Source organism: Neolamprologus brichardi, chromosome 9, assembly GCF_056152115.1.
Source record: "Neolamprologus brichardi isolate AB-2024 chromosome 9, ASM5615211v1, whole genome shotgun sequence".
Taxonomy (NCBI): Eukaryota; Metazoa; Chordata; class Actinopteri; order Cichliformes; family Cichlidae; genus Neolamprologus; species Neolamprologus brichardi.
In genome coordinates this window covers 9,738,479-9,799,426 of record NC_142112.1, presented here as the reverse complement: position 1 = coordinate 9,799,426, position 60,948 = coordinate 9,738,479, and the positions used below count along the sequence as shown (strand labels likewise).

General features: G+C 43.6%; 2 protein-coding genes and 9 non-coding genes across 11 annotated transcripts; all 11 read left to right on the top strand.

Annotated features, from left to right (window-relative positions):
- The first annotated feature begins 519 nt into the window (after positions 1–519).
- On the top strand, positions 520–28,057 carry LOC102786149 (dual specificity testis-specific protein kinase 2-like). Its single transcript, XM_006809643.3, has 10 exons — positions 520–1,617; positions 13,620–13,741; positions 14,347–14,395; positions 14,877–15,023; positions 15,198–15,280; positions 15,593–15,683; positions 19,351–19,434; positions 19,741–19,827; positions 19,929–20,022; positions 23,757–28,057. The coding sequence occupies exons 1-10, from the start codon at positions 1,411–1,413 to the stop codon at positions 24,983–24,985; spliced, it is 2,193 nt and encodes a 730-aa protein (XP_006809706.3). The 5' UTR covers positions 520–1,410; the 3' UTR covers positions 24,986–28,057.
- A 14,376-nt stretch (positions 28,058–42,433) lies between these two features.
- trnai-aau (transfer RNA isoleucine (anticodon AAU)) lies at positions 42,434–42,507 on the top strand. The gene has a single exon. It is a non-coding gene; the product is annotated as a tRNA-Ile (tRNA).
- Positions 42,508–42,998: 491 nt separating this feature from the next.
- On the top strand, positions 42,999–43,072 carry trnai-aau (transfer RNA isoleucine (anticodon AAU)). Its single transcript has one exon. It is a non-coding gene; the product is annotated as a tRNA-Ile (tRNA).
- A 341-nt stretch (positions 43,073–43,413) lies between these two features.
- trnar-ucg (transfer RNA arginine (anticodon UCG)) lies at positions 43,414–43,486 on the top strand. Its single transcript has one exon. It is a non-coding gene; the product is annotated as a tRNA-Arg (tRNA).
- Positions 43,487–44,156: 670 nt separating this feature from the next.
- On the top strand, positions 44,157–44,230 carry trnai-aau (transfer RNA isoleucine (anticodon AAU)). The gene has a single exon. It is a non-coding gene; the product is annotated as a tRNA-Ile (tRNA).
- Positions 44,231–44,721: 491 nt separating this feature from the next.
- Positions 44,722–44,795, top strand: trnai-aau (transfer RNA isoleucine (anticodon AAU)). Its single transcript has one exon. It is a non-coding gene; the product is annotated as a tRNA-Ile (tRNA).
- A 341-nt stretch (positions 44,796–45,136) lies between these two features.
- On the top strand, positions 45,137–45,209 carry trnar-ucg (transfer RNA arginine (anticodon UCG)). The gene has a single exon. It is a non-coding gene; the product is annotated as a tRNA-Arg (tRNA).
- Positions 45,210–46,583: 1,374 nt separating this feature from the next.
- LOC148101194 (uncharacterized) lies at positions 46,584–47,192 on the top strand. The gene is made up of 2 exons (XM_087845584.1): positions 46,584–46,697; positions 46,815–47,192. The coding sequence occupies exons 1-2, from the start codon at positions 46,584–46,586 to the stop codon at positions 47,190–47,192; spliced, it is 492 nt and encodes a 163-aa protein (XP_087701710.1).
- Positions 47,193–50,043: 2,851 nt separating this feature from the next.
- Positions 50,044–50,117, top strand: trnai-aau (transfer RNA isoleucine (anticodon AAU)). The gene has a single exon. It is a non-coding gene; the product is annotated as a tRNA-Ile (tRNA).
- A 492-nt stretch (positions 50,118–50,609) lies between these two features.
- On the top strand, positions 50,610–50,683 carry trnat-agu (transfer RNA threonine (anticodon AGU)). The gene has a single exon. It is a non-coding gene; the product is annotated as a tRNA-Ile (tRNA).
- A 361-nt stretch (positions 50,684–51,044) lies between these two features.
- trnar-ucg (transfer RNA arginine (anticodon UCG)) lies at positions 51,045–51,117 on the top strand. Its single transcript has one exon. It is a non-coding gene; the product is annotated as a tRNA-Arg (tRNA).
- Positions 51,118–60,948: the final 9,831 nt, after the last annotated feature.

The window sequence follows — 60,948 nt, the reverse complement described above, 5'->3', positions numbered from 1 at the left end:
TGTTGAACTCGACAGAGGTGGGAGGGAGAGGGGGTATAAAGGAAGTCGTACCACTTGGTCTTCAAAATAAGAGTCTGGAACTGAACCCTCACCGAAAAAAGAAACACTTTACTTTCAAAGCACCAAATATTACCACATAAAGCATGATGATGTATCAACTCTTTCAATAATATTCTTGCTAATAACCTGTTGTGTGATTTGTGCAACCGTTTAGGTTGAACTTGTTCCACACATGCATCACGTAGAAAGCATTTTCCCAGTTAGTTAGTTCCTCTGTCTCTGCAAACCTTCCGTTTGTGCTGTTGGCCGCAGAACTCAGTAACTCAGCTTAGGCTTTGTTGCTGTATATTATATATCTAATCCATCAAACACACACACACACACACACACACACACACACACACACGCACACACACACACACACACACACACACACACACACACACACACACAAATACTCGATTAAGAGTTTTGCTGTGAAGTGTCGAGCAGGAAGCAGTCCGAGTGCCTCTCGGGCGCTTGGTTCGGCCACTTTCGTTTGCGGTATCCGTCCCAGCCTGCTCCCGGTGAAGCACGGAGACACACGGGATTAGGAGCAGCAGATGCTCCGGTCCTCGGAGCGCAGGACGTCCCCGGTCACACCGACGCGTCTACCTGTGGAAGCTCCCGTTATCAGCAGCGCGGGAGGCGCATTACAGGGAGGATCAGGACGCTGCATCAGCGGGACTCTTTATTCTAAGCAGCAGGTTTAATGGGGCCTGTCAGTCTGAGTTAGTCAGGCAGTGTGGTGGAGCCAGCCCGATGTGATTGGGTGGAGGTGGCGGTCACTCTGGCTGCTGGTGTCATGGTTCCAGTCGGAGATGGGCCCGAGCTCTTGTTCTGCGGCGCAAACCGCGCAGTGATACGCGGTGATGCGGATCGTGCTCTGTTGCTGTAAATCCACCTGCAGCCACAGTAACGGCTGCTGTTCCTAATAATGTGCCTTTAATGCTTCCGCAGGGACCTGCGTGTATGGCCGGCTCCCGGTGCCGTGGATCTGCGGCATCCATCAAACTTGCGGGATGACGGAAGGAACCGAGCCTCCTCTCTCACCCACACGCTGAGGAGGCGTTCATGGGCAGCGGGAATTCCAAACTGCGTGACTTGAAAGAGTTGAAACTGTTGGGGCAGCATGGGGGGGATGATGAACAGATGATCATCTGTTTGGCTCAGTAACGGAAGAAGGACATAAACTGAGCAGCAACCTACAGCACACACTGGGGCGACCGCAGCAGCGCCGTGGTTAAACAATACTGTCAGCTCATTGGTCTTTGTGACACTATGATGGTGGGAGGCACCATCACCTCGTACCCGAGGACTGCGGTGGTCTGAGAATCAGGGTTGCAGAGCGTCTGGAGAACTGTCAGCACTATGGACTACCACTCCGAGTGCTGCTTCTGTGACCCTGACGAGGGTCACTGCAGCCTCGATGAGCCAGCTCTTCATAGCATCCACGCACCCAACCGGATCCGGCCCTCCTCGTACCGAGCCTTGAGGAGTGCTGTGTCCAGCCTGGCCCGCATCGATGACTTCTTCTGTGAGAAGATCGGTTCAGGCTTCTTCTCGGAGGTCTTCAAGGTATGTGACCTCACCTGAGTCAGCTGCAGGGTCAGAGTAGACCTCTGCTGGTGTGCCCCACAATCCTCCCGTGAAGAAGCCACGTTTCCTTCATCTTCCCACACTTTCAGATAGACAGACAGTGGGTCTGACACTTTATAGCAGGTGTGGGGAACTCCTCGAGGGCCGGTGTCCTGCAGGTTTTAGATGCGTTCTTGACCCAACACAGATGATCCACATGGCTAAATGACCTCCTCAACATCAAAGTTCTCCAGAGGCCTGATGATGAACTAATGATGTGATTCAGGTGATATCTAAAGCCTGCAGGACGCCGGCCTCCCTGCCCTGCTTTATAGCCTTTACAGATGAGTTTCCTCTGCTGAGAGAATCAGTTTGTCCTGCTTTTGTTTCTGCTAGCTTTCTGCTGGCTTTAGATGTTGGAGGTGGAAGGTGTGCAGGACAGTTGACAGTTTATTGTCAACTAATGCAGACTGACAGGAATTTGGAAAGTATGATGGCATTTATTGTATTAATAAATGTTTCTGAAGTAGAATTTTCCTGGACGTGAATTTTTGATTCTCTGAGCACACGTTTTAATAAGAGCACATTTGGAGAGTTGAGGGTTCAGCAGTGACACGAATCATTTTGTCACTCACAGACTTTATTCACAATCGAACACAGAAAAGAAATAAAACTTTTAAACTAAGAAAATGTACCATTTAAGGAACATATTAGCCCGTTTGTAATCTGATGGCAGCCGTACAGCTCAAACACTCGGGACAGGCTGTGATTCCCCCTGTGTAGCATCCCCTCTATTCTCTGAGAGAAGGTTAAAGTCTGGGACCAGACTAGTACCTGGATGTTTGGGATATATGATATATGGGCCCGCTGTCTGATAGAGGATTCAGCTGCTCAATAGTCCTGGATCGTCTTTATTGTATTTTCCTGTTTTCCGTTGCTCGGTGACAGTTGGAGAGCAGACGGGTCAGTGCACCATCTCGACTCTTGTACTACGAAGCCGTTGCCATAGATACAGTGTGTGATCTGAGCTGCAGCCAGTTGCTCCCCCTGGATCATTTTTAGCCTTTTAGTTTAGTTTGTTTGTTTTAGGTGATTTTCAGTCACGTACTCTACGTTATATTTGTTTATTAGACATCAGACAGTTAAAATGTTCTTCCTGCTGCTGTAGTTGTTATTAATAATGCTTTGTTGTCAGCTAATAAGCTATTGATTTATTACTTATGCCATGATCCACAACCTGAAAAGAATACATGACGGCACATAAAGCCTTGGTGACAGTCATGTGTCCCTGCACTGGTGCAGGTCTACCCTCTGTACCTGGTTAGTTTTCCCACAGAGCGTCCAGAACTTTGAAGGAAACACTTGAATATATCGAATAAACCACCGAAAAGTGTTAATTTATATTTTCCATGAGGGTACGATGGGATTTTAGATGGGTGGGGTGTAGGTGTAGGAGAAGTGTTCACCTCAGCCGGTCGCAGCAGGTGGCCCCGCCCCTCCCTGAGCCTGGTTCTGCTGGAGGTTTCTTCCTGTTAAAAGGGAGTTTTTTCTTCCCACTGTCGCCAAAGTGCTGCTCATAGGGGGTCATATGATTGTTGGGTTTCCTCTGTATGTGTTATTGTAGGGTCGACCTTACAGTATAAAGCATCTTGAGGTGACTGTTGTTGTGATTTGGCGCTGTATAAATAAAACTGAACTGTATATGAGCTGAATAATAAACTTAGTCATCAGCACCAGACCATAATAAAAAGAATGAACGTGTAGTTTGGAGCTGGCTGAACAACACATGATGGCACGAGCTTCATCACACTCCTCCTCCACTGCTCCCTCGTCACCTCATTCTCTTCCTCCTGACCTGAGCCCTTACCTCCTCAGCTGACGTCAGAGCTGTAACGAAGGAAACTGTGCAGAAATGATTTAGTCATGATATGTTTGCAGCAGACTAGATGTGCAACCCTTCTCTACAGAGAAAATGAAGTAGTCTCTAAAAACCTGACAGCTAGCATCACCGATGATGTGATGCTAGCACCACAGATGCAGCCCACAGTGTCTTTAAAAAGCCACACTTCCTTGTGATAAAGGCTCTGATTACACTGGTCCATCTGAGAGTTTACTTGCTGATGACGTCAGCGTGATGATGCTGCACCTCAAAGCTTCAGTAAGTTTAGGATATCCTCGTCAGCCCTTGGTTGTCGTTGCAGCAGACGCTCTCTGACCTGTTTCTGGCTCCTTTCACAACATTTCGCAGCCTCCTCTGGAGCACGCAGACATGGATGCTTCACACTGGGCATGTTGACAGCTAAACAGCCTTCTGACAGGATACAAACGACAGCAGAGTGTTTTGATTGGTCGGGGAAACATGGAAACTGTTTGATGCACATATATCTGTTTTTAATCCTAAATTAGGATTAAGTGTCTCCAGTCTGTGTTACGCTTGTCGGCCAGTGGCAGTTGTTATTAGTCAACAGTGGGATACAGAAGGTTAAGCAGAGCATATGTGTGTGGGCGGAGTCACAGGCCCATTTTGGCGGTTTGGTTTTGATTGATCAAAGTGTTCCTGAGAGGATTTCATTTCCTGTTGAGGAGTTAGTGGCACCAACTGTGCTCGAGGCACAAGCTTGGACCCGTTTTACCCACTCAAGTACCAGATTTACATCAACTGGTGCCAGTTGATCTGTGGCTATGGGAAGGGCTCCCCCAATAGATTCACTGGTGACTGCAGGACACTTACCCCAGTTTCTGCCAGCGCTGTCACAATATCACTGTACTTCACTCACGAATCTATATTATGGTGATTTTCACCTTTTTTTCAGTACAAATGATGTCGTCAAAGTTTAACTTTATCTGTTTGATCCAACATGACAAAGTTGTGGTGTTGTCAAGCGCTGTCACTGAAAGCTGGCGTCAATGAAAGAGTCGACCTGCTGTCGCTCTGATATCAGTCTAACTCAAAGTCAGCAGTTACATGGAATCAGTTTCAGAGAGCACGAGCACCGACTACCATCAGACTCTCTGAGTTTTAAAAAGGGAGTTCTTCCTCCCCACAGTCTTCGTAGGAGATCATCTGATCTCAGTGCTGTATGAGCGAACCATTATAAACCATTATAAACCATTATAAACCATTATGAACCATTATGAACCATTATAAACTGGTGATATACAAATGAGATTGTATTGAACTGAGAAGACAAAGGAAAACCAAACATGTGCAAAGCTTTTAAGACTTGTTTTCTTCTCCAGGAATAGAAAACATTATCACAGCTATTCAGCAAACCCCACAGCAGGTCTTCACTTCAGTGTGTTTATGTTTGTGTTAATGTTTGTGTTAATGTTCAGATGTTGGAACAAAAACAGAGGAGTGATCCCTCACTGACGATCACTTCTCTCTTTTTTTAATAAACGGGGGAAGTTTTTGTTTAAAGCCAGCGTAGCAGTGGACACTTAAATTAGCACGTTTCTTCATTTGGCATCATTAATTGGAAATATCTCATTAACTACTCGAGTTTTCAAACACAGGAAACAGCTGTTCCTGTGTCAGTCGGTCAGTTTTAGAGCTTTGACTCTTATTTCTTTTTGACTGCACGGACGTCAGACTGACGTCTTAACAAACTTCTCCACGGCTCCTTTTCAACAAAGACACAGTTGAACAATTTCCCAAAAGAAAAAATATTTTTCAGAAATACACAAGTTAGCTTGTAAAACATTGATTTGAATCTACATTTTACATTTCTGATTTTAGCCTCATACAGAAACTTTCCTGTGGTCAGATTTAGTGAATTGTGTGTGCAGTTTAAACTCCATGGGGCGGAGCAACAGGTACCTCCAGTCCTGGATGTTGTCTCATCCATGGATGGAGGATCGGCTGCTGACAGCTCTCAGTAACGCTCAGCATTAGCAGCTGACACGACTGCCTCGGTTAGTGCCTGATGATGCAGCTCCTGCATAACCTTGCACAGCAGTTACACTGCAGCAGGTCTGTCACTGATTTATCAAACATCAAGTCATATTTGATGCTGGACCTACAGCAGGCAAGCTGAAGGTGCCAGCATCCTTTTTTATTTTTCCTGTTTCAGTTCTCAACAGCTTCATAATTTGTAAACTGCTGATATGAAGTTCCAGATATTTACCCCCTGGTGAGGTTGTCACCTTGTCCTAATGGTAGCCTGTGAAAATGCCAAATCACAACAACAGTTGCCCCAGGGCCTTCACGCTGTAAGGTAGAGGTCCTTAAATGACTGAGAGAACCCCAACGGCCTCCTACGAGCGAGCACAGCGACCTGTGACCTGCTGAGCACTTTTATTTTATGCTCAGCGGGAAAGAAGAAGCCACCGTTGTCGTCTGTTGTGTAGTTGGAGATAATCACTCGGATGCTCCTGGGCCTCGGGCCCTCTCAGCAGTTCTTATCCACCAACATCCACTCGTGCATCCAGAGCCATGTGCATGTTGGCAAGAGTGTGAAGTAGAGCAGCATGTGTTGCAGCCACGGTGGAGCCGTGCAGCAGCGTCAGTACCAACGGTTACACAACTCTTCTGCTTCAGGTTTAGTTCTCGCTGCACATTAGTCGTCTCTTATCATTAGCATAGCAGTAATACTAATGTGGGAGCTAGGCAGCAAATGCTATCAGTCCCATCCATCTGCATTAATGGACGGTGTTCATTTAACAGGCGTCTGTGTGTCGTTTCAGTTTGAAGGAACAGCAGCAGCATAAAAACAGCTCTACCTAAAAAAGTGTTTATTATTATTTATACCTTTGAAGTTGTGTTGCTCCCATTTTCAGAATTGTCACTGTTGGTATTGTTTGTATTCCACGTGTTGCCGTGCGTCACCCTGTTGGTGGGTTACCCTGCTGCTACTTTGATTTAGCCATATGTGGTAGTATACTCATGTGTGAGCTACAACCAGCTATTTCCCCATATTCTTGTTATCACATTACGTATAAGACATTTGCCTTACATGCAAAAGAGCACTGGAGGAGACACAAGCCCAGCCGAGGGTCACAAGCTGCTGTAGTCCCAGCCTGGGTCAATGGGACGGCTCCTTTAGACTTCTGTGGTCAACTTTCACACATGTGGTTTGATACCAGGATTATTCAAAGAGTCCTGTTACCTCTGTGTCAGATGTGGTTGGTTTCCAGCTAACATTTTACTGTAAACTGGCTGAAGACAGAATAGTTACGAGTGTCATTATTGTAAACAGCTGCACCTGTACTGTGAAGTTTTCTGCTGCACTGCATCACTTCCCCCAAAGTAGAGCAGCTCAATCGCATTAAGTAAAGCTGCTGTGTGACTACAGTGCAGAGCTTTGTGTCTGCTGCTCGCATGCCTGCAAACCTGGTGCTGTTACACAAAAAGCCGAGTGTAAAACCTGCTTTCTTTATTTCCTTCCTTTTTTTTTTAATACTTCTTTTTGTAAGAAATAACAAATATGCAGAAGATGGATGGAAGCACATTTAGGGGCATCAACAACTTTCCCCTTTTGCACCACAGTTCACCACAGTGTACACGAGTGATCGCGTCCTGAGCGGAGGCTCGAGAAGATGTGAAGGCATGCAAAGCAGCACGCCTTATTATTTGCTCAGGGAGAGGTTTATACAAAGTGGAGATTTTTCTTCTTATACGCCAAAGCTTTACCCCCCCAGAGCCAAAGAAAGAGCAAAAGCTTTTATTGTGAAAGTGCAGACGTGAGTGTGGAAACGTCACCAGTTTAATTGTCTCACACATGAATGAATGAATTATTTTAATATTAATATTAATATTAATTTAATATTTTGTAGCTTGTTCTTGTTTGCTCACCAGAAAAATCAGTTTGTGCATGGTTTCATTCTCTAAAATGGAAAAGATTCAAGATTTTTATTTGCCATTTGTGCACGGGACCAACAGTCCATGCACATTTGAATTCTTGTGCAGAGCTCTTGAGGACAAGTCACATTTTAACCCTCTCAGGGCAGGCGTTGCAGATTTGCAACAGTTAAAAACGAACAACCTGATCACCCCACATACATAAATGATGAGTTTCTTTTACTCAGGAGTACCACTGCAGGACGTGGTTGTGCATTAGCAACAAAAAGTTTAGTTTGAGCCTGAGTGGGTTAAGAGGTAAAAGCAAAGCAATGGCTGCTGTGCAGGTCTTCTTAGGTTTGTCCTCACATGCTGCCAGAGACATTACAGTGTTGGACATGGGGACCAGCGGGGACAGACTGGATGGACCGTAGGGTCAAATGCATCGTGTCCGCTTCTTTTATTCCATTTTGAAATGCGACTGTGTGTTTTAAGTTTAACAAATGCATGTTTGTTAAAGTAATTAATTACATTTGACCATATTCTGGGAGCACTTCTTCCATGTTTATTGTTTTGTTTGTTTTGTAGCTAAAGACAACATATTTAAGATTTCATATTCAGCAACGTGGCTGAGCTCTAAATGATCAAATAATGGTAGCAAGCATGATGAGTCAGCTACATCTATAAACTGTAGATGCTACACACAGATGAGGTCTGCTGCTGTGGTTGGCCCATCAAACAAATGTAAATATTAGACAAAGATAACACAACTAAATAGAAAATGCAGTTTGTTATTGTTTGTTACTTCTCTCACCCCAACCGGTCGCAGCAGATGGCCATGCCGCGATCCGAGGAACTGCAGGAACAGCTGAGAAACAAAGTTACTGAGATCTCTCAGTCTGGAAAGGGTTATAGAGCCGTTTCTAAAGCTCTGTGAGAGCCATCATCCACCAATGGTGAAAACATGGAACAGCTGAACGGCGACTCATCCAACGGCTCACAAAAGAGCCCAACATCCAAAGAACTGCAGGCCTCACTTGCCTTAGTTAAATCAAAATCAAAGCAAAGTTTTGTTGTCACATCACATGTGCAGGTACACTGGTACAGCACAGCGTGAGCTTCACAAGCAACAGAGGTGCAAAATGCAATAACAGAAGAACAAGCAAAATATAAGAATGAATATATGTGCATTACTGAATATGTATATCTACGTGTGTGTGTGTGTATACATATATATAAAAAAATGAGGTTAGCAGTTGAAAATGTGCAAAACAAATGGCATTTATCTACAGTGTGGAGTGCATAGTGTTGAGGTTCTGGTAAGTGAAGATGAAGTGTTCAGCAGCCTGATGGAAAAAGCTCAGTCTGCTGGTTCGGTTCCTCCTCACTTTCTTCAGGCACCGCAGCCTGTAGATGTCCTGGAGGGAGGGAAGCTCACCTCCAATTATCCGTTCAGAGCACCTCACTACTCTCTGGAGAGCTTTGTGGTTGTAAGCGGTGCTGTTGCTGTACCAGGTGGTGATGCATCCAGTGAGGATGCTCTCAATGGCACAGCTGTAAGCCGTCTCATCACCTCTGGTGAGAAGACCCACCACTGTAGTGTCCTCTGCATACTTCACAATGATGTTGGAGTTGCTAGTGGCCGTGCAGCCGTAGGTGTGGAGTGAGTACAGGAGAGAGTTATGGTCAGTGTTCATGACTCCGCCACGCAGGCCATTATTGCCCAGAGTTCAAAGACAAAACCCACTGCTGAGCAAAAGAACCATAAAGGCTCGTTTACCAGAAAACATCTTGATGATCCCCCAGACTAGAGCAGGGCGATGTGACCAAAAATATTTATCACGATATACATTTGAAAATTTGTGATAACGATATAACTGACGATATAATTGACACTAGACAAAATACTTTACAACTCCAATTCAATTCAATTCAATTCAATTTTATTTACACAGCGCCAAATCACAACAATAGTCGCCTCAAGGCGCTTCATAGATACAGAGAAAAACCCAACAATCATATGACCCCCTATGAGCAGCACTTTGGTGACAGTGGGAAGGAAAAACTCCCTTTTAACAGGAAGAAACCTCCAGCAGAACCAGGCTCAGGGAGGGGCGGGGCCATCTGCTGCGACCGGTTGGGGTGAGAGAAGGAAGACAGGATAAAGACATGCTGTGGAAGAGAGACAGAGGTTAATAACAGATATGATTCAACACAGAGAGGTCTGTTAACACATAGTGAGTGAGAAAGGTGACTGGAAAGGAAAAACTCAATGCATCATGGGAATCCCCCGGCAGCCTACATCTATTGCAGCATAACTAAGGGAGGATTCAGGGTCACCTGGTCCAGCCCTAACTATATGCTTTAGAAAAAAGGAAAGTTTTAAGCCTAATCTTAAAAGTAGAGATAGTGTCTGTCTCCTGAATCCAAACTGGAAGCTGGTTCCACAGAAGAGGGGCCTGAAAACTGAAGGCTCTGCCTCCCATTCTACTTTTAAATACTCTAGGAACAACAAGTAGGCCTGCAGAGCGAGAGCGAAGTGCTCTAATAGGGTGATATGGTACCACAGGTCATTAAGATAAGATGGGGCCTGATTATTTAAGACCTTGTATGTGAGGAGCAGGATTTTGAATTCAACTCCACAACTTTATTAGTGCAAAAAAACATCAATGTATTTTCACTTAAACAAGCAGCTGTTTTTTATGTGCATTAAAGTTATATAAAAATTTAACAGTGCAAATGCAAATTCCTCGCTGACAGTTTAACCAAAAGGCATTTCCAGTGAAAACTGGCCGACATATCCTCAGCATAACCATGTATAATATCCACAACACTTAAAAAGAGGTTATACACACACAATACGGTAATATTATGTTGAAGCACAGTACGTATCACTCCGCGAGGCTCCGCCTACGATAGCCGTAATGCTCCAACAATCCATCAAGCGGTGCGGCTTCGTAGCTTAGCAAAGTCGTACTGAAACATCTGACAGATTTTCGAGCGCCGTGCACATAAAATCGTTTCGAGGTCAGTAAACACAACCAGAGTTCATACATAAGGCACACGGGATTATAAGGGGCTCTGTCGACTTTCAGAAAAATCAAAGGATTGATTTTAAGTGCGCCGTATTTTCCAAACAACACGGTAATAACGACGGCCCGCTAGCATGCTCTACCAAAAATAGTGCTTTGTTGTGTATCTGACGGACGAAAGCTAAACCAGTTCCACACCAGTGAAGCTGCAGCATTTTTACAAACCAGTTCTGGTTCATCGTTTCATTCAACGATCCGCTTTCGCTCTTCTCATTCTGCGTCGCCACCATGCTTTTTCCTCCATGTGCGTATGAAAACAAAGGCACTGCACATGCGCGTTTTACCCATATTCTACCGCCATGTTTCATTTTCTTATCGTTGCCCAACATTACACCGGTATTACCGTGAACGGTATGATATGGCCCAGACTTTTGGAAAAACACTCTGTGGACTGATGAGACAAATGTTGAAGGTGTGTGTCCCGTTACATCTGGAGTAAAAGTAACAGCATTTCAGCAAACATCATACCACAGTAACATATGTTGGTGTTAGCGTGATGGTCTGGGGCTGTTTTGCTGCATCAGCAGAAGACTTGCTGTGGTAAATGGAAGCACGAGTTCTGCTGTTGACCAAAACATGATGGAGAATGTCCGCACATCTGTTCATGACCTCAAGCTGAAGCTCACTTGACGATGATCCGAAACACACCAGCAAGTCTACCTCTGCATGGCTGAGGAAAAACAAGATGAGGACCTTGGAGTGGCCAAAGTCCTGACCTGTATCCGATTGAGATGCTGTGGCATGACCTTTGAAAGGTGGTTCGTCCTTGAAAACCCTCCAATGTGGCTGAATTACAACAAATCTGCAAAGATGAGTGGGCCAGCAGTGCTGCAAGAGACTCATTAACAGTTACTGCAAACGCTTGATTGCAGTTTTTCTGCTAAGGGTGGTCCAACCACTTCACTCTTTAGCACAGGGCTAAACACCTTCATCTGGAAACTGCATTTTGTGTTTACTTGTGTTATCTTTGTCTAACATTTAAATTTGGTCTGAAGCATTTACGTGTGACAAACATACAAAAAGTAAATTAGGAAAGTGGCAAACACAGTAATAACATGTTTACTAACTAATTTCACCCAATAAAACTACAGTTCTTGGATTGTCTGTGTCACACAGCAGAGCATATTATTCGTGTAATAATTCCATTACAGTGCACAATAAGCAACAACAGCACAAAGACCACATAAATGCAACCTGAGAAGCAGAGACAGCTGCTGTTAGTCTTTAACAGTTTTTATTTCAAATGTTATCACTTTTACTTTACAATAAACCAAGGACATGGTTATTGACTTCAGGAAGACATCCCCCCATCCTGCACTAACAGTGGTAAATGGTGCAGCCATTGAACTGGTGGACAGTTATAAGTATTTGGGGGTTGTTCTTGATAAGACTCTGTCCTTTGAGTCACATCTTGCTGCTACAGTGAAAAAGGTTCAACAAAGACTTTTTAATGAGGTTGAGAGGTTTCAATGTTTCATCTGAAATGATGACTCTTTTTTATAAAAGTTTTATTGAATCTGTTTTAACTTTCTGTATCATTGCTTGGTACGGTAATATGTCCCTGAATAATAAGACCAGACTTAACAACCTGGTTAAAGTGGCTGGTCAGATTTCAGGGAGGTCTCAGGTCCAGCTTGTGGACTTTTATAACAGGCAGGTGCTTAAGAAGGCAACCTCTGTCCTGTTGTGCTCAGATCATCCTCTCTTTAATGATTTTCAACTGCTTCCATCAGGTCGTCGTTATAAAGTGCCTGCAGTGAAGACAAAGAGACATAGATTGTCTTTTGTACCTACTGCTATTATCATAGTTATTAACACTAAACCATAAGTGTTGTTGCCATTGCACATTGCACTTTTTTGATGAAAAATCTAGGTTGTTTTCTCAGGCTTATATTATATTATATTATTTTGGTGAGTGTATGTGATGTGTTGGTTGTCTGTTTGTTTGTTTGTACGGACACACTGCAAATCAATTTCCCGTTAGGGACAATAAAGTTACCATTGACCATTGACACGTTCTATCAGTATCAGGACTTAAGTCTCCTTCTTGTCAGTTTGAAGGTCCAATCACAGCACCCAACTCAACAGTAGCATCTCTGATGGAGGTGAGCTGGCGTACAGGGTGGAGGTAGAGAACAACCTGAAGCTAAACATCCTTAAAACCAAAGAACTCATAATGGACTTCAGGAGGCACTTCCACTCCCCTCTCATTATAAGTGGAGAACTGGTGGAATCAGGGTCCTGGGCACCCACATCTCTGCTGGACCCACAACACTATCACCCAGTAAAGAAGCCTTACAGGGACTGCACCGAGGAAGAATAACCCGGACCAGGAGCTGCTGCTGGCCTTCTACAGCTCCTCAGTGGTGTTTGATACTCAGGAGCCTCGACTGAGAGCAGGAAGGCTGCACAGAGAGTCATTAACACCGCCTAAAAAGTCATTGGCTGCCCTCGGCCCCCCCTGGAGGCCATCACCAGATCCTCCTGTCTCAGGTAAACCAGGGCCATCACAGGTGACCCCTACACCCCGCCCCCCACCTGTTTGACCCGCTGCCCCCTGGTTGGCTTTAGGTCAATCAGGTCCCACACCTCCAGACTCCTGGGCCATTCAGACTGTTAACAAGCACTGGTTGTGTGTATGTGTGTGCGTGCGTGCACACACATGCGCTCTGCTCAGTAACAGCCCAGTGGATTTGTGCAGATCAGGAGGAGTGATGGGAAATCCAGAAAGCCTATTAGCTGTACTATTAATACGCACACAAACACAAATGCATGCGAGTGCTTGGAGGTGCAGACACTGTATACACTTTGCAAGCACCAGTCAGTGACCCTGGTGACCACATGACCTACTGTAGCTGCAGCTCCAACTGTACGTATCAAAATGAGTTTATGGCCTCGTGAGGCTATCATGTTCAAATGTGCAGCTGTGACGAGTCACCAAACATTTCTCCCAATGAAACATTCAGATGAACAGAATCGGCGTTCTCGGGGTCCAACGTTACAGGATTGTGTTACATGCTGGTCTTAAATTTCACAACAGGTTTTGGCAGACTTTGTTGAAGCAGAGGTGGAGAGACGTTCACACTGTCAGTGTGTGAACAATCATTCTGGCTTTCTCTTTCTCTGTGCAGGTGCAGCACAGGATCACAGGGCAGGTGATGGCACTGAAAATGAACACGCTGGCTAGCAACAAAGCTAACATGCTACGAGAAGTCCAGCTCATGAACAGGCTGTGCCATCCCAACATTCTTAGGTGGGTGTAAATGTGTTGGTTAAACATTCACTGTTCAATGTTCGATTTTGATCACAGTGAGATTTGAAGAACATTTTGCCCCTTAAATAAATTTACTCTGCTGATCTTTGTCTAATATTAACATCTGTTCGATAATCTGAAATATGTAAGTGTGACATGTACCAAAAAGATACAAATGAGCAAGGGGGCAAATAGCTTTTAAAAGCACTGTGTATATGTTGTACATTAGTGTTTGTTCTGTATTTATTGCATGAATAAGACCTTTGCCAGAGTTAACTTCAGCACATTTTAACAGGTTCACTCAAAAGAAAAAATCAAAAAAAGGTTTTTTACACTTTTGTAGACTTTAAAATGGAAATCCCATTTCCCCTCATAAACATCCGATCAAAAACGAATCATATTGAAGTTTAAAATGTGTAATAATAACAATTTACAACAATTTACAAAGTCTAAAGTTTTAAAGTTGTGATCAAATGTTCTGTCGTTCCTCTGAGGGACACAGGGGGGCGCCATATCAACACATTCCGAGCTGTCCATCGATGGATGGGCGTCATGGTTACTGACATGTAGAAGTGATTAAATTGTGTTTCTTGACTTCCTGTCAGGTTTCTCGGGGTTTGTGTGCATGAAGGTCAGCTGCACGCGTTGACTGAGGTAAGACTTTTGTTTTGTCCTCTTCGTGCTGACAACATCTCCACAGCTACACCTTATTCTCATGTCTCTCCTCCTATATTCATTTAGAAGTTGTGCAAAGACGACATTCAAACATTCAAAAGCAAAAATGTAAAGTCCCATTTAGAGAGGCCCATCAGGGTCCCTGGAGGACCAGGGGATTAAATTAGTGATCTGTTCAAACGTCCCACGTTTAGCAGCTCTGTGTGTGTTTGGGCAGCTTTCCTGCTTCATATAGTTTCCTTAATGCAGTGAATGCTTGCACTGGGCAGCAGGTCTGAGGTTGGGACACATGTTTTAAACTGTGTGCTGGGAAGAATCCCCTGACTGGTTTACAGTGGGAGACATGGCACCTGTGATTTGAGTTGGTCAGACCACAGGACCGCTTCCCTCCTGAGATACATGAGCTTGCAGCATTTCTGGATCTTGCTTGTATCTGGCTCTATCGTCTGTTTCTGTGCAGTACATAAACGGGGGTAACCTGGAGCAGCTGTTGGACAGTGACCTGTATCTGTCGTGGGGAGTCAGGATGGCTCTGTCTCTGGATATCGCCCGAGGGCTGCAGTACCTGCACAGTAAGGGCATATTCCACAGGGACCTCACGTCCAAGGTACAGCACACGAGTCGCATAGCTGCACTGACGAAAGCAACGACAAAAATGAAACTTTTTAAATTGTACTTCTGTCTCTCTAGTTGTTAGAGTGAGACTCTCTGAAGTGGTTTAAAATGTTTTTACCAGCCGTTGTTTGCATATATTCATTTCTCGACTGTTGATCTGTTGCAGAATTGTCTGGTTCGCTGTGAAAATGGCACGTTCACTGCTGTGGTGGGAGACTTTGGCCTGGCAGAGAAGATCCCTGATTACAGGTGCAGGACGAAGCTTTTCTCTCCTGAGCTTCTATAAACTGTCTGTTTGTGCTCAGGTACCAGAATGTGTCCCAGACATCAAAAGGAAAATGGAAACATTGTAACCTTCTATGAAAAAGTCAAACCCAGCGATTCTCCACTCCAGCTCTGATCGTTCTCACATAAATGGGACTTAATATTCAAACGTTATATTCGTTTTTTTCATGTATGATCTACAAAGTGATCATTGGCAGGATTTTTTTAAGTGTGATTAGATGATGAAGAGCATTCACATTAGGTTCCTAATGACAGACCGGTCCACTCTCTTTACAGTGACGGTTCAGAGAAACAGCCTCTGGCCATCGTGGGCTCTCCGTACTGGATGGCCCCTGAGGTTCTGAGAGGAGAACTTTACAACGAGAAGGTGAGCGTCTTTGGTTCTGTAAAACTGGAGTACAGTATTAGAGTGTAATCTTTGACACATATCGTGACCCTCCTTCCTTTATTTAATTATAAACAATGAACTCTTTACTCGGCACGAGGCAGTGGCTAATATTAGCTGATGTTAACAAACTGTCTGACCCTCTGTTTTCTCTTTTTTTACTTGTTATTTTGAACATGTTGGTATTTGTGTTGTCTTTGTGCGTTTGTAGAATTGACAAACACAGGATACTGAGTGACCAGTATCCTTTCACACAGTTACATATGATGGGTTGGGGCTAGCTTACAACTGTGCTAACTGTGTGCTGTAACTAGCAGCTGCTACAACAGTGTGTAACTATAGGAACATTTCTCAGTGTAAGCAGCCAAGCAAAGCCACATTCTGGTCGTGTCCAAATTCATGGGCTGCATCCTCCTGGGGACCCGGCCTTCGCGGTCTACGTGGGCCGGGTCCTCAGAAGGTCGGGTAGGCCGGAAGTAAATGGTCGTGAAATGGGACGGTGTAGTCTTCTGATTAGCGTCACCGCTGTCTCGGTGGAGTTTAATAAACTCGGCCGTCTGCTCCTTGCTATCTAAAATATAACAGGACACTGGAGTAAATTCTCGACTGTCTCACACTTCTGTTTAATCAGTTTTCTGTTTGATGTTTAGTCAGATGTGTAAAAACCACCCGGGGGATTAATAAAGTTTTATTTTATCTAATCTAATCTAATAACTTTAATCTCAGCCAAACCGATTTACTCACGAACAAACAAAACACAGAAAAAAGCCCAACAATAACATTTTTAGGTTGTCTAAGTGACTTATATATTACGTTTAACCCGAGTAGCGAAACTCCGCGGTGATCTGAAAATGATGTGCCGGGAGTTGTGCCGTTCTCAGCGGCTTCAGTAACCCTCGAGCTCCCGGCGAGCTATCGAGCTGGTGGCTAACAGACGTCTCTGAAAACGTTGAAGCACTTTTGCAAATATGCGATATCTTGATAAACTGAGCAGATATTTGATGTTTACACAGCTACTTTCTCGCCTGAAAATATGTTAAAAGTTTATTTTGTGACCCAGAAAGATTAATAAGAGTAATTTTAAAACTTAGTAGCGGCCGCCATTATTGGAAACTGGAGTTTGGCTGGGCCGCGCTATGAATTCTGGGATATGGTAGGCCACGAAGGACACACCCGACCCATCCTTCAAATTCGGGGAAAAGGAGGACGCATTTGTCGGCTGCATTCGGAGGAGTCTACGAATTTAGACAGCCTTCGGCGCGTCGCTGTGACGTAATCGGTCTACAAATGCGGCCTCAGGAGGAAGCAGCCCATGAATTTGGACACGACCAATGTTGTGGCAAATCCACTGATCCAAGAAAAATGGACCAGACATCAGTTATAGAAGCGATAGTCTTTACATAAGACTTGGAAAAAGGGTGTACAACACAAAAACTGACCAACATCAGAGCAACATATCATAATGGGTCCCGCAAACCTTTTAGTTAAATATGAATAACTTCCATCTCTACAACAGGATTCTGGGAAATGAAGTCTCTAATGAAAATAAATATTAAATGCTCTTTTTTGGCAGAAAATGAAATCTATAATTAACAGCTCTCACTAAACATAACCAAAATGCTGTTATCAGAACAATGAATTGCAACAAAGTTACAACAAGTAATAGATTCAGAATTCAGATATCTGAAACCATAAAAGCGTGTGAAGTGTTTCCAGTCTGTGGCTGAGCGTTCTTCCAACAGATGACCAAAAATAAAGGTTCTTCCTTTGTCTTCGTTTGAAATGTTCCTTCTTAATCTCACTCTGAGTTCAACACCGTTCACCAACTGCATGTGGAGCTGACAGGGTCAGAGTCAGACGCTGATAGGAAACGCATCGTTGCTGTTTCCTCTTTCAGCCACGTCGAGTTTGCAGTTCAGATGAAATTTATTGCAGACATTATTGTAAACAGCTAAAAGATCCCTTTGTATGTTTGTCTTACCCCCCACCCACCCAGTCACAGCAGATTGTTCTGTTGTAGGTTTCTTCCTGTTAAAAAGGAGGGTTTCTCCCCACTGTTGCCAAAGCACTGTTGCTCATGAGGTCATATCATTGTAGGGTCTCTACCGTATAATATAAAGCACCCTGAGGCAGTTGTTGTTCTGATTTGCCTTTGCCGTCGTGCCATATTAGCTCTCCATGTCAGAATCAATGCACACATCATAGCACGTCATCAAAGACCTGATCAGTTCGTTTACGTCCGGATCACAGACATCGATCCAAACGTGAGACTGGGGAAACCTTAATAAGAGCTACACTGAATGGATGCTTCTACTTAACATTAACTGTACCAAACCAAACCAGCCTAACAAACAAACCTACTGTAAAATGAAATCTACCACAGTGTAACTCTGTCAATCATAAGGTCATGTTTGTGTAATTGCATTTAAAGTTACCAACCATTAGACTCTGTCCCCAAATTCTCCAGGTTGGGGTTTTATTGTGTTTGTTTTTGGTCTTGGCAGACTTCATAGAGCTCATTTAAATGAGTTGGTCCTGGCGTTTAAGCTTAGTCCACACGTTTCCAATAAGGTTGATTTCAGGGCTTTGGGAATGCTGCTCCAGAAGCTTAATCTCCTGTTTTATCAATTCCAAAAGTAGCTTTGGTGTATGTTTGTTATCCATGTTTCAACTGGTGAAGTTGAATAATTTGCTATTAGCAGGTTGTTTACAGTACAACTGGCAGCAAACTAGCTCCAGGGCATGATGCTGCCACCTCGACCTGAGTGGAAACATCACCTGTTTCAGCGCATATGGAACAAAGACATCATGTTCATCTGATGATGTTAAGAGTTAGGCTGCATTCACACTGCAGGTCTTGATGCTCAATTCAGATTTTTTGATCAAATCTGATTTTTTTGTCTGCTCGTTCACACTACAAATAAAATGCGACAGCAAACGCGCTCTAGTGTGAACGCTCAAAGCGCCTGCATGCGCAAAAGAAGACGTCACACACAACGCGCTCTGTTTAGACCCAGACCAACAGTATGTTTGACTGATGGCCTTAATATAAAGACTTCGGACTTCACGTTTCCCAATTTTTGCTTTAAGTTATTTTGTTCTTTACATAATAATGTAAATAACCTAATAATGATCCTTATTGCTGTTTTAGAGGAGCAGTGCTTCAAAGGATAGTTGCAGATTTCTGTCAGAATCTGCAGATTATACAGTACAAAGAAAATGTTCACGTTTCTCCAACGTTGTCTTCCCAACAGTTTCACTGACATCTACACTGGATGTCCAGGAAGCGTTCGCGATGTCTTCTCCGGCGCTGATATTTGGCATCTGTCTTGTGTCAGTGACGTAAAAGACGGATTTAATGTGACCGTCAAACAGCAGCTTTCTAAAACATCGGATATGTATCAGATTCAGTACCACATACGAAAGTGACCCAGATTGGATTTGAAAATATTGGATTTGTGCCGTTCACACTGTCACACCATGATCGGATATGTGTCGCAGAGGGTCAGAAAAATCAGATTTGATGCGCTTTCGCCTGCAGTGTGAACGTAGACTAAGTTTCATCCGTCTGGTTTTGAATTTGACTTCTGTATGAAATCTAGTTGGAGCCCTAACACAGCCAGAACTAACGGGACCTCCTCTCTCGTAGGTGGATGTGTTTGCTTATGGCATCATCCTGTGTGAGATCATTGGCCGGATTGAAGCTGATCCTGATTTTTTACCGAGGACAGAGGTAGGAAATAAATCTGTCCACACAGTCACACACATTCATACAGCACTTTGCTCGGCACCTTATCTAACATTCACACTGTGAGGGATGCAGTCGAGGAACTGGAGGTTCAGTGTCCTGTGATATGCAGCTGAACACCAACCTGCCAATTAGTCGTCGGCCCACCTGAGCTAGAGACACAGGGTTAGCTCACGTATACCCAAAAACTAGTCATACGCGTGGGACATGTTAGACCTAATCCAGGCTAAAGGTTTGACCTGAAGCATTTTGAGACTGTGCTAACTCTCCCAGCTGTGTGTTTGTCTCTAGGACTTTGGTTTGGATGTGGATGCGTTCGAGAACATGGTTGGGGACTGCCCACCAGCATTCTTTAATCTCGCCGTGACCTGCTGTAACGTAAGTATACGCACAGTGTGTCATTGGTCACAACCCAAACACGACCGGGAGCTTCTGAAGCTTCGTCTGCATCCTAACACTGTTCGTCTGTGTCGTTTCAGATGAACGCAGAGAGTCGACCCTCGTTCTCTGACATCGTCTTCATGTTGGAGACCCTGGAGCGAGAGGAGCAGGGAGAGACGCCTGTTGCACTTGGTAAAAAGATCCTTTTATCTACTTATTTTTAAAGTTCTACTGTTCTGAATGTTTCACTCTCTCTGGGTCTTAGAGCAGGTTAAAGCCCGCCCCCCTGATGTGTCCCTGCGATGCTTTGAAGCATGTTCAGACATCACAGCTAACCGTGTTTCCTGTTTGCTGCATTGTTGTTCTCATGTTTTAATCAACAAAGATGTGTAATACAGAACTACACATGCTGTCACCACCTGAGCCCAGCTGCCAAGCTGCTGCTGAAAACTGCACTGCATTGGAACGAGGCTGCTGCTGATGTTAGGGATGCTAACATGTTCTAGCAAAAACTTGAAAAGTAAAAATCAAAGTAAAACTGTAGTTTTTGTGAAAACTGAGCTTCTACTTAGTTTTATTTACTACAGCTGGATTCTGAACAAGGAGACAAAACCTCACCTGCTGCCTCTGATTGACCGTAAAGCTTCAACATGCGTATCGTTAGTCTTAAAGATGAGATGATGATGAGATAGCCTTTATTTGTCAGTTTCAGGTCTTTTGCCCACAACCGAGATGACAGACCTTGCCGACCGTACATACAATACACAAACATCACATTGGGGAGACAGGTCAGGCTAGGTAGGGAGGAAAAAACATTGAAATGTGTAACACAGAAGGATAATACAGGAATGCACAGATATCAACACACCATAGCACAATAAACACAGACAGCAACATGGGAAAGAGTTCCAGTGTGTACAGCTGATCTGGGACCGCTGCAATCTTCGACTGCGCCTCCAACTGACCCGATGTCCACATCAGAGGGGAGGTAAGCGTTGGAGGTGGCGTTGGATCCGGGGTAGGGAGGGTGATGCGTCGGTGAGTGCTTATCAGTATCAGTATATGTATGTGCGTGCGTGTCCATAGTTCAGCTGAGACAGTGTCCTTCGCCCTGCCAGGCTAAGTAAACAGTCTTCCAGCCAACCCAGGTGGCCTTGCATGGAACGGGAAGAACAGACTCAACACAGTCGTTATCAGGGTGTTGTTGTTCAGCTCCAGCCTTGCAGCTGGCGCCGAGAGGGTATCTGCATGAAGTGATGTTATTTTTTACTTTAGTGTGAACAGCTCATATGAATTTCAAAGCAGTTCTACAGTCCAACACTGGTCTCTCAACCTCCCGTTGGAGAGCCGCGAGCTTCGCCATACTTGCATTCTGTGATGTTGTCATTTCTTGTGCTCAAGGAGCCGATTCTGAGAACTCACGGCAGTGTGCCTCCCCGAGATGTAATCCGATTTGGGCTCAGAGATGTTATTCCGGGCTAGCCCTTCAGAGATGTGTCCAGTCTGCAGTCAGAGATCTTATTCTGAGTATTCACAGCAGCCGTAGCCTCTCCAAGATCTTATCTGTGCTGACTCAATGAGCCCATTTTGAGAAGCTCACGCCTCTCCCATCGTTCCAATCCCAGCGGGCAGCCTTGTGGGGGTTTGAACAGCTGGTTCCGCTTTCTTAATTCTTCGATAAGTCAGGGCCAAGCCAGCTCCGATCCGCCAGAACCCTGTTACCATGGTTCCAAATAGGTAGATATCTTCAGCACTCAGGCTCACCCAAGCCCAAACTTCTCGTCGAGAAAGGGTGTCAATTGCATTTAGGGACCAGTTGATCCAATCCATAATTCCTCTTTTAGGTTTTAGAGAGCAGACTGTGAGAGAATGTTCCAGGGAAAATACAAAAAAAAAACACGAGACTAGACAAGGACATAAGCAGGGAAGATAAGGGAGAGGAGAAAAAGTGCGTCCGCCTCCTCCGAGAGCCAAAGAAGGATGTTTGTAGCACATAGATAAGTCACAGCTATATATGTGGAGTTCTGTCTGAAACATACATGAAACTGTGAAGTTATAGTTCATATTTTTTCACATCGAGGAAAGACATTACAGAATAATAAACATGTTTGTACCTCAAACCTTTATGATGGTCTGAATACTTTGAGACACGGATTAAAACGAACAGACCTCAGGATGTTCTGACCAATGAAGCTGATGCATCAGCTTTGCAGGATGGAGCCTTGTCAGGTCTTTACACTGCAGACTGTTTTTCAGACTCATGTATTTTTCATTTGCATGTACTTTATGTACATTTGGCCTCACTTTTGGGTCGGCTCATTGGCCATCACTGGAGCTGCAGCACTGTAGAAGAGTCAGGTAAAGAGCAGTTACAGTGAGATGATAACAGAAGACAACACACTCTTTTATTTGGAAGTATTATTTTCCATTTTATCGATCTCCTGTCAAAAATTAAAAAAGAACCCAACGATGTGACGTTACCCTGTGAGTGACAGGAGGGATAATGATAGCAGTTAGGGATGCACCGATACCACTTTTTTAGAAACGAGTATGAGTACTTGCATTTCAGTACTCGCCGATACCGATACCGAGTACTTAATAAAAACATGATTTAAATTTACAGGTAACAGCTTTAGTCCTATAATTTAACAAAAAACAAACAAACAAGGGACTGGTTTGGAATTAAGAACATTTATTTAAAATGAAAAGCATGTTGTATGCAACATATTACAGAATAAATAATTATAAAAAACAAAATTTAATTTTAAATTTGTTCGTCTGTTCCTCTGTTTAGAAGTCTCACTAGCACAGTCACAGCTGGGATGACATCAGAGGCTAGTGCGTCGTAGCTGCTCACTTTTTTAGTTAGTTCCTCAAAGGGGGCGAGGATGGTAACAGTCGTCTCCATAAGAGCCCATTGGTGAGCGGTGAGATAGTCAGGGAGTTCATGCTCGGACACGCCCAGCACTCGCTTTTGCTCAATGAGGGACTGGAGCATGTAATACGTGCTGTTCCAGCGCGTCTGTACGTCCTGCTGCAGTCTCTTTATTGGCTTGTTGAGCTGTCCCTGAATGTCCTCGAGGCGGGAGTAGGCTAAGGTGGAGTGTTTAAAATGCCCAACTATTTTCCGTCCCACTGCTTTAGCATCAGCTATGCTCCTCTGTGCTAATAAGCGTGGGTAAATAAGCGTGGGTAAATAAGCGTGGGTAAACTCTTTGTACTCGTTGTCGTGTTTTTGGTGCTTGATTAAATTGCTTGTGTTAAATGCGCTACCTTTTGAGCCTCCTCTGGACAATTTCGCTGAGCACAATTTGCAGTCCGCCTTTGTTTTCGCGTCTTCGTTCACTTTGAAATAGTTCCACACGGCTGACTTGTCTCGCCTGCCGTTCTCTCAGCTCTGAGCTGCAGCCGGGGCCTGGGGGCGGGCACTCGGGGCCTGGGGGCGGGCACTTGGGGCCTGGGGGCGGGCACTCGGGGCCTGGGGGCAGGCACTTGGCGCCTGTGATTAACCCCTTACATGCCGCTCAAACATAGACAGGTCTCAGACCGTGGTATCGGTCCTCGGTATCGGGGGACTTTTAACGAGTACGAGTACTTTAGAAAATGTGGTATCGAGGCCGATACCCGATACCGGTATCGGGTAACGATACCGGTATCGGTATCGGTGCATCCCTAATACCAGTGTAATAATAATGAGCTCCAGCAGAACGAGGCTGAGGACAGAGCTGCCGTTCGCTGCAGCTGGTTGGAGGTGAGGGCAAAGAGAAGACAGAGGAGCATAGCGAGACCTTGTCGGGGTGATGCCGCCTTGCCGCCAGTGAAAAAAAGAATGTTCTTACATGTTGTGTTGTCTTTGTATTTTCTGTGGTTCGTGACCTGTCGTGGTCTCTGACTCTTCCATCTTCCACCTTGTTTCCCTTGGTTAGAGCCTGTGGCAGCAGACGTCAGCCCGTACCGATGCCGAAGCTCTCCCTATCACGCTGTGGACCACACTCAGCTATGGCAAGGCTTGGCCAGGAGCCAGTCAGACACGATACCTCCAGGAAGCCTGCCTTCTCCTTTACTCGGGACCCCAGCAAGGGTCAACCCGTTCTCTCTCAGACAGGACTTAAACGGAGGACGGTGCAAACTGTTGGACACTCCCAGCAAGTCCGTCATCTCGCTGACCTTTACCCTACCTGCTCTTCCTGACATGTGCACCTCCCCCCACCTTCTTAAAAAAGCGTCAGGGATGAGAGTGCCTCCAAGAAGGTGCCAGTCTCTGCCCTGCACCCCAGAGCTCAGCCGGACTGTGGCTCTGCCCAGTCACGCAGCGGGGGAGGAAGAAAACAAGGATGAGGACGCTCGAGAGGCGGTCATGAAGCACAGGACGTGGGAGGATACGAAGGATGACACAATGAAGGGGACGAAGGTTTCAGAGAGAATACAAGGAAGGCTGCAGGTTGACCATGCAGACATGAGACATGAGCCAAGTGTGAGGAGAGAGTCTTTTGGAAAGGAAATACAGGTGGCAGAGGATCCTGGTTTTCCTGTAGAATTGGAAATGGTGTCTCTGGAGCGATTGGAAGAGGAAGATGACGAAGAAGAGAGCATAAGTTTTACAGAACCCATGGACTGCACCAAATCTCCTGAGGCAACAGACAGTATCGTGAACGCTACACCTGAAAGACCATTGCTCACCTCTACCTCCTGCAACTCCGTACGGACCAAGGGCTGGCGGCTTCCCTTCTCAACGTCTGCCTTGCCTCCTCTGCCACGACTGAACAACAACAACGGCTCAGGCCTGGTAATCAGTCAGCAAGTGCAGTGGGGTCGAGGAGGGTCAAGTGACTACAGTGGAGCCCTGTCCTCAGACCCAAGGGGGCCCTCTGAGCAGGAGGAGGCTATTTCCTGTCCAGGCTGCTGCCTGGTAGGCCTGAGTTTCCCTTCGGTGTGCCTCCGTGGTTCAGCTGCCATACCTGCCCCCCGCAGAAGGGCTTCGTTACCACGGCAGCGGCCCTACCGGAACCTCAACGGTACCATAACTGGTGGCAGCGCTTCGTCGTCAGCAGTCGCAACCAAAACATTACTGTGTCACAACACGAATGGATTAGTGGGGGCGGGGCCCTCTGTGTCGTGTGAGCCCGGCCGCTCCCTGCCAGAAGCCCAGTCGTAAGAATCCTCGAAGGAGCTTGTTGTGGACAAAGGCATAAACAATAAATGTAGTGGGTACTCAATGCTTAATACTGACTCTAGCAGCTGTGCAGTCACTGTAGCCTGTGCTAACATACTGCTGATTGGAGCGCCATCTATTGGGCTGGAGGATTAAACATAACTGTCACAGTGAGAAGCACGGTGGCGTAAAGGAAGTGGTGGTCAGGGTTCAGCTGCTTACTTTATTACTTCCAACATTGTATGCTGAGCAGATCTATACATCTAACCAGTCAGGGTTAACATTACTGCCTCCCATCTCCACTGAAGCAAACACGCTCTATGTGGAACTGGTTTCCAGACATGTGACAAAGAGGGGCAGGCCTGACTGAATCCACTTGCCAACTGGGCAGTCATTAGCCAATGAGCTAATCCTCCTTTTTGAAACGTGGCATAATCATCTTACAAAACCGATTCCATTTTTTATTCAGTATGACGTCAAATCGAGTGACTGAGCTCGGCAGCAAAGTGCCTCCAGAGGACTGGAAACCTTTTTTGCAACCACAGCTATCATCATCGGTCCCTTGAGATGAATGCAGGTTTACAGGCACTTCCACATTGGCTTCATTTTTCCTAACAGGAAGCTACATCCATATTTTATACTGTGTCCTCAGTGATGAGTGACGAGAGCTAAATGGCTAATTTATTTAAATTATTTATTTACATCTCTGTATAGACAATTTCTAGATGTTTTAGTTTTCACAAAGATTGTGTCAATAATACATTTGAATTGGGAAAAATCAGAGTTTCCTAATAAAATAAGTGTAAATTAGCTAACTGTGTTTATGAGTAGTAATTAATCAGTAAATGATTTACTTGGCATACTCCCTTGATGACACATGTATCCTAACATTAATTAGAAAAACAGCTGATGTCACACCTTGTAGGACTGTAACGTCTCCAATGCAGAAAGTTAGATGTTGGTTATCCATCCATCCTCTTATTCTTTGTCAGGGTTGCTGGAGCCTATCACAGCTGTCTTAGGGCAAAGGGCAGGGTACACCTGGACAGGTCACCAGTCTGTCACAGGACAAACACATAGAGACAGACAACCATTCACATTCACACCTATGGGCAATTTAGAGTTACCAGTTAACCTAACCCCACTAACTGCATGTGTTTGAACTATGGGAGGAAGCCGGAGTACCCGGGGAGAACTCACAGGAAGACCCCGGCCTCATGGTGGAATTGAACTCAGGACCTTCTTGCTGAAAGGCAATAGTGCTGCCAATTTTGATAATAATATTATTAAAATTACCACCTTCTTCTTTTTTTAATCCAGACCTCCATTTTCTGCAGAAGTCCAAAAGATGAGATGCTTATACTCCCAAGTGCCTTGCTCGTTTTCCCTTCCTAGTGCCAACACTAGCTAAGGGTAGCTTTGATGAAACAGCTCCTTTTTGCTGCTCCCTTATTAACCAGGGGTCGCCACAGCAGATGGCTCTGTGTTTCTGATTTGGCAGAATTTTATACCCTTTATGAGGCAGAGATAGACTGTACTCTTGGTCTCATACCAACAACCATTCACGTGTTAGGCAAATGTGTAAACCACTACATATAGAGCTGCTGGTGCTAGCTTAGAAGTCAAATCCAGGAATGTCAACAAACACCAAGGTCTTCACAAACTTCACATAAAGACAAAAAAAACATTTATGTAACTTCACATAATATTTTGCTAGTGACAATAGCAAATCAGCTGAGGCTAAACAACTAGCTAAACTAAACAATTTGGCAGGCAAGCTAACATGAGCTAACATTAGCTAACATTAGCTAGAGGAATGTTAGTTCTGTCTTACAAATGTAAACTCTGAAACTACTGTCAGTACTCTACTGCCAGGGCATTCAGTTTATAGTAGGAACATTTGTTTTTTCTGTCTTTCCTTTGGTTAATGTTAATCAGTACTAGCATTCCTGCTAACAATGTGCAAATTGCAAGCTAGCCCATGTAACAAAATGCTAGTTTGATTTGGATAAGGAGTGATGCATTCAAACTCCTAGGGCTGATGGTAACTTAGCTGAACTTAACTTAAGTTTACTTTATCAGCTTTAGTAACTAAAGCATTTGTTACAGCTGGTTAGTTTGTCAAATTGCTTTACCAAGGAATGTGATCCATAATCCTAACCTTACTATAAGCTATGTAGCCCATTCCTAGCATTGGTTGCCCCAAATGTAGTTTTCATGATGCTGATACTCAGGTATAGAATATATACTAGCCTCTATTAGCTAGTGTGATGCTGGAGGATTATTTGTATATCCAGACCTACATCCCTAGCACTGTGCACCACTGGAGTATGGTCAGCTGCAACCATTATCGTTCAGTGTAGGGCAAAAATTCATGTTTGCATTTCTTCAAACTAACTTGGACAGCACTAATCCCTGCAAAAGAGTGTTGGTAGGGATTGGTTTTCTGCAATTTATACACACCAATCTTTAATTTATATTGTATATAAAAGATGGATGAAGCAACTGTGATGTCAACCATTGGTCTGTGGATTCTTCATTTCAAAGCCTTTAGCTATAGTGCTTTGGCTGGTGCCATGTTGATTCTTTGGAGCCAGACGTTAGCATATTTAGACCTGAGACTTTTGTAATAAGATATCAGCTAAAATGCATAGATGCGGTGCATTGATACACATACTTGCTAATTAAGAGGCTATAATATTATTAGAATTCCAGTCACTAAAGCTGGAGGATGAACTTCTGATACAGTCTGTACAGCACGCTCACGGCTGAGAGGTCCAGTTTTAGTGACTCAGCTGGGGGAAGTAAGGTCGAACAGACAGATACCAGCTACAGCCGGTTGTGTCAGCACATAGTGAAAGCGACCTTACCTCTAACATTAAGCCTTAATAAAACTGGAGTTATTCGGAAATTCACTTGCAATACAGCTATGAAGGTAGGAACGATCCATAGAGACCAAAATATTTGCTTTTATGAATAGTTTCCAAACCATTGTCAAAAAACATTTGATGTGTGGTTGGTAGATTTTGAGTGTGGTGACAAGCAGATGGTATAAAGAATGAAATGCTGTGAGTCAGACGATGTATATTATTACAGAAAAGACTTAAACCAGGATGCTCTTTTAAACTGTGTTGTAGTTTTTGGTGTGGTAGGGAGGAGCTGTATTTGTACACCTCATTTTGCTGACATGTAAAGAGGAAGATGGACGTGCGTTGCAGCTCTGATGCAGCATCCCTGATGGAAACAGTACAGCGCGGCTACGGAGTGGACACAAACTGGAAGATGTGATGAGCCTTACTGCTCCCAGCAGTCTGGACGCAGGAAGATAACCACATGCTTTTGATTTTGTGTGACTGTAGCTGACGGGGAGTATTTATAAAGTTAATAACAATGACCTGCTTCCTATGTTTTGTTTTGTTTTTACAGAAGTACACATTTGTGTGTCTGTGTGTTTGAAGCTCTTCATTTAGATTCTTTATTTTTGCACTTGAGCGTGGAGCACTTTGCAGTAAGACACCAGGCTTCTGTTAGATGGGGCTTTATTTAAATTTGTGCTACAGCTGATTTTTTTTATGTTTATCTGCTTGTGCATGTATTTCTGGTTCAACAAACTACCCAGCTCAGATATCCTCCAGTGTATGTTACTTATCTACATGTTCATTTTGATTACACTGTAACTGGGAAACATGAAACCGGTATGCATATTTATTATACAAATCATTTCACACACTGTGTGTGTATGTGCTTTGGAGCGAAAGGTAGAGTGATGTATACTCACAGGATAATCTTTTATCCCTTAATTTCTTACCTTATGTCCAAGTTCTGTTCCTGCTGTACAGCTAGAAACCTGTGTGCAATCATCTGGTAATAAACAAATATAACTGTGATTCTTTGAGTGCTGCTTTTTAACCTTTGCTGTGGGGAGATGACATAGTGGAGCGGGTATGACTCTTGGAGGTCTTTAAGGGAAAAATAAAGTCTTATGGTGTTTTATATGTCGATATGATCTGCTGGAGGCATGGGAGGTTTTGCAACCAGCAACATTCAGTCTGGTTGTTTTTAGGTAATAAACCAAAAACCGGAAGAGTTCAAATTTCTTGGAAAGCCTTTTTTTTTTTTTTTGGTCTCTTAGGCTACGTTCACACTGCAGGCGAAAGCACATCAAATCCGACTTTCCTGACCCTATGTTACCCATATCCGATCATGGTGTGACAGTGTGAACGGCACAAATCCGATATTTTCAAATCCGACCTGGGTCGCTTTCGTATGTGGTGCTGAATCCGATACATATCTGATGTTTCAGAAAGCGACTGCTGTTTGATGGTCATGTTGCATTAAATCTGTCTTTTACGTCACTGACACGACAGACGCCGATTATCAGCACCGGTGAAGACAAAAAAATCGGATTTGATCAAAAAATCGGAATTGAGCATTAAGACCTGCAGTGTGAACGTAGCCGAAGTGCCTCATACTCACATTTTCATTTTCACTTGTTAAAATGAGTAGTTGATGCCGGGAAGAAGATTGTTGGAGAAGTGGGAAGAGCAGCCTGTTCAAATAAAAGCAGGAATGTCACAGATTTAAAGACCGAGGCTCACTTATATCTAATGACATCCAGTCATTGTCCCACACTGCCACCTAGTGTTCACAGTGCATATTTTAAAATAAATTCCAAGGAAATGTTTACTGTACGTCTCGTTAAAAACCTAGTTATGCTCAGCCCTTCCCATGAAGGTGGCACGGATGCCCCTCCGGTGGTCCTCCTTGGGCTCTTGCACTCTGGGACCTCTGGATGTCTGGGGCCTGGATCTCCTCCATGCCTGCTTCATGCCCTGGGGGACGGGGCTATGGCTCTCTACACCCTCTTGCAGACCATTACATGGGGAAACCATTTGAATACAAGCGCGCCGATCCACACAGGTGTGCACACAGGTGTTCACTGTTTGTAGACTTAAATCACACCTCTATTGGCTGCTACTTCAAAGCACATTGTGCGCTGTCTGTCCTGCGTGCTGCACAACAACATTCAATATTTAGTATTTACTGCTGTTTACACTTAGGTAGATTAATGCGATGGTGTTGTGTATAGTATGTTGCTTTGTTTTGTTTTGTTTTTTTTGTTTGTTTTCTATTCTTTTTCTCTCAACAGGTGATCCCGGAGATATTTTTTTTCCCCCCTTTCTCACTGTCCCTCTCCCCTTCTGTTTTTCTTTTCCTTCCTCTTTCTTTCTCCCTTTCCTATCCCTCACTCATGTCTGTCCCGTCTGTAACAACTGAAAATAAAATAAAATAAATAATAAAAACAAAGGTCGATCAAATGGACCAATACGGCAATGCCATGATGATCCATTTGGCAAAATAAATCCATTGGGTATCCTTGTTGGTCTTCAGACAACAATTCTGACGGCTAAAGAACCAAATGGGACAGGCAGAAAAAAAAAAAAAAAAAAAAAAAAAACCTAGTTATGAATCACTTTGATGTGTTCACGTGCTGACCTGAACTTAAAATAAAGATATGCTGACAAGACTAAACCCTTGTTACACTAATCATTGTTGCCCATTTGAAGGCTCTGTTTAAGTAAGCGACGCCTGGAGTCTGAATAAACTTTGGAACCCGAAACTTACAAATTCATATTTCATTTTTGGTTTGTTTATTTATTTAGTGCTGTTATTGTAAGGTACTGTGTATGTTTACGTTTTCCACAGGACAGAAGCTACTTCCTCCTGATTTCATAATAAAATATCGACGAGCTGCCTTTTGTTTTCTGCTTGGTAGTTGATGGAATCTGATATCCAGCAGTGTATGTTTTGTGTACGGTATAAATGTGACGATCTGTGAAAGTGTTAGGATAAAATGATAACGATGATAATTAATAAATAATCATGATCAAAAGGAGAGAATACGTTTTGGTTACAGTGTGTTATTTGTTAATTGTTCTCCCTCCTGTATCAGTCCCGTTTTATGTTTCCCAGTCTAGTTATTTCCTATTTTATTTTGATAGTCATATTTCCTTTGTATTCTTGCTGTATGCTTCCTCTCTCTTTACCCTGCTTGTGTTCAGGTGTGTTTTGCACTTTTACCTGGGCCTAAGGTACGGTGGCCCCTAGAGACAAAGCATGTACAAACTCCAAAACACTTACAAAATTCAAAACACATGCAAACTCCAAAACACAACGGAAGTGCTCCAGGACACTAGGGGCAGTGTTGAGCTCAAATTGCAAAATAAACGGCAAGTTTGTTGCAAACACATGGGCTGTATGGGACGGTCTAGTCTCCGTCGCGCTGCCCAGGTTGCCTAGCAACCCTGATACTAACCGCTGGAAAGGTGTCATACAATTTTGTTTGACAGAAATGAAGGAGAACATATTTTGTTCATTTGTTTGTTTTTTTTTCTACATGATCTTTGTGTGATTTGATAAGTATCTGAGGCTGAGACGACAGGACTGTAAAACATGATTTTTGGCCTTCATTTCTGTACTGAACGGTCATTTTAAAATTAGCTAGTAAATAACAATTAGCTGATGTTGTTCATGAGACTAAAGTAATATCACTTTGGTAATGTAAATATAATATGTCCAATATTATAGTTATTATATTAATCATTATTAGCTATTACAGCAGTGAACATGAACTCTGTGTCAAATACTGAGCTTCAGTACAGATTCAAGTTGGAGTTATTTATGTCTTATCACCTTAAATCGTCACTCAAAGAGAAGTATCTTTGACAGTGCATATATAGGTGTATCATATATAAGAGACAAATGTTGTTCCTTCAGTATGTTTGCATAACTAAATTTGGCTCAATGCTTACATATATGTGTAAAAAGAAAATGTACGAGCTGTGAAAACTGTTTCTGATAAAATGAAGAGTACACAGCAAATTCAAAAGTGTTAAATGTTTTGGTGTTAGTAGTCTTCTTGCAAAAGTAGAGTTAATTTTACTCTAAGTAGAGTCACATTCTTTTAATGTAACTCTGAGGTGTAAAATGATAGTAGTTAAAATCGAGTGTTAAAAATGAGTGTTTCTATGTCAAATCTGGAGGTGTTACAATGGAAACATTAACTCTTGACCTCTTAACTCTGAACTCCTACAGGGGCTATGACACCAATAGAGTAAATTCACAGACTCCGCCCCCAGCACCATAGGCTCCAATCAAAGCTGAAGTGAAACCATTTCAGAACATTTTGCTCTACATATTTGAGTTGTTTGCCATGCTTGGTAAGTCATTTTTTCAAAGATTGTTTCAATTATTATTATTAGCTTTTACTTCTGTGGCTCTTTGGAGTTGAGACAAAGCTGTGTGAAAGGCATTAGCCATGTTGCTCGCTGATAGCATAATATTCTGTTTTAGCTAGCTGAAAGGTATTGTTTGCGGGCAAATACCACAGCCTTGAAAAAAAGCTTGCAGGTGAATTTTCAGTCAAACCTTTGGTCAAATACACCTAAAACAATGTCTAGAATGTGAAATGTTGGTATTATGGTGCTACTTGAAGCCTGAAAACGATCTCCCATAAAAAAACGAGCAAACAGCAGTAGCAGACGTCCTGACTGGATTCTACGTTAGCATTTAGATCCCTCCAGAGTTTTGTGCACACGGTTTAGGTAAAAATGAAAAAGGTTGAGGTTTTACATTTAGTTCAGTACTACCTGTTGCCTGTGTCCTTGTCTTTTGGGAAAATGCTTTACACAAGTAATGGCTCAGAAGCAGAAGTGCGTTGAAGTTCCACAAAGTGATGAATGAAGGACATCCATATTGTATTGAAGAAATAAGTGATGAGAATGCTGTTATTTGCATTTACCAGCTCACCTATGTCAGACCTTTTGATGAACAAAATTCTTTTTTTTTTTTTTTTTTTTTTTTTTTTTTTTTTTTCGCCTGTCCCATTTGGTTCTTTAGCCGTCAGAATTATTGTCTGAAGACCAACAAGGATACCCAATGGATTTATTTTGCCAAATGGATCATCATGGCATTGCCGTATTGGTCCATTTGATCGACCTTTGTTTTTATTATTTATTTTATTTTCAGTTGTTACAGACGGGACAGACATGAGTGAGGGATAGGAAAGGGAGAAAGAAAGAGGAAGGAAAAGAAAAACAAAAGGGGAGAGGGACAGTGAGAAAGGGGGGAACAAAAAATATCTCCGGGATCACCTGTTGAGAGAAAAAGAATAGAAAACAAGCAAAAAAACAAAACAAAGCAACATACTATACACAACACCATCGCATTAATCTAGCTAAGTGTAAACAGCAGTAAATACTAAATATTGAATGTTGTTGTGCAGCACGCAGGACAGACAGCGCACAATGTGCTTTGAAGTAGCAGCCAAGAAAGGTGTGATTTAAGTCTACGAACAGTGAACACCCATGTGCACACCTGTGTGGATCGGCGCGCTTGTATTCAAATGGTTTCCCCATGTAATGGTCTGCTAGAGGATGTAGAGAGCCATAGCCCCGTCCCCCCAGGGCATGAAGCAGGCATGGAGGAGATCCAGGCCCCAGACATCCAGAGGCCCCAGAGTGCAAGAGCCCAAGGAGGACCACCGGAGGGGCATCCGTGCCACCTTCATGGGAAGGGCTGAGGATCCCCAGACGAGGGGTCACCCAGTAGCCACCGGGCAGAAGCTAGAGGGGGCTGCACCGGCGTGCCCGCCGGCTCCGCCGGCTCCGCCGGCAGCCAGCTGTGCCAGAGTGAACCGAGCCGCAGGCACAGAGGCCGGAGGCCCGAGGGCCCCCCGCGCCCCGGAAGAGGCCTGACCGAGCAGCAGGCGCCAGGCCCCGCCAAGTAGCCACCGGGAGTGAGCTGGTACATACCCGAGCGCCCAGCCCCGGACACCAAGAACCAACAATGCACCGACCCCTGAGGGCATCAGTCACTGGCAGGGAGTGTGGTGAGGGGAGATAGGCCTCCACACTTTGGAGGGCCTTGGAGTTCCCAGAGAGGTGGAGTCTAAGACCCGACCTGACATATAGACACAGACAAACAGGCACACACAGACACAGACATGCATTCCCACCCTCATGCACACATATACAAACACTCAGCACTCACCCAACGTAGGAATAAACGTAAATGGACATGTACACACAATCACACTCCCCAAACATACTCTATACCCCGGGTCCAGGTATCCACCCCCAGAGATGGAAACGGCACCCAGACCCAAGAGATGTTACCCTTCCCTCCGGGGTGGAAGCAAGCAGACCGCCCCAGGCTCCGCAGCAGCAGGGAGGCCAATCGGACAGCCAGCATCTCTTCCCAGCCCCCCCGCCCCGATGGCTAGCAGAGAACGGGGGTGTGTTAAGACCCCATACCTCCCTCCTCCCACTCAAGTGTAGTGTTGCTGCGTGTTGCTCTGAAGTGTATTTAAAACAAGGGAGAGCATGGTGCTGCTGCCAGAGAGCAGCAGGTGTTAGCACGGCCCCTCCCGAGAACCCTCAATGTCTACATGGATTTAAAATTGAGAGGTGGGCACCGGCGCCAGAGGTAGGTTTGAATACACAGACCGTCTACTGGACGCCGTTAACGTGCCCACCCTCAAGGCCCTATATATATATATATGTGTGTGTGTGTTATGAGAGTGTAAGTAATGTGGATGTCTAAGTTGTGAGATAAAATTGAGGCACAGGTGGCCAGAAGAGGACAGAGGGGGGGGAATGTCTCCCCTGCACCCTGGTGACACACCCGCACCCCAAAGCCCTACCTGTGTGGGTGGGTGTGGTGGAGCGGGAAGAGGGAGGCAGCCGGGGATGGGGAGGAAAAGAAGGGAGGGGAGGGTGTCCCTCCCTAGGGCCAGCTCCCCCGCTGACCCCAATATGCACCCCCGTCCCCTGGTATCCACCAAGGCAAGGGAGCCCAGGCCCATCCAGACCGGGGCCTACGGCAGCAGCACCGCCAAGCCCCACAGGACCCGGGGCAGCCCACCCCACCCCACCGCAGAGGAAACTGTACCCACCCCAACATTCAATCATCTCCCAGACTACACAAGACACAGACACCCAGGTTAAGTTTATTCTCCACCTCTCCTATGTCTCTCCCCCACCTGCAGAGTGGACTCCTGCAAAGATGGAACAACCTCCCTGCCGGTTCAAGAGCCCCCCGGTTAGGCCGATGCACAAGAGGCCCCCTGCGCCAGGGCTGAGCCCCCGTGCACCCACCCGCCCACAACCTCGGCGACACACCGACGAGGACCGAAGCCCCCAAGGCCCAGCCAGAGCCCCAGCACGGAGGCGAAGCACCCCCGAACCCCAAACCCCCACGCCCGCCCCGGATCCACTCAGGGGCAGCCAGGCCACCAGGCCAGTAACCTACGTCCGCCAGCACAGACCATCCTCCAGCCCCGCTGCACGCGGCCACGAGGAGAACAACCTCTGAGAGCGACCAGAGCCACTAACCAGGTTATGAACACAACCCCCGGGTTAAGCCCTCCAGGGATAACGTCTCTAGGGGTCCTCCAGGTGCCCTAAGCCCATCCCAACCTCCACATCAACCACAATAGCCAAGGCGGGACCAAACCATGACCCCCCACCCCCGCTAGGTGATGGAGCCGATCAAAGGAGCCCAGAGGGATTGATCTAATGTGGTAGCAGAGGCTATATCGGGACTAATGTGATCTATTAGATAGTTTCTATATTGGCTAGAATTAAGATTATTTTTATTTTTCCAGTTCATGAGGACCGTTTTCTTGGCGATGCATAGGGCAATAAAAACCATGTGGACTGTATTAATTTCTGTAGTGACATCATCCAGATTTCCCAACAAGCATACTAAAGGGGAGGTTGGAATTTTACATTTCAGACACTTTGATAAGTCCTCACATATCTCGTGCCAAAACTTCTGCACTGGTGGACAGAACCAAAGAGCGTGGATGTAACTGTCTGGTGTATTGCCTTGACAGTGTGAGCAGTTGTTGGCGGATGTAAAGCCCATCTTAAACATTCGATGACCTGTATAGTGCACTCTATGCAGTATTTTGTATTGTATTAATTGCAGATTGGGATTTTTAGTCAATTTAAAGGTTTTTAAGCAAATCTGAGACCAGACGTTTTGGTCTAAGCTGACTGATAAATCTGCTTCCCACTTTGCAATAGGAAGGGATATTGATTCATCTATTTTAGAAAGTGTTCTGTATATTTTAGATAATAGTTTGGGGGATTTAAGAGTAAGAAATTGAACCACACTTGGTGGTGTTTGTAATTCAACTTGACTGAGGTTAAATTTCTTTTTTACTATGGATTTAATTTGTTGATATTCTAAAAATCTTTTCTTGTTGATCCCATATTGTGTAACTAGTCTGTCAAATGAAATAAATTCTGTTCCCTCTAATATATGTTCTAAGTATTTAATTCCTTTACAACTCCATTCTGGGAAATTAATCATATTTTTGTTTTGTAATATGTCAGGGTTATTCCAGATAGGTGTACGTTTGCATGGGATTAATGAAGACTCCGTTATTTTTAGAAACTCCCACCATGCTGTCAGAGAAAAGCTGATGTTGATGCTTTTAAAGCATTCATGTCTTTTGATGTTTGAGCTAATAAATGGTAGGTCTGAAATCTCTAGCTCATTGCATAGTGCCTGTTCAACATCTAGCCAGGGCTCATCTAAGAGGGTACATTTTAACCATTCTGAGATGAACTGAAGCCTGTTGGCTAAGAAGTATTGGTGAAAATTAGGCAGATCTAATCCTCCTCTATCCTTGGTTCTTTGTAGCGTTTTTAAGCTGATGCGCGGGGGTTTATCTTTCCAAAGGAATTTAGAAATATGTGAATCCAGAGATCTGAACCAATCTTGTGATGGTTTGTTAGGGATCATTAAAAATAAGTAATTTATTTTTGGCAAGATCATCATTTTTATAGTGGCGACCCTTCCCATGAGTGATATGGGTAGAGATTTCCATCTAGTCAGATCGCCTTCTACTTTCTTTAGAAGTGGGATGTGGTTTAATTTAATTAAGTCTGAAAGCTTAGGAGAAACATTAATACCTAAATATTTAATATTTCCAGATTGTAGTGGGGCAGAAGATGAATTATGGAAGGAGCAGTTAATGGGAAGAACTGTAGATTTTGGCCAGTTAATTGAATAATCTGAAACTCTTGAAAACCAGTTTATTAGAGTAATTACCTCAGAGAGGTTGAATTGTGAGTTTTGCAGAAAAAGCAACACATCATCCGCATAGAGACTGATTTTATGTTCTACGTTATTACATTTTATGCCCTTAATTGTTGTAGCCTGTCTAAGTGCTGCTGCTAGAGGTTCGATAAAAATTGCAAAAAGTGAAGGGGAGAGTGGGCATCCCTGTCTGGTGCCCCTCAGGAGATAAAAGCTGGAGGATGTCTGGTCATTTGTTCTGATACAAGCTGTTGGGGAATTGTATAATATTCTTATCCAATTTATGAAAGAGTTTCCAAAACCAAATTTGTGTAAAGTTGCAAATAAAAATTTCCAGTTAACTCTGTCAAATGCTTTTTCTGCATCTAGAGATAATATTATGGTTTCAATGTTTTTATTGTATGAGTAGTCTATTAAATTAAGTAATCTACGAGTGTTTGTTGAGGAGTGCCGACCTTTTATGAAACCAGTTTGGTCAGGATGAATTAAGAGGGGGGTTATTTTCTCTAATCTCTTTGAGAGAGCTTTGCAGATTATTTTAAGGTCTACATTTATAAGGGATATTGGACGATAACTTGAGGGAAATAAAGGGTCTTTTCCTGGTTTTAGCAGGAGACTAATGTTAGGAGAATTCATATTTGGTGGTAGTCTGCCATTTTTCTTGATTTCCTGCAACATTCCATGGAATACTGGTGACAAAATTGTCCAGAATTCTTTGTAGAATTCTGCAGGAAAGCCGTCTGGACCTGGAGCTTTATTAATGGGCATACTTATCAGGGCTTCCTGGAGTTCACCTGGCGTTAGTGGCGAATCCAGTGCCATTGCTTGACTGTCTAGTAATTTTGGAAGAGTTACGTTGTCAAGAAACAAATCAATTTCATTTTTAGACGGGTTTATTTGTGGTGAATATAAAGTTTCATAGAAATCCCTAAAAATCTTGTTTATTCTTCCAGGGTCATATATTGTGTTCCCTGATAAATCTTTAGTAGCACATATAGTTGTTTTTTCTTTATTTATTTTTAACTGGTTTGCTAGAAATCGACCTGGTTTGTTACTGTGTTCAAAATTCTGCAAGCGAAGTCTTTGTACAAGGAATTGTGTTTTTCTATTAATAATTTCATTTAATTCTAGTTTTGTTTTGCATATTTTGTTCATTATTTCTTGATCTTGGTGGAACGCGTAGGCTTCTTCTAAGGATTTGATGGTTTTTTCTAATTCCTGAATATTTTTGTTTTCTTCTTTCTTTTTGTGTGATGAGAAAGAAATTATTTTACCTCTCATCACAGCTTTTCCTGCTTCCCATAGAACAGAAGCAGATGTTCCGGGAGTGTCATTAAAGTCTAAATATGAAGTCCATTCCTTTTTAAAATATTTAATAAAGTCTTCATCTTTAAGTAGTGATGTGTTAAATCTCCAGTTTTTACTTGGCGTAGTATTATTCTTGTGTATTAGTGTTAAAGATACAGGAGCATGATCGCTGACAGCTATAGGGTGAATCTCAGTGTCTGAAATGTCACTCAGCAGTGAGCTGCTGACCAAAAAATAATCCAGACGAGAGTAGGAGTGATGAACATGTGAGAAGAAAGTATATTCCTTACTGTTGGGGTGAAGGGAGCGCCATGCATCGCAAAGGCCATAGTCGCTCATATACTGTTTGATTATATTTGTGGATTGCCAATTGCGCTGAGTTCCTGTTGTGTTGAGCCTATCCATTTCTTCATTTAGTCCAAGGTTGAGGTCGCCTCCAAGAATGAGTGTGCAATCAAGGTGTTCAGAGAGTGCACTAAAAAATCCGTGGAAGAATGAGGGTTCATCAACATTTGGACCATATATACTTACAATACATAGTTTTTTGTTCAATATTGATAGTTTAATAATTAGAAATCTACCCTCTGGATCTATAACTGTATCGAGTACTGTAAAATTAACATTTTTATGTATTAAAATTGCTACTCCTCTTTGTCTAGAATTATAACAAGCTGCAAACACATTAGGAAACTCAGGTGTTTTAAGTTCGTTTAAACCTGTAACAGGTCTGTGAGTTTCTTGTAATAAAACAACATCTGCCTGTAGTTTTTTAAGCTGGTTAAATATCTTTAACCTCTTTCCTCTGGTGCCAGCCCCATTTACATTCCATGTGACAAACCTCAGCATGCCCATAATTGTGTGTGTATGTCTAATGATGTAAGCTGGGTGTTTCGTTTAGACGGGTGGAGAAAATGTGGATGAACAAAATTCTAATGAAAGTGAGAACATGTACACTGTTACATCTTTCAGAAAATGTTTTGAAATTGTGGTGCACAGTTCAGAATAAATGTTTTTCAAAAACCATTGCGTTTTTCTAGTAAATGTTTATTTCCAAAATAAATTTCTAGAAGTTCAGAACAGGAAAATTCCTGCTTTTTAGAATTAATTAGAAGATAACTCTTACGTAGTTAAACTAAAAAACTTTGAGAGTTAATATATAAACTCTTAACACCAAGTGTTAAATTATCAACTCCAGACAGATTTGGTGTTTAACACTAAATCAGAGTTAACGTACCAACACTCCAAAAAGAGTTAAATTAACACTCTCTGGTGTGGACCCATATAGACACTTTAATAGTGTTGAAATCAAATCTGACAGTGTTAATTTGGACATGCTGGATTTGCTGTGTAGACTGATATATTAAATATTCCTTTATTGGGTAAGAAAATCATACCATGTCATAACTGCTTTAAGTCATATAGAATCAGAGCCTTAAACTGGCTGACTTCTGCTAAATGGGTCAAACTGGGCAGAAAGTATACAAACACATATCATCCTTATAGAATTAGATGTAACACTATAGATCAACTTACCTCAGAATATATAAAGCATATAAACAATTACAGCATTATGATGCAACAAACACAGCAGTGCTACTAATCCAAAATACTCAAAGCTTCATAGAACTGAAACAAACATTTATTTTTAGCTCCATTCAGCTGCTGATATATACTTTAGGTTTCTGAATATTAAACTTGTTGCTGCCTTTCATAGTGTGTAACTTGAAGGCCCTGAGTACTTTCTCCCACACTGAAAACACTGGAATGATAAAACTATTCGAACATTACCTAATAAGACTGATTCAGGACAGACAAATAGTTATGCTAAACTTTTCTAGCAGTCCTTCACAAACAGGGAACAGTCTGTCTATTCTCTCCGTCTGTCAGCTGCTGCTGGCTCTTCCTCCTCCGCTTCCTCACACACTGCTGAGTTTGTCCTGGTGGATCATCAGGGGTGCAAATCCTCACAGATGATGTGCAGCAGTGGGTCCCTCAGTCTGTCCTCACTCTGGACACTTGCAGTCGTCACACATGGAAATCAAATGTGTGATAAGCTGCAGGATTCAAACACATGTGTAACTTATAAACACATGTTCATACTTTTATTACACAATCAGAGAGAAAGAAAAAGAGAGAGAGTGCAGGACAGACAGACAGGTGACAGTCTCAGGTGTATACACTGCTACAAACAGCACAAAAGAAGGAGGATTTAGTGTTTGTGTTATTACGAGTGCTAAACAAGAAGAGTTCCCAGCTGGTACAGTGGACACATGTGTGACTGCTGTGATTAAAGCATCTTTCTTTCAGCGTAACGAGTGAACCGTCAGCTCGTTCAAACACACGTTAAAGTCCGTTTGGCTCGACACCACCGAACAGAGGCAGCAATTTAACATAGCTAACATTAACAGTGCAGTGAATCCTGCTTGTGCCGTGATATTCAGGACTGCAAACCGAGCAGCATCACTGAATTTAAGCTTGTTGTGTTTGTGGATATATGACTGACTTTAATTATCCATAAAATCATCACATTCTTTGTAAGATTAAGGCCGACTATTGAACGGCGTATATTTTGAAGTAAAGGCTTTAAAACCAAGTTAGTACAAACATCACTAATGTCACATAGCTTTCCCAACATGTGGCCAACAGTAATGTTTTAATGTTCTTCATTATTAAACATTTGCGCATAAATAAGTGACATAATATTCATTACTTACTTTTGAAAGTTTACTCTTTGGCCGCTCCATTTTTTTCAGAAAAATTATCTACACCACCGCCGCGCTATGAAGTCTGGGATATGTTGGGCCATAAAGGCTACAGCGACCCATCCTTAAAATTCAGGGAAATGAAGGACGCATTTGACGGCCACATTTCGAGCAGCCTTTGAATTGGGACAGCCTTCATCGCGTCACTGTGACGTAATCGGTCTTGAAATGCAGCCTTTAAGGCTGCAGACCCTGGCTGTGACCTTCAAAAGAGACTCTACGCGTTCTCAAACGAGGCTCAAAAGGCAAGGTTAGGGAAGCCATGAACTTGGCCTTATCAGTGAGAGATCGGGCCACGTAAGGTTTATGAACTCCATTGGCAGATGATACTCTGGCTTAGTAGGTGGATCCACTGTGCATGTGGCAGGTAGGACTACGTTTTTAAGAGCGTGATACATGGGAGAAATGCTGTGGCATGCACTTATTTCAAGCAACAATCAAGCAATATCCACCAGCCACGTGACCAACCCAACACCAGCAGTTGGCTCAAACAGACTCAAACGAACGTTCATGAAAAGTGGGAACTTCTGCCAAACCACGTGGTCTAACGGATAAGGCGTCTGACTTCGGATCAGAAGATTGAGAGTTCGAATCCCTTCGTGGTTGGTTGTGAGTCCTTGAGGAGCAGGCATGCGTTCCCAGTTTGTTCGCAGCAGACCAACCTCGGATCCTTTATGTCATCCAAAATTGCTACGCTGTTGTCAATTTCATGTCCTTCAACAGAGACTACGAGTTCTCAAACGAGGCTCGAATTGCCAAGGTGGCCACTGAAGCCATAAACTTGGCCTTATCAGTGCCAGGCTCGAGTCATCTTGGCTTAGAAGCAACCATAGAAAGTCAATAACATTCCATGACCTCAAGAGACACGGGTGAAAAAATCACGACTTGGAAGCATGCTGTTGGTGGAACTCCACCTGGAAAAGATCCAGTGTGCTCTGTTTCACTGCCCGTGGAATGTGTTGGAGTTTGTTTAAAAAGCAGCCATGCCGCTATACTTGAAGCATTTTCATTAGGAAACACAGTGCTTTCGACTGTTTTCCTATTTTAGTCTACTAAAGTATGACTTTGTTAGTTTCTCGAGCCACATGTTTCATCTGTTGAACTGCATAGGTGGCTTCTGATCAGTAGGACCTTCCAAGAGTTGGCTTTCATTGGTACAGCTTGAAGTAATTTCTTGTAAACACACATTTCTCTTGTGTTCTTAACAGTTCTTCCACACTCTTTTTTGGTATATTAGTCAACAAAAGGCTCGGTTCACACACATGTTGTAGGCCGGTTGGCTCAGCTGGTCAGAGCGTGGTGCTAATAACGCCAAGGTCATGAGTTCAATCCCCATACTGGCCATTCCACCAGTCATCCAAGGTGCTGTCTCATGATAGACTGTGGATTTTATTTGGTGGGATCCAAGAAAAAAACCTCTGCCAACTTCCAAGTGAGTGATGTACGCAACTACAAATGACAGCAAACCACAAAATTCACTGACACATGAAACGCTAATGAATACATTACATGCTTAGCTACAATCTCCAAATCACTTTTCCAGCTACTTTCTGGATAAATCACTCATTTCCAAAGTCTGACACAGCATACTGCATCAAAAACTGCTGCTTTATATCACACCTATCGACCCTAACATTAAAAGACGCACACCATGTATTGTTTTGTGGCAAATTTCTTCTCAAAGCGTTTTTTGTAAGTCAACAGAAGACTTTTTTTCCCCACTATGTTGAAGTAATTTCTTGTAAACACACATTTCTCTTGTGTTCTTAACAGTTCTTCCACACTCTTTTTTGGTATATTAGTCAACAAAAGGATCGGTTTAGGCACAAGCTGTAGGCCGGTTAGCTCAGCTGGTCAGAGCGTGGTGCTAATAACGCCAAAGTCATGGGTTCAATCCCCATACTGGCCATTCCAGCAGCTGTTCAAGGTGCTGTCTCATGGTAGATTGTGTTTTTTGTTTGGTGGGATCCAAGAAAAAAACCTCTGCCAACTTCCAGGTGACAGATCGGGCCACGTAAGCTTTATGACCTCCATTGGCAGATGATACTCTGGCTTAGTGGGTGGATCCACTGTGCATGTGGCAGGTAGGACTACGTTTTTAAGAGCGTGATACATGGGAGAAATGCTGTGGCGTGCAATTATTTCAAGCAACAATCAAGCAATATCCACCAGCCACGTGACCAACCCAACACCAGCAGTTGGCTCAAACAGACTCAAACGAACGTTCATGAAAAGTGGGAACTTCTGCCAAACCACGTGGCCTAACGGATAAGGCATCTGACTTCGGATCAGAAGATTGAGGGTTCGAGTCCCTTCGTGGTTGGTTGTGAGTCCTTGAGGAGCAGGCATGTGTTCCCAGTTTGTTTTTCGCAGCAGGCCAACCTCGGGTCCTTTATGTCATCCAAAATTGCTACGCTGTTGTCAATTTCATGTCCTTCAACAGAGACTACGAGTTCTCAAACGAGGCTCGAATTGCCAGGTTGGGGACTGAAGCCATAAACTTGGCCTTATCAGTGCCAGGCTCGAGTCATCTTGGCTTAGAAGCAACCATAGAAAGTCAATAACATTCCATGACCTCAAGCGACACGGGTGAAGAAATCACGACTTGGAAGCATGCTGTTGGTGGAACTCCACCTGGAAAAGATCCAGTGTGCTCTGTTTCACTGCCCGTTGAAGGAATGTGTTGGAGTTTGTTTAAAAAACAGCCATGCCGCTATACTTGAAGCATTTTCATTAGGAAACACAGTGCTTTCAACTGTTTTCCTATTTTAGTCTACTAAAGTATGACTTTGTTAGTTTCTCCAGCCACATGTTTAATCAGTTGAACTGCATAGGTGGCTTCTGATCAGTAGGACCTTCCAAGAGTTGGCTTTCATTGGTACAGCTTGAAGTAATTTCTTGTAAACACACATTTCTCTTGTGTTCTTAACAGTTCTTCCACCCTCTTTTTGGTATATTAGTCAACAAAAGGCTCGGTTCACACACATGTTGTAGGCCGGTTGGCTCAGCTGGTCAGAGCGTAGTGCTAATAACGCCAAGGTCATGGGTTCAATCCCCATACTGGCCATTCCACCATCCATCCAAGGTGCTGTCTCATGATAGACTGTGGATTTTATTTGGTGGGATCCGAGAAAAAAACCTCTGCCAACTTCCAAGTGAGTGATGTACGCAACTACAAATGACAGCAAACCACAAAATTCACTGACACATGAAACGCTAATGAATACATTACATGCTTAGCTACAATCTCCAAATCACTTTTCCAGCTACTTTCTGGATAAATCACTCATTTCCAAAGTCTGACACAGCATACTGCATCAAAAACTGCTGCTTTATATCACACCTATCGACCCTAACATTAAAAGACGCACACCATGTATTGTTTTGTGGCAAATTTCTTCTCAAAGCGTTTTTTGTAAGTCAACAGAAGACTTTTTTTCCCCACTATGTTGAAGTAATTTCTTGTAAACACACATTTCTCTTGTGTTCTTAACAGTTCTTCCACACTCTTTTTTGGTATATTAGTCAACAAAAGGATCGGTTTAGGCACAAGCTGTAGGCCGGTTAGCTCAGCTGGTCAGAGCGTGGTGCTAATAACGCCAAAGTCATGGGTTCAATCCCCACACTGGCCATTCCAGCAGCTGTTCAAGGTGCTGTCTCATGGTAGATTGTGTTTTTTGTTTGGTGGGATCCAAGAAAAAAACCTCTGCCAACTTCCAGGTGACAGATCGGGCCACGTAAGCTTTATGACCTCCATTGGCAGATGATACTCTGGCTTAGTGGGTGGATCCACTGTGCATGTGGCAGGTAGGACTACGTTTTTAAGAGCGTGATACATGGGAGAAATGCTGTGGCATGCACTTATTTCAAGCAACAATCAAGCAATATCCACCAGCCACGTGACCAACCCAACACCAGCAGTTGGCTCAAACAGACTCAAACGAACGTTCATGAAAAGTGGGAACTTCTGCCAAACCACGTGGCCTAACGGACAAGGCGTCTGACTTCGGATCAGAAGATTGAGGGTTCGAGTCCCTTCGTGGTTGGTTGTCAGTCCTTGAGGAGCAGGCATGCGTTCCCAGTTTGTTCGCAGCAGGCCAACCTCGGATCCTTTATGTCATCCAAAATTGCTGCGCTGTTGTCAATTTCATGTCCTTCAACAGAGACTACGAGTTCTCAAACGAGGCTCGAATTGCCAGGTTGGGGACTGAAGCCATGAACTTGGCCTTATCAGTGCCAGGCTCGAGTCATCTTGGCTTAGAAGCAACCATACAAAGTCTGTGGCTGTGTCCCATTTCAGAGTATGCACGCTTGAAGTACGCATTTCAAGTGCGATTACGTCACCGCCACGCGACGACGGCTGTCCCAATTCGAAGTGTACTCCAAATGCACCGTCGATATCCCCAAATATCAAGCGTGCTCCGGTGCACGCTTCGTGGTCCCATATATCCCACAATGCATAGCGCGCGGCAGCCAGGCCAGTGCGTAATGATGTCAGCAGCTGCAGAGGAGGTTGAAACGGCGGCGGAGGACATCAACACCCGCAAATGTAAGATATGTGTGAAGGAGCGAAACAAATGCCAAGATGTAAAAGTCAATGGGAGGTTAATAGAAAATGTCAAGGTGAATCATGTGACACCTGCCCGACCCACGTAACCGTAAATGCACAGACTGACAAAGCTGTGAATCCTGTACTAGACCGAGGGCAGTATGAATAGACGTATCACCACAGTGCAATCAACTGTACTAATATGAACCTGCCTGTGCCGCAAACAGGAACGTGAACATATACCAGGCAGGAATGTAGCTGTGTACGCAGCACATTAAATATAAAATGCAAATGCATAGAATATAACATATACATATATTTGTTACAGTTATCACACCTGCCATGTCAAATATGTCAAAGGGGATATTCCAAAGCGCCCTGAGGCGACTTTTGTTGTGAGTCTGCCCCATCCAAACAAAACTGAATTGAATTGAATTAAAACAAAACATATGACAGAGAACCCAACCTAGGGCCTGATAAAGCAAATGTTCTGCCCCACTCAGTGCTGTCCCTGTCCCGCAATAAACAGTATTGCCTGACATTGCAGTGTGTATGTTCCACACAGCTGTATATGCTGAACTGACGGCAAATGGAGAAATGCCAAAACAGAAGTGCATGATGGTGGGGAATGTAATCCAATGTCACGCTGCATTACAGGGACCAAGGAGCAGACGGCAGACCTTATACGACTCCGCCGTGATAATGAGCACCTGTTCACGGGTGCGAAACACTCTGCCGCAGTGGGTTGGAGGTACAGCAACAGTATGAGGTCTACAAGTATTGAGGCACAAGGGACAGTGAACCGTCTGCCCTGTGGTCCCAAGCCAGTACATCCTGCTGTGGATGCCATAAACGGAATGACCTGATATACATGTGCTCTCATATTTCGTTTGTCAGGGAGATCGTGGAGAAGATGGACCTGGCAGGGAAAATCTCCCCTGTGCAGGCCAAACGTAAATGGGAGAACCTGAAAAGGAAATACAAGGTATGTACAGTGGTAGTGACAGATGTAACTCCACACGGAACACTGAAAAGTCACCTATGTAAACCTGCACTGTTGCTGTTGTTGCTAACTGCCACCTGTGATGTATCCTCCCCTCAGGAGTGCAAGTATCCAGCGACGGGTGAGGGTGCAAGTGGGAAGCCCACTGCCGCAACATGGCCCTGGTTTGATGCCATGGATGAGGTGCTAGGACAGAGGCCCTCCACCAGGCCACCTGTCCTAATCTCCTCCATCCAGGAGGACGCACCAGGGCCCAGTGCAGCAGTGGGCAACCCACTCTCACACCAGGAGGGGCAGGAGGATGAGGAGCCGCCTGAGGCACCGGTGGCGAAAAGGAGGAGGGACGGGGAGGATGAGCTAATTGCCCTAATAAAGGAGGACATGGCCCAGCAACGGCAAATGGAGGAACGGAGAGCCGAGAGGATGGACAGGCTGATAGGCGTCCTCGAAAAGCTGGTGCAGCAGAAAAAGGACTGAGACAGCCACTGTACATAGTTGAACTTTATTTATGCTGACACCCCAACCTTTGTTTTGTACAAACATGATTATTTCAGTGATTAGATTTCTGTTGATACAACGCAATGTACATAGTTGAACTTAATTTATGTTGTTTGTTCGAACCTTTTTTTTTTTTTCCAACCACAAAATTATTTCAGATATGTAAATAAAGACAGTGGGAACATCCCAACTGTGAGTGCATGTCTGTCACAAACTACATGACACAATTTCGGGGGGCCTGACCTATTGCACGTGCCAAATTGTGGAAATGAAAGCAGTGCAACGTATAACACAACATGATTGTGGGAAATGCACTACCCACTGCAGTCCAGGATCAACCTGAGTGTCCCAGCATGCACACACATCATCAACCAGGCCTGACATGTGCCTGAGCAGGGAGTCTTGGGCAGTGCTGCTTGGTCCGCTGGACCAGGACCACAGAGATGAGGGAGGTGCCACAGGTAAGACCCCCGGTTCATAGCCAGGTACTGAGTGGAGCATCCCACATAGGCGCCCCCAGATGTTGCTCAGGCATGCTCATTCCCACTGTCCACCTCAACATCCTCCACTTGGGTCTGCAGGGCTGGTGGAACCGACAGCTGCCATGTCACTAGATTGTAATCATGGTGGTGGGAAAAAGACATGGTGAAAACAAGCATGTTAAGACAGATCTGTCACGTGAAATCCCAGCACTGTGCAGATGCACCAATAAGGGATACTTGCCTGCTGACAATAATCGTGGTCCGGGGGTACCTCCTCCAGGGCAGACACCTCAGCAGATAGCTGGTCCCGCCAGTGTGCACCACTGACTGCCTCCACACCAGTCTCCCCCTCATCTTGGCCATCATCCTCGGGTTCCTCATCTGGGGCCACAATGTCACCAGCACCGATGCAGATGTTGTGCAGCACGGCACATGCTGTTATGACCTGCGACAGATGTTTAATCTTGTAAGTACAGTGTACATGCCAGGGTATGCACTACAGTTGCCATTATGATTGGACATACAACAATGATGCTCGTATTAGCGTGACATACATGTGGCACGAAGGTGTGGTGCACCTCCAGCGCTTGCAGGAAGATGACACGGAACCTTGTCTTCATCATTCCAAAGGCACGCTCTATGACAGAGCGTGCCCTGGAGTGATGTGCGTTAAAGCGCTGGGCTCCCACACCGTGGACTGGCCTCTTGTAGGGGGTGATGAGGGGGAGTGGATGTTGGAGACATGGGTACCCTCCATCTGCAAGGATAAAATGCCCTGGGGGAGGGTAACGGGCCTGTCGGTACAGTGGACTGTGGCGGAGGACCCTGGAGTCATGCACTGACCCCGGCCAGCCCACATGTGTATCGACAAAGCACACATACCGCCTGCAGGATTATGGACGGGTACAACTTCCTGTTCCTGTAGCACTGACCGTCAGGGCCGCTGGGGGGCTTGATGCGGACATGGCAGCAGTCAATTGCACCAGCAGCCTTCACAAAGGCCCTGTGGCCTGCCAGCTGTGCAAACCCATTGGACATGGCATCTAGGTCTTCTGGGGTCCGAGGGAGGTGGATGACCTGGTGGCGCGTGGCCACCACCACCTCTGTGACCCTGTGCACAATGCGGCGGACAGTGGAACGGGGTATTGCGAACACCCTGGACACCACCCTGTAGGCTGCTCCACTCGCCAGCCAGAAGAGGAACACAAGGGTCTCAATCGGGGCACCCCACCCATGTCTCCGTTCCTGGTTCAGTAGATTCAGCAGCGCTGTCACGGACTCCCTGCTGAGGCGGAAATCAGGCCTGGTGTCCTCATTATTGAAGTATCTGTCCAGGACTGGGACACTCAGGTTAATCCTGCAGTACAGGGGTCTGGTCTGGTGAAAGTAAATACAGGACATGACAGACATTCTTTTATTCTGGTTATTGTTCTGATTGTTGCTGTTCTTATTTTTGCAGGCAGTGGACACTGTGCTTGTGGTGACCCAACTACCAACCTCTGTATATTTTATCTTTTTGATTTTGTTGTTTACTGTATTTAATTTGTAACATATGTATACACACACACACACACACACACACACACACACACACACATGTCGCCATGTATTTATCACTGTACCTGCACGTGGGTGTCCCGTAGTCGCAACAGGATCATTCGTCTGTGACGGGTGGGTTGTTGGGGCTCTTCCATTAGCAGGGAAATGGCACACGCAAGGACGTGGTCTGTGTCCATGTTGCCGATCGGGGGAGGTGGTACGGGCAGGCACAGCTGGTGACGCAAATTCAAAGGGTAGACCGTCCCATTTCACGGGCCTCTCACTTCCGCACTTCCCGTACTTATAGTACGCACCGTCCGTAGTACGCGTAGTGTGCGTACTTCAAGCGTGCATACCCTGAATTGGGACATAGCAAATAACATTCCATGACCTCAAGCGACACGGGTGAAAAAATCACGACTTGGAAGCATGCTGTTGGTGGAACTCCACCTGGAAAAGATCCAGTGTGCTCTGTTTCATTGCCCGTTGAAGGAATGTGTTGGAGTTTGTTCAAAAAACAGCCATGCCGCTATACTTGAAGCATTTTCATTAGGAAACACAGTGCTTTCGACTGTTTTCCTATTTTAGTCTACTAAAGTATGACTTTGTTAGTTTCTCCAGCCACATGTTTCATCAGTTGAACTGCATAGGTGGCTTCTGATCAGTAGGACCTTCCAAGAGTTGGCTTTCATTGGTACAGCTTGAAGCAATTTCTTGTAAACACACATTTCTCTTGTGTTCTTAACAGTTCTTCCACCCTCTTTTTGGTATATTAGTCAACAAAAGGGTCGGTTCACACACATGTTGTAGGCCGGTTAGCTCAGATGGTCAGAGCGTGGTGCTAATAACGCCAAGGTCATGGGTTCAATCCCCATACTGGCCATTCCACCAGCCATCCAAGGTGCTGTCTCATGATATACTGTGGTTTTTGTTTGGTGGGATCCAAGAAAAAAACCTCTGCCAACTTCCAAGTGAGTGATGTACGCAACTACAAATGACAGCAAACCACAAAATTCACTGACACATGACACGCTAATGAATACATTACATGCTTAGCTACAATCTCCAAATCACTTTTCCAGCTACTTTCTGGATAAATCACTCATTTCCAAAGTCTGACACAGCATACTGCATCAAAAACTGCTGCTTTATATCACACCTATCGACCCTAACATTAAAAGACGCACACCATGTATTGTTTTGTGGCAAATTTCTTCTTAAAGCGTTTTTTGTAAGTCAACAGAAGACTTTTTTCCCCCACTATGTTGAAGTAATTTCTTGTAAACACACATTTCTCTTGTGTTCTTAACAGTTCTTCCACACTCTTTTTTGGTATATTAGACAAAAAAGGGGGTCGGTTTAGGCACAAGTTGTAGGCCGGTTAGCTCAGCTGGTCAGAGCGTGGTGCTAATAACGCCAAAGTCATGGGTTCAACCCCCATACTGGCCATTCCAGCAGCTGTTCAAGGTGCTGTCTCATGGTAGATTATGGTTTTTGTTTGGTGGGATCCAAGAAAAAAACCTCTGCCAACTTCCAGGTGACAGATCGGGCCACGTAAGCTTTATGACCTCCATTGGCAGATGATACTCTGGCTTAGTGGGTGGATCCACTGTGCATGTGGCAGGTAGGACTACGTTTTTAAGAGCGTGATACATGGGAGAAATGCTGTGGCATGCACTTATTTCAAGCAACAATCAATTATTTCAAGCAACAATCAAGCAATATCCACCAGCCACGTGACCAACCCAACACCAGCAGTTGGCTCAAACAGACTCAAATGAACGTTCATGAAAAGTGGGAACTTCTGCCAAACCACGTGGCCTAACGGACAAGGCGTCTGACTTCGGATCAGAAGATTGAGGGTTCGAGTCCCTTCGTGGTTGGTTGTGAGTCCTTGAGGAGCAGGCATGTGTTCCCAGTTTGTTCGCAGCAGGCCAACCTCGGATCCTTTATGTCATCCAATATTGATACGCTGTTGTCAATTTCATGTCCTTCAACAGAGATTACGAGTTCTCAAACGAGGCTCGAATGGCCAGGTTGGGGACTGAAGCCATGAACTTGGCCTTATCAGTGCCAGGCTCGAGTCATCTTGGCTTAGAAGCAACCATACAAAGTCAATAACATTCCATGACCTCAAGCGACACGGGTGAAAAAATCACGACTTGGAAGCATGCTGTTGGTGGAACTCCACCTGGAAAAGATCCAGTGTGCTCTGTTTCACTGCCCGTTGAAGGAATGTGTTGGTGTTTGTTTAAAAAACAGCCATGCCGCTATACTTGAAGCATTTTCATTAGGAAACACAGTGCTTTCAACTGTTTTCCTATTTTAGTCTACTAAAGTATGACTTTGTTAGTTTCTCCAGCCACATTTTTCATCAGCTGAACTGCATAGGTGGCTTCTGATCAGTAGGACCTTCCAAGAGTTGGCTTTCATTGGTACAGCTTGAAGTAATTTCTTGTAAACACACATTTCTCTTGTGTTCTTAACAGTTCTTCCACCCTCTTTTTGGTATATTAGTCAACAAAAGGGTCGGTTCACACACATGTTGTAGGCCGGTTAGCTCAGATGGTCAGAGCGTGGTGCTAATAACGCCAAGGTCATGGGTTCAATCCTACGGTGGCCCTTAGAGACAAAGCACGTACAAACTCCAAAATACTTTCAAAATCCAAAACAGTTGCAAACTCCAAAACACAAGCAAACCCCAAAACACATACAAATTCCAAAACACAACAAAAGTGCTTCAGGACGCTAGGGGCAGTGTTGAGCTTTTGTTACCTAGTAACTACACAAGCCAGGAAGTACCAATGACCGCATTTGGGCTGTGTCCCAATTCAGGGTCTGCAGCCTTAAAGGCCGCATTTTAAGGCCTATTACGTCACAGCGACATGACGAAGGCTGTCCCAATTCAAAGGCTGCTCGAAATGCAGCCCTCAAATGCGTCCTTAATTTCCCTGAATTTTAAGGATGGGTCGGTGTAGCCTTCATGGCCCAACATATCCCAGATTTCATAGCGCGGCGGTGGTGTGGAAAAAAAACGGCGGAAGCGGAGCCGCCGAAGAGTAAACTTTCAGAAGTAAGTAATGAATATTATGTCACTTATTTATGCGCAAATGTTTAATAATGAAGAACATTAAAACATTACTGTTGGCCACATGTTGGGAAAGCTATGTGACATTAGTGATGTTTGTACTAACTTGGTTTTAAAGCCTTTACTTCAAAATATATGCCGTTCAATAGTCGGCCTTAATCTTACAGAGAATCTGATGATTTTATGGATAATTAAAGTCAGTCATATATCCACAAACACAACAAGCTGAAAGTCAGTGATGCTGCTCGGTTTGCAGTCCTGAATATCACGGCACAAGCAGGATTCACTGCACTGTTAATGTTAGCTATGTTATATTGCTGCCTCTGTTCGGTGGTGTCGAGCCACACGGACTTTAACGTGTGTTTGAACAAGCTGACGGTTCACTCGTTAAGCTTTAATCACAGGAGTCACACATGTGTCCACTGTACCAGCTGGGAACTCTTCTTGTTTCGTAATAACACAAACACTGAATCCTCCTTCTCTGGTGCTGTTTTGTAGCAGTGTGTACACCTGAGACTGTCACCTGTCTGTCTGTCCTGCACTCTCTCTCTTTTTCTTTCTCTCTGATTGTGTAATAAAAGTATGAACATGTATTTATAAATTACACTTGTGTTTGAATCCTGCAGCTTATCACACATTTGATTTCCACGTGTGACGACTGCAAGTGTCCAGAGTGAGGACAGACTGAGGGACCCACTGCTGCACATCATCTGTGAGGCTTTGCACCCCTGATGATCCACCAGGACAAACTCAGCAGTGTGTGAGGAAGAGGAGGAGGAAGAGCCAGCAGCAGCTGACAGATGGAGAGAATAGACAGACTGTTCCCTGTTTGTGAAGGACTGCTAGGAAAGTTTAACATCACTAACTGTCTGTCCTGAGTCAGTCTTATTAGGTAATGTTCAAATAATGTTATCATTCCAGTGTTTTCAGTGTGGGAGAAAGTATTCAGGGCCTTCAAGTTACACACTATGAAAGGCAGCAACAAGTTTAATATTCAGAAACCTAAAGTATGTATCAGCAGCAGAATGGAGCTAAAAATAATTGTTTGTTTCAGTTCTATGAAGCTTTGAGTATTTTGGATTAGTAGCACTGCTGTGTTTGTTGCATCATATGGCTGTAATTGTTTATATTCTGAGCTAAGTTGATCTATAGTTGTAAGGAGAAAAACCTCAGGAAGGCAAAGAATCACGTGCCAGAGTTAATTCATGTACATGGACGATTTCTGTGCACGATCTGTCAACTACAGAGTCAGTGCAGAAATGCGCACCAAGCATCTGCTCAAACTTTATTATATACTGTCCTACTCACGTAACACTCATGGGTGGAGTACAAGTTCAGGAAAAAACAACTTCTTATCTGGTGATTGCATACGAGGCTGCACAGGATGCAGCCTTGCAAGACAAAGATGGACAAGTTGATTAACGATCTTGTAGTGGGTTAAAACAATACATGTCGGTGTTGTCTAAACTTGAGCAACTTCCTCATGTGATCACTTTGTTCAAGTTAAAGAATTTGCTGACACGCTATGTACAGGCATTTCTGTGCAATTCAAATAAAACTTCTTACAACATGTATTTTCAGTTAGTTCGTCATAGAATGCATTTGCTGGTTTTTATGGGCAACTTAGACACTTGTATCAGAGTCTACATCATAGTCATCAGTAAGTAACTACTTGTCTTTCACATTTTCAGTTACTACAGAATTAGTTGCACTTCATCTTCATTTAACAAATAGGAAAAGAAGTCTTCATGATCTTCATCGGTTTGTGGTACATCTGCGTATGTTGTGAGTGATAAACTTATCATCTGTGAAATTACAGCCTTTAAACAAGGTATAACACAAGTAAAGAAAAGCAAAATAAAATAAAATATAATAAAGTAAAATAAAACCAGGAAAACTCCAACGCCGATCAACAGTCTCTTTAGAATCTGAAGCCATGTTTAAAGAATGTACATTATCTGGTATGTAGGTGCAGCACATGGTGTTAAATAAGACACACAATCCTCCTTTCTCAGCCAGGATCATGTCCAGTGCTACACGATATTGCATTACAGCAATTCAGAGAGCGTCCATTTCTTGGTTATGTCCCTCGTTGACCTTGCAGGATGCATTGAGGAACAAGCCGAATCTTTTTCCAGCATGTTTTCCAGTCCCTACCCATGGGAAAAGGGCGTGAAGAACTTTCTGTCCTGTGATAGGAATACTTATGACTCTTCTACTGCAGAAAAAACCCTTCTGTGGAAAGGGTGCTGGGTCCAGTTATCTTACTGCTGTTATGATCCCAGCAGTCTTCAGAGTGTCATCGTATGCACAGTACAGTGACACAGCATTAGGTGATGTTCATAGGAAACTGCTGTCATCACCACCATAGCTTCTGGTTCCTGTGCTTTTCACAGAATCATGATGTCATCCTCGGACTCCCCCTGCGCTGTCGATGGAGCTTGGCACGCTCCCCTCATCCTTCAGGTGCCCGTCTGTTGTCCAAAATCTCCTCTGTTGGCCTCTGGAAATCCCCCTTGGCACAGCTCTCATTCCAACGCAGCTTCGTGATCCTTGCTGCGGCTCCAAAGTCTAATCTCATGATGGGCCCCAACCAGCTCGACCTTTGACCTCAACCACTGCCTGGGCTGTCAGCTATGCCTGGAATGGTTCTTGCTTCTCACTGGGCCTCTGAAGATTTCTCAGGAGATGACTGCTGCACCTGTATTTCCTTGCTAGGAGGAAAAACTTCTATTTGGAGAGCATGTCAACAATCATCAAACCACATTCTTTAGTTCAGTGAACTTCACTTATAGGCCATCAAAGCCTCATCTGAACATGGATGCACCACTTGCATAGGTTTGATACCCGTTGAATGAACTGTTAATCACACAAATCGCTGCAAAAATCATATAAAACATAGTTTAATGTTAATTCATTGTTTCATGTTAATGGACCCCTCCTCTTGACGCATGGACACTCCCATCAGTCAACTCATCAAAACCAGATTCCTGTCTTAAAGAAAAAAGGTTAGCTAGATCATGTCCCAGGCAACATCAGGGCGTCTCCCCCTCTGGAGCAGCACCACCTCGGACCTATAACCCTGCAGTAAAAGATGTTAGTGTGTTTTGCATATTAAGTTTGCTTAAAAACTGGCTCCACCAGGAGCCTGCATACACACCATCATGGCCTGGAAAACAAGATCTGGAAGTGAAATCAAACTTCACACTTATAAACAATTATATCATAAGAGTGATAAAGCATTCAACATCAGCAAGACAAGTATCATGTGCAGGTTTTTTCAAATCAGTAAACTACAATTATTTCCATAATTTGCCTCAGACATGGATCATCCCATGTACTCAGTCAACATTAATGTAATCGCTGACTTCCCTTAAGCAAAGTCACTCAACTTATCAAAATAACCTTCACATTTTCCCTAAAACACAGTGTAACAGCATCACCACTCATAACCTGTAAACACAGTTTCTTCACACATAAACCCAGAAATCCTGTAGTAGAAAAACATTAACTAGTTGTTCTGGTATAAATCACATGATCAAGTCACATGAAGAACTGTAATGCTGTAGAAAAGAAATGTAAATGTTAGCGCTGCGCAGGTGTATACACTCTTTCTCACAGTAATCTCTGTGAGCAACACAAACCCATGAATAACACACCCCTGGTAGATTCACAAACACAGAAAGTGGCATTTAAAAGTTAAATCGTCACGCAACCTCGGATGTTGCTGTCATCTTTCTGCTCCTGTAAAAAGAAACATGTAAATTCATCCACCCTTTTGGCCTGTCTAGGTGGAGGTTAACTTTGAGTCGTGGTCAAGTCTTGTCAGCTTTTACCAGTCAGTCAGTTTGTTTTTATTTCCATTCATTCATTCATTCATTCATCCATTCTTTCTTTCTTTGCTGATAGTGGAAACTATCGCCGCATTTGATTTCCACCCTCAGCAAAATGACGTCATTTCAAAAGAAAAAAGAAGAATTTTAGATCGGATTACCTCGCTGAATCCTTTTTAGGCAGGGACTCTCATTTTCTAATCGTCCCAAATAAGTGACTTTCTCCTGAGCCCATTTCAATGTGGAGAAACTCACTTGTAACAATTTTCTTGACGACGTATCGTATAGCACTTCTAATCGTGCAGATCTGCTCAAACAGAGATTATCGAACAAAACTTTCAGTGCACTGTGAAAGTATCAAAATAAAAAGGCCTTGTTACGTCATGACACAAGCTCCTCATCTCAGGAGGGTAAATCATACCATCAGCATGGTTTATCATACCATCATACTAATTGGCAGGCTTAACTTCACAACAAAAGAAAAATCATCAGCTAGATTCACTCCGAACCAACCATCAGCTGCACAACACACAACATAAGCCTAATATATTATTAGCTATGAGTTTAATCCCCAAGTCTGTGCTCTTCACTCATTTAGGCCACACACCCATTTTATTCAGTTTTTCTTTTTTCCCGTCATCATAAAACGTGAGACATGTCATCAGCTATTTCACAAAAGACGTTTGTTCTTATGTATTCAGAGTTGTGTATCTAAGTACAGGATTCACTCGCACATCAAAACAGGAAACTCAGTGTTTTAGAGTCTCCACTCTAACAAACTCCAACACATCTCATTCACTCGTGCTAGAATTCAGTCACCTTTCCTTAATCTAAGAACGATCAACTAATTTGCATATCAGCTATTAACCCACTAAGATGACAGGACAACAGAAATGCATGTTCAAAATGTAATCACAAAAATAGAATTTCCCTCATACAATAAATTATTTGTGCTGCATCAATCAAGCAGAAAGCATCTCCCAATTTACTATATTAACAACTAAATTTATTGTCTGATCACTGGTTGGTCAAACCAGAATCTTTTTCCCACAAAAGTTAAACTGTTGTCCTGCAACCCAGAGAGTCAATTTTTTCATTGGATAAATTCAGCATTTGATAACAAGTGTCTGTTAAATTCACACTATTTTAACACTGATGAGAGATAACAAGCTAATTTTCATTGCATGTGTGTTTGTGTTATTAGGCAGGTTTAATGCATGTCTGTGGAGCTGCATCTCCAGCAGAGCATGTTCTTAAAGCTGCCTTTCCTACACACTTCTCTGCTATTATTTAATCATTTTGTAACTGATGTGCTATGAGTCCATTGATCTTTGCATCACTTCTTATCACACTAAGTGACTTGGACAAGATGGTAAACAGACTCACATGCTTAAGATGTTGTCTAATCTTCATGAGTTCTCTTGTATTTGGAAGTGTTAGTAGGGTTAATGCATGTTCTGCTTGTCTGTGTGATTTTGTATGTTTCTTTTTGCAGTGTTTCAGACTCCTTCACAATTTTCCCACTTAAGCAGTCAGTTTTCTTTTCCCCAGGTTTGCTAACCCAAATTTTGATTTCCCATATTAAAAACAAAATTCCTATGTGTTCTCACCACTCCTCTCACTCTGTTGTCCTCTCCCACTTCAACAGTCCAATAGCAGGCAGTTCTCCTGCAGCTTTGTCCTGTGTTTCACAGTCTCTTCTTGCCATTTTCTCCAAAAGTGGCAAATGTCAAACTCCAACAGTCTCCTCAGTTCTCCTCAAACGTTCTTGTCACATGCACAGTGAATTTGCAGCTTGTTGGGAACCCAGTGCCATTCATCCAATCAGGCAGGATGATGGGTTTGCTCTTCTTCTCTGATGCTGTTTGTCCACACTGCTGCTGCTTGCTGGGACTCTTTGCCCAGGACTTTGCTGCTGTCTCTTTATCTGCCATGTTATTGCTCTTTGGAGCTGCATTCCTTGTCTTCAGGGAGGAGTGAGAGCTCGCTTGTGAGTTTGAGAGACACATGGTGCTGTAAATAAGTTAGCCAGAAACTTGGCCTGAATGTTTCCAATGATGTTAAACTATAACTTTCTTCCGACCGCTGCATGTGGAAAATTGATTCAGGTCTGCTTGTCACCTGAAAGTGACAAACTAAAACATATTCATTATTATTATCACTGCTTAACCAACACACACAACTCTCTCGCTCTCTTTTTTTGTGTACTGTCCTTTCTTAAAAGCAGAAAATGAGATTGTAGTTGCTCTTGGCTGATCAACACAAAACCTTTTTCCTATGATTATTTTTCATCTACAATGTAAATTTTGTCACTTTTTCACTCTTTTTTTTTTTTTTTTAATAGCTGGTGACCTGCAGAATCACCGCTCTCACAATCAGAGGCAATTACTTTTACACAGCGCACAAAAACACTGTGACGTCAGACACATTCACACTCACTTTTTTCATCTGCGTAAATAAATCATTTGGCCAATGGCATGTGCTATCGTGATCCATAAATATGATCACAAGTTTATTTAACTATTTTTCAACCCACCAAAACAAATAAACTAAAACATGATGCTATGAACACTCTACACTAGTTTCTGTCTGATTTCTCAGACTTTATATCTAATTTAGTTCTGAGCTCAGATAAAATAATTATTGTGGGTGATTTTAACATCCATGTTGATACTAAAAATGACAGCCTCAACATGGCATTTAATCTGTTGTTAGACTCAATTGGTTTCTCTCAAAATGTAAAAGAACCCACCCACCACTTTAATCACACTCTAGATCTTGTTTTAACATATGGCATAGAAACTGAACATTTAACAGTGTTTCCTGAAAACCCTCTCCTGTCTGATCATTTCCTGATAACATTTACATTTACAATAATTGATTACGCAGCAGTGGAGAGTGGACTTTATCAAAGTAGATGTCTTTCTGAAAGCGCTGTAACTAAGTTTAAGAATATAATCCAGCCACTGTTATCATCGTCAATGCCCTGTACCAACACAGAGCAGAGCAGCTATCTGAACGCTACCCCAACAGAGGTCGATTATCTTGTTAATAATTTCACCTCCTCACTACGTACGACTCTGGATACTGTAGCTCCAGTGAAAACTAAGGTCTCTAATCAGAAGTACCTGACCCCGTGGTATAATTCTCAAACACGTACCCTAAAGCAGATGACTCGTAATCTGGAGAGGAAATGGCGTGTCACAAATTTAGAGGATCATCATTTAGCCTGGAGAAATAGTTTGTTGCTTTATAAGAAAGCCCTCCGCAAAGCCAGAACAGCTTACTACTTATCACTGATTGAAGAAAATAAGAACAACTCCAGGTTTCTCTTCAGCACTGTAGCCAGGCTGACAAAAAGTCAGAGCTCTTTTGAGCCAACCATCCCTTTAACGTTAACTAGTGATGACTTCATGAACTTCTTCACAAATAAAATTTTTATCATTAGAGAAAAAATTACCAATAATCATCCCACAGATGTAATATTATCTACAGCTACTCTTAGTACCATTGATGTTAAGTTAGACTCTTTTTCTCCAATCGATCTTTCTGAGTTAACTTCAATAATTACTTCCTCCAAACCATCAACGTGTCTTTTAGACCCCATTCCTACAAAACTGCTCAAAGAAGTCCTGCCATTGATTAATTCTTCGATCTTATATATGATCAACCTATCTCTAATAATCGGCTATGTACCACAGGCCTTCAAGGTGGCTGCAGTTAAACCTTTACTCAAAAAGCCATCTCTAGACCCAGCAGTCTTAGCTAATTATAGGCCAATCTCCAACCTTCCTTTCATATCAAAAATCCTTGAAAGAGTAGTTGTCAAACAGCTAACAGATCATCTGCAGAGGAATGGTTTATTTGAAGAGTTTCAGTCAGGTTTCAGAGTTCATCACAGCACAGAAACAGCTTTAGTGAAGGTTACAAATGATCTTCTTATGGCCTCTGACAGTGGACTCATCTCTGTGCTTGTCCTTCTTGACCTTAGTGCAGCATTCGATACTGTTGACCATAATATCCTATTAGAGCAATTAGAACATGCTGTAGGTATTACAGGTACTGCACTGCAGTGGTTTGTATCATATCTATCTAATAGACTCCAATTTGTGCATGTAAATGGAGAGTCCTCTTCACACACTGAGGTTAATTATGGAGTTCCACAGGGTTCAGTGCTAGGACCAATTCTGTTTACATTATACATGCTTCCCCTAGGCAGCATCATTAGAAGACATAGCATACATTTTCACTGCTATGCAGATGACACCCAGCTCTATCTGTCCATGAAGCCAGATAACACACACCAATTAGTTAAACTGCAGGAATGTCTTAAAGACATAAAGACTTGGATGGCCACTAACTTTCTGCTTCTTAACTCAGATAAAACTGAGGTCATTGTACTCGGCGCTGAAAAGCTTAGAAATATGGTATCTAAGCAGATTCTTACTCTGGATGGCATTACCTTGGCCTCCAGTAACACTGTGAGGAACCTTGGAGTCATTTTTGACCAGGATATGTCCTTCAACGCACATATTAAACAAATATGTAAGACTGCGTTCTTCCATTTGCGCAACATCTCTAAAATTAGAAATATCCTGTCTCAGAGTGACGCTGAAAAACTAGTTCATGCATTTATTACTTCCAGGCTGGACTACTGCAATTCATTATTATCAGGATGTCCAAAAAACTCACTGAAAAGCCTTCAGCTAATCCAAAATGCTGCAGCAAGAGTACTGACAGGGACTAGAAAGAGAGAGCATATTTCTCCTGTTTTGGCTTCCCTTCATTGGCTT

Coding starts and splice junctions, on each gene's coding strand:
- LOC148101194 (XM_087845584.1), top strand. CDS start 46,584: ATGTGCTCTCATATTTCGTTTGTCAGGGAGATCGTGGAGAAGATGGAC. Junction 46,698..46,814: donor ACCTGAAAAGGAAATACAAG/GTATGTACAGTG, acceptor TCCTCCCCTCAG/GAGTGCAAGTATCCAGCGAC.
- LOC102786149 (XM_006809643.3), top strand. CDS start 1,411: ATGGACTACCACTCCGAGTGCTGCTTCTGTGACCCTGACGAGGGTCAC. Junction 14,396..14,876: donor AGCTGCACGCGTTGACTGAG/GTAAGACTTTTG, acceptor GTTTCTGTGCAG/TACATAAACGGGGGTAACCT. Junction 15,024..15,197: donor ACAGGGACCTCACGTCCAAG/GTACAGCACACG, acceptor GATCTGTTGCAG/AATTGTCTGGTTCGCTGTGA.